The sequence below is a fragment of the Acomys minous genome, assembly GCF_964271855.1.
Source record: "Acomys minous genome assembly, chromosome: 2".
NCBI lineage: Eukaryota > Metazoa > Chordata > Mammalia > Rodentia > Muridae > Acomys > Acomys minous.
The window spans coordinates 46,111,426-46,182,655 of record NC_140484.1 but is presented as its reverse complement, the minus strand read 5'-3'; the positions used below and the strand labels follow the sequence as shown (position 1 = coordinate 46,182,655).

General features: G+C 46.6%; 3 protein-coding genes across 4 annotated transcripts; 2 read left to right on the top strand and 1 right to left on the bottom strand.

The window, feature by feature from the left end:
• Positions 1-4,052: 4,052 nt before the first annotated feature.
• Positions 4,053-6,152, top strand: LOC311609451 (macrophage-expressed gene 1 protein-like; the record flags this gene model as incomplete). Its single annotated transcript, XM_084802563.1, has 1 exon — positions 4,053-6,152. One exon carries the CDS (start codon positions 4,053-4,055, stop codon positions 6,150-6,152), a length of 2,100 nt encoding a protein of 699 aa, XP_084658689.1.
• Positions 6,153-17,472: 11,320 nt separating this feature from the next.
• On the top strand, positions 17,473-34,397 carry LOC311591924 (macrophage-expressed gene 1 protein). Of its 2 annotated transcripts, XM_084771756.1 has the most exons (3): positions 23,951-24,073; positions 29,370-29,990; positions 30,267-34,397. In XM_084771756.1, the coding sequence occupies exon 3, from the start codon at positions 30,279-30,281 to the stop codon at positions 32,457-32,459; it is 2,181 nt and encodes a 726-aa protein (XP_084627882.1). In that variant the 5' UTR covers positions 23,951-24,073; positions 29,370-29,990; positions 30,267-30,278; the 3' UTR covers positions 32,460-34,397. The 2 variants fall into 2 exon arrangements, with proteins under 2 accessions (XP_084627883.1, XP_084627882.1); XM_084771757.1 differs by lacking the exons at positions 23,951-24,073; positions 29,370-29,990 and adding an exon at positions 17,473-17,598.
• Positions 34,398-37,399: 3,002 nt separating this feature from the next.
• On the bottom strand, positions 37,400-69,672 carry DTX4 (deltex E3 ubiquitin ligase 4). The gene is made up of 9 exons (XM_084771758.1): positions 69,310-69,672; positions 60,075-60,798; positions 54,545-54,606; positions 54,020-54,181; positions 51,905-51,966; positions 50,918-51,070; positions 46,887-47,048; positions 42,158-42,247; positions 37,400-38,740 (listed from the first exon to the last, which is right to left on the bottom strand). Exons 1-9 carry the CDS (start codon positions 69,518-69,520, stop codon positions 38,507-38,509), a joined length of 1,860 nt encoding a protein of 619 aa, XP_084627884.1. The 5' UTR covers positions 69,521-69,672; the 3' UTR covers positions 37,400-38,506.
• Between the last annotated feature and the right edge of the window lie 1,558 nt (positions 69,673-71,230).

The following is a 71,230-nucleotide window of genomic DNA, read 5'->3' as shown; positions in this document are numbered from 1 at the left end:
TTGGCAATATCTATGAGAGAATTTAGTCAGTATATTCTTCTGTCAAACCTTCCTGATCCTAGAGTCATACAGACCAGGCAATCACTACAGAAATACTTTTTTTTTTTTTTTTTAGGATGGCTGCTGGGATTTTATTTTCTGCTTGGTGCAAGGCACGGTTATGGGGTTGGTAAAGCTCAGCACTACGAACCAAGAGAGGGCTCTCTTCAGCTCTTGCTGCAGCCTTCCTAGTTTACAGGGTACGGTGGGGTGAGGTGGGTGAGTGGGACTCTGGCCTAATTTCACTTAAGCTTGGGCTGGCTGGTGATTTTGCCAGATCAGGATGAGGCCCTGGTGTTAGCCTGGCCAGGATGGTTGACTGGCTGCTGCATGGTTTCAGGAGGCAGGTCGCGGTGATCGGTGCTTCTGGGGGCCTGGAGGGGTTTTGCCGGGTGCTCAGCAGATTCCAACACTGTGGCCATGATTGGGAGGGTGGTCTTCCCAAAAAAGAAGTTGGCCCACCAGTGGCCGGGGTCGGCCTTGGGGAGACCCGGGGAGTGGGGCACCGCTTCCCCCGGGTACTCCGTACTCCCGCAGGAGCTGTTGCTGGACGAGGAGCCCAGGCGTCGCCAAGCTGCTGGAAGGGATGGCTGCCATGCTTCAGAACCCGGGCGCGGCGGAGATCTCAGCGGAGACCCCTCCTCGCGGGCCGCGGCGCAGTCACCTGTGACAGCGCCGGGAGCCCATTTGTAGGGACCCACAGAGCACATTTTTATAATACTTTAGAAACTACTTATCTCCACATGACACTATCTTTTCCCTGATTGCCTTTTCCTAAGCTGTTGGCATCCACGTGTAAACTTTACTCTTCCTCCAAAGCAATGGGAAGATCCTTCTACAAACTATGTGCTTAATACCTATCTGTTTAGTAAAGAAGTAAGTCTAAGTTTATCTGGCAGGTAATTTGGAGATGTGAAACCAACAGAAGGGAACAAATGCTTATTGGAAGCCCATTATGTACCAGGTGTTGTACACAGCTTTTAAAAAGCTAGAGCTTCAATTCCATAAAATATACACAAATCCTTTCATTAAAAAATTCGGTACTGAATAGATAGCTTAGGGGTTAACAGTGGTTTTTGCTCTTGCAGACAACCAAAGTAAAGGGTACTATGGAAGTTATTAGATGATAAGAAGGAAAGAGGGAGAGAGATATAAAGGAAGTTAATAATAAGTCACATAGAAAGAAGTTTTAGTTCTTTATTGCTGTTGTCAGCAATTTAATCTCTTATGCCCTTTTATTGAGAAACCCCAACACAAAACAATGATGTATTTTGAAAGGATGAAATGTTAATATTTTGTTTTGATCATTACAAATTATATAATGCATCAAATGATCATCAAGTATCTCATAAAAATGCAGCTACTATCGGCCAATTAAAACATGAAGACCACTAAATAACAAGAGTTCATGACAAACCAGTGGTTGCTTAGATGTAGGAATCATTGAGCAATATTCAAGTTATAGAAAACCCAGTGTCCTAGCTTTGACTTTCAGAATTCTTTCCCAGAGTTTCAGATGCCTATCACCTCCCCGAGTAGACCTTTGCAAGTTTACATCACAGTCGTTGGTCCCAACATTGAATAGTCTTTCATGGATCATCTCACAGACGATGGTCATACCTTTGACGGTTTGTTTGCTGATGCTGTTCAGGAGTCTACTTGTGAACGTTGGCCCTAACTCTGGATATTCTCTTTTTGAGGTCACATCACAGAGATGATTCCATCAGTTGGAAGGCCTTCATGGGCCCAAGTCACACCTCAATGTTGGTCACACCTCTAAGCTGTTCATCAGGGGTCAGGTTCCGATTGCTGTTTTTCCTCCTGTCTGGGCCCTTGCAGGCCAGGATAGAGATTCTGGTCTTATCTTCCCCATCAGCTTGAAAATGCTGGTCCTGATCCTAGGCAGCTGCCCGATTTCTGGCATCCTGATGTGTAGAGGCTCAACCTGTTACCCTACAGACTTCCACCTCACTGAGTGCTATACAGTTCTGATGCAAAGTTCCTTCCTGTGGCCTAGAGTAATTCTACTGGCTACACTTTGGCTTGTAACGCCAGTAAAACTTATTCTGGGTTTCCCAAGAGTATAGTTTACAGATAGTCTGAGGCTGCCGAGCTATGGCTCATCTGGTCTTCTTAAGATGGTGTCTTGCTGTTAATTTGGTAGTGGGCAGAAAAGAGAGGGGTTCAGAGTCTTTTCTATTACTTAGTGTAACCGTCCTTTCTGTTTCTTTTCTCTATCTTTAAGATACCTGTGGTTGCAAGCATTGTGTCAATTCTCTGAGGCTCTCTGTCCTAGGCCATAGCTCTGGTTACACTCTTAGTAGGAAAGGAGAGCTAGCTCCCCAGACCACGCAAATCCATCCAGTACAGACTGGATTCTTCACACGGTGCTTTGTAAGTGCCCTACTTTATTTTGATATTAAATTAGAAGTTCCTTGCCATCACCTCTCCTTGACAGCTCCCACCCAGCTCTCACAAGTTCATTCAGTCAAGATGGCATCTACTGTCTCCTGGAAGTTGGCCTAGCTTTTGACATGACCACACAGAAGCACTTCCCATTGGCTTTCTCTTTCTATCGTTCATAATAAAAGATTGTAAACCCACTGGGTTCTTCTTTTAGTTGACAAACGGTTCTAGTGTGAGAACTCCCTCTTGAGGGAAGGAGTGGACCAGGAAGACTCAGAACATCAGGCTCGGAGCCATAGTCTAGATTGGAGTTTACTTCACAGACGACAGAAGGCCTATCTCCCTGCTTTGTGTACTAGGCTTCAAATGGGCCTCTTAGATTCCTACCAAGCACATATGGGGATTGGAAACATCTGCTCCAGGTCCAAACCTGCACAGGATAAACATTACACATAACCATGACTCCTTGTGATACAGTGTCAAAAGCTTGCATGTAGTCAAACAGATGTGACTTCTGGCTTGTATGCAGTCAAACAGATGTGACTTCTGGCCTGTTAGAGGAAGTGAAAGTGCCTTTTGGCATCGCAGATGCACACCTTTTGGGGAAGAACTGTTTCTCTCTGCTTGAGGCAAGAGGTTAGTGTGTAACCCCAGGCATTTACTCCCCCAGGATGAATAGCCTGAACTCAATGCAAAAGACCAAAGGAAATTGTTGGTGGAAAGGGAAAACAGGAGAGTGCCTGTTACGAGCCAATTTACTACCCTGGTGTGCAGATTTAGATTGTGTACTTGGTCAGGGTGTGTTTTTGATAAATTAAAATTGAGATCGTGAAGTGGCTTTTGTTTCTGTTGTGACTACTTTTATGTGAAAAAGAAACAGCCGCTGTGTCAGGTCACTCACTCTCACACGGAATGCCTAGGATAAGACAGTCTGGTGTCCCAGCGCTCTACAGAATTATCTTCACTCTTAATCTCAGCCCCAGATATCATCTCCACACCGGAACACGAGGGCTTGAAGCAGTGAGACATCATAAAACGTGCACACGTGCTACGCCACATCCTTTTCTTTCTGAGAGGACAGCCTCCAACCTCGCTAAGCCAATGAGAAACCTAAGGCTTGTCCATGAAGTAGAAATATCCTGTGTCTTGTGGAGATAAAAGCACACCCAGAAGGGCAGGTGTTGCTACTGACCTCTTCGTTTTCAACAAAAACTACCAAGAAGAGAGCAGAGCAGAGAAGCCAAGATTGGAAGGAGTAAGAGAGCGAACAAAACTCCAAAGCAGACACTCCAGGTAGAGAGTGGGTGAGATATGGGATTTGCTTTTTCTGAGGACTCATTACTGCTGCAGAATAAACATCTGTGGTGAAGAAAACGGGACAGTGAGTTATGGAGAGTGTATGTTCACATATATAGTATACTATAACTTACTGCATGCTCTTAAATACTCCAACCAACATCTATTTTCCTGTTTTGCACTTAGCATAGCTAGAAGAGCAATTTATGGTATTAGGGGAATTGTTGAATTTTCTGTTTAAGCAACTGCTTTCTTTCCCATCTTTCTGTTTGCCTCAGGCTCTCTGGTGTGTGGCCGGGACCCTCAGCACCATGAAAAACCTCATTGTCATAGTCCTCATCTGGACCACAGTGGCATGTGATGAAACAGAGAAGTCTCTTCAAGGGATCCCTGAGGCTGGCTTTCGAAAGTGCCAGGATGCTTTGAATCTACCTGTTTTGGAAGTGCTACCTGGAGGTGGCTGGGATAACCTGAGGAACATAGACATGGGACGGGTGATGGAATTGTCATACACCAACTGTAAGACCACAGAAGACGGACAGTACATCATCCCCGATGAAGTCTTTACTATTCCTCAGAAAGAGAGCAACCTGGATATGAACTCAGAGATCCTGGAATCCTGGGAGAATTACCGCAGCACCACCTCATCTTCTATCAACATGAATCTCGATTTTAATGCCAAAGTCAATGGTAAGTTCTCAACTGAGTTCCAAAGGATAAAGAGCCATCAAGTAAAGGACGATGCTGTGACTACAAGAGTTCAGGTGAGAAACCTAGCCTACACAGTGAAAAGCAACCCAAGTTCAGAACTCAGTATGGGGTTTAAGAAGGAGCTCATGGAAATCTGTGACCGTCTAGAGAAAAACCAGACAAAGATGGCCACCTACCTGGCAGAGCTCTTGGTCCTCAACTATGGCACCCATGTGCTCACTAGTGTGGATGCCGGAGCTGCACTGGTTCAGGAGGACCACATAAAGTCCTCCTTCATTAAGAATAGTAAGGGACTCCATGTTGGTGTGTCTGCATCTGCTGGATTTACCTTTGCCAAGATTGTGAGCTTTAAAACTGAGGCAGAGTTTTCCCACAAGAATACCTTGACCACAGCATACCTTGCTAACAGAACCAACTCCAGGGTGCAGAGCATTGGAGGGACTCCATTCTACCCAGGCATCACCTTTGAAACCTGGCAGAACAGCATCACTAATCACCTGGTGGCAATAGACCGTGCTGGCCTGCCTCTGCATTTCTTTATCAAGTCTAACAAGCTGCCTGGTTTCCCACACCACTTAGTGGAGACGCTGGCAAAGACAGTGGAAGCGGCTGTGAGAAGCTATTACAACTTTAACACATACCCAGGCTGCACAAAAGCCGACTCCCCGCACTTTGATTTCCAAGCCAATATGGATGACGGCTCCTGTGACGGTAAAGTGGCTAACACTCCATTCGGAGGGGTTTATCAGGTGTGCTCTCAGTTCTCAGGGCACAATAACGTTTCCCTCTGCAAAGATTTGCTGCAGCGGAACCCACTCACTGGCAAGTACTCTTGTCCTTCTGGCTACACCCCTGTCCATCTGTTTTCTCATACCTATGAGGAGGGTTACCGTGACAAAGACTGTAGAAGGAAATGCACCCTCAAGATCTTCTGTAGGACAGTGTGTACTGATGTGATCCGAGTGGCCAAGGCTGAATATAAGTCTTATTGGTGTATGGCCACTGCCCAAGCACCTGAAAACTCAGGAATTCTCTTTGGGGGAGTCTTCACTGACAAGAGCATCAACCCCATGACAAATGAACAGTCATGTCCAACCAGTTACTTCCCTCTGAACCTGTTTGAAAGCCTCAAGGTATGTGTTTCTCTGGATCATGAGGTGGGGCACAAATTTGCAATCCCCTTTGGCGGGTTCTTCAGCTGCTCAATGGGCAATCCCTTATATAATTCCGTCACAGCTGGAGCCTTAGAGAACTCATTTCTACGAAAGTGCCCCACAGGCTTCAGCCAACAGCTAGCTGCTATCATTGATGGATGCCAAGTGTCCTACTGTGTCAAGGCTGGGGTCTTTACAAAATCATCCTTGGCCCCCGTTAGGCTTCCACCTTACACTCAACTGCCCATTATGAGTCAGTTTGCCAACAACTCTGTTGTAGAAATAAGAAGTGAGAGTGCCCAATCCTGGGTTAAGGACTCCTACACCGAGCAGTGGAGGCTAGAGGATACAGCGAAACTGCACAGTAATAGCATGTCGGGAGCATCAGCTGCTGGAGTCGCAGTTGGGGTTATCCTGGCATTAGGGGTTTTAACCGCCATGGCCATCTATGGTAAACAGAGATTTAAGAAGAGTGATTGCAAAAGAGGAGGAAAAAGGGTGCTTCTTCCTTTTTCAAGAGCGAGAGCCACTCCTGATGCGGTGTAGAATCCAAATCCAGCTTAAGTCTTCACCAAAGGAACAGCTCCTTTCATCTCCAAGCCTTTCTCTTCCACCTCAGACTTCCTAAGCAGTAAAGCAGCACTAGCAACAACGTTTTTTTTTTTTATATTATAACTCGGTGGTTATATTTATGTCTTTGCATTGGGAATTAAAGGATCTATGTGAACAAGGTAGGGGAAGGAAGACTGTCAGCTCATTCAGCAAAACCCAGGCCTGGGTCCCAGCCACAGTGGGAGTGCTTATTCCCAAACAAGCATCTTCACCTGAATCTGTGTGTGGGAAAACAGCTGGGTTGGAGAGCATCAAGAAGTTTGTGATGAGACTGCATTTAGTCCGAACTTGGCAGAGGTTTTTCCAATTGTGAACTGGAAGACTTTGTCTTCCCTATGTCTTGTTTTGCGGTTTATGCTCCCTAGATGTAGTCAGGACTCTGAAAGTATGCACGTGGTTCTGTTCAGCTAGTGCTGTGGAGACTCCCGAGTTCTGTGCTGATGGCTGTGTCATCTCCCTGTGTGCCTGAAAGGAACTGTGGTGGTGGTGGTGGGGGGTCATAGAAAGTCCACTCTCTACATTTGCCTCGCAGTTAGGATTTTCCCAGACCGTTTTTAGGCTTCTGAGAGCGTCAACAGCTCTTCAGAAAATGCCAGACTGCTCATATAAGGGCAAAGGCAAAAGGATGGCGGGGAACTGGTAATAAGTCAGGAAATGTAAAAACTGAAGAGGACCCCAGGATTCCAGGAACAAGCTGGTTTCTTCTAACTAACTGATATCTAGCTTTGAGCTCACTACAAGCTCACTGAAATGGACTGTTGTTTAGAGAAATCAACTACTATGGTTTAGTTTTCTATGTTACCAAAAATGAAAGTCTTTCTTTTTCCATGAATATCGATCACCTTAATGTCCTCCCATCACAAGATGTCCTCCCATCTTTGTGTTTGAGCACAAACACAAAGACACATGCACAGACACACCCTATATTACAACAAGAAATCTTTATTTTCCTAGAAGTGAAAAAAAATGTAAAAGACAAAATAAGCTCATGTTTAAGTGTTACTTTCTCCCTAAATTTAAAGCCAAATGAAACCATCATGTCCTGTTCCTTTAGTTTTTGCTTGTTTTCAAAGCTAGAAACAGAGCTAATGTGACAAAAAGTTATATCATCAAGGTACCTATAAAAGGCGCTCAGAACCGTCTGTGACATGCATTTCAGCCCCAGGATGGCTCCCATGGGGCATCTGGCAGGATGCGTGGGTGACACCTGGCAGTAGTTGGGGATTTGCTCCATTTTAATATCGGATTTAATTCTCTACACCATGGAAATTCCTCAACAGTTGCTTTAGCAAGTATTCACCCACAGCACACCATCAGTGAGCGATGTTCTAGGAAAGAGGATGTGTCCTCTCCTTAATGCTTCCAATCAAGGACGCGTGCACACAGTAGGCCCTCCTTAAGAGCTCCAAGTGTCTCAGCCTCTGGGAATAGGGGGAAAATTATTTATTTGTTTCCAGCTGAGATACTGAGAGAAGTGAAGATCTGAATTTGAACTCTGCCCTCTTGGCTGTCCAGCCAAGGGGTTGATTGCATAACCTCTTCACAAAGCCTGCCCTTTTTCAGTGTTAAAATGTTCAGTGTTAAAACATTTTCCTCTGTGATCTGTGGATTCTGAATGAGTTTTGTATGTTTCAGCCAAGCTAACAACATTTTTGAGAGTCCTGACTTTCCTGTGTAAGTCCTTTCAGGACCACTGAGTCTTCGAAGCTAGGCAGCACTGCAGAAGACTCCTAGATTGTTAATGTACAAGCCTTCCATTGAGACAAAAGTATTGCACTAATTATAGTCCTAAAATGTGTGTATTTATTCAATAAAATGTGTACCCTGTAACATTGTGTCTGAGTGGCCATCTATGTGAAGTCAGAATTTGGGGGTTTCTGGTTCACACTCAAGCTACTTCACAAAGTCAGACCCAGATCCCCTTGGTGGGGGGCGGGCTGGGGTCTGCAGAGAGTTCTGAGTTCCTAAGGTTGCAGTCTGTGGCGAGATGCAGACCCAGATCCCCTTGGTGGGGGGCGGGCTGGGGTCTGCAGAGAGTTCTGAGTTCCTAAGGTTGCAGTCTGTGGCAAGATGCAGCCTGGCTTCTGAGAAAGCCACATCCTGTAGGATATCAGAGATGGAGACAGAGTTTGTTGATAATGGAAGCTCTTTATTTCTTTTTTTATTCTTGAGTCTTCTTCAGTGTTAGAATGCTTAATACTAAACATTTATTTGAAGGGGGGGGGGGGGAGAAATCTGCCTGAAAATAGTTAAAGCATGTGCTGCATTGTAGTCAAGTGAAGCTATTTTCAAGAAGTTAATATTCAGGCCGGAGAGATGACGCAGCAGTTTAGAGTACTTGTTGCTCTCTGGGGTTGTATTTCTAACACCCACAGAGTACAACTCTCTAGTTCCAGGGGATCCAGTGCAGGAAAAGCACTCATGTACATAAAATATAAATAAATAAATCTTAAGAAAAAGAAGTTAACATTTATGGTTTTCAAGATGACCCTTCTCCCCGAAGTTCACACACTCATCTCCCTTGCCGTGTGGGCTGTCTCTTTGGGAGGAACTAGAGTCAAGCCAGGTCAAATGTGGGGGGGGGGGGGGGTGGAAGAGCTGTGGAAAATTTTTAGAAAAGAAAGAGAAAGGGAGTTTCCCTTTATCTTGCTAGCTTGGTTGAAGTTGCCCACAGATAGCAGAAGTAACCCACATGCTTCTGAGACCCGAAGCGCTTCTTCAAAAGCAGGCCCTTGGGAGTTAACAATTGGTGCTTGTTCACTTGCAGTTTACTGCTCTGCAGATACACCTCATGAGCACCAGGGGGCGATGTCTTCTTATAGACCAACACCAAGAACTTCCAATCACAGCAGTTACAAACACCTGACATCTGGACAGTCACCAGCCCAGAAATGCTCATTCAGATGCTGTTAACAACAGACAAGGGCAGGGGGAAGTGGTTGTTTCTTATCCTGGGTGGGTCTGTTCTCAGTGCTTTCATGATATTGTATGCCAATCTCCTCCAAGATAAAAGCTTTGCGTCTTGGAGGACGCTTCTTCTTAAGACACCGAATGTTCTTTTATTTTTCTTTAATTTTTTAATTTTTAATTTATTCACTTTACATCCCAATTGTAGGCCCCTCCCTTGTCTCCTCCTGGTCCCCGCTCCCTCACTCCCTCTTCTCCCCTCCCCTAGTCCTCAGAAAAGGGGGAGCTCTCCTCTCCTATCATCTGACCCCAGCCCCTCAAGTCTCATCTGGATGGCCTGTATCCTCTTCCTCTGTTTTCTGGCAAGGCTACCCTGCCAGGGGGAAGTGACCAATGAGTGGACACTGGGCCCTGTAGAGACTGATGAACCAACCATGTATCATACATGGTGAGGACCTACACCCCCTGCTCACATGTAGTCGATAGGCAGCACAGTATCCTTATGGGTCCCATAAAATGGGAAGTAGGGACTACCTCTAATAGAATGTTCTAAGAGGAAACCAAGCATTCTACACTGTAGGTCACACTCCATCCCTGGGAAAGTCAAGGCAGGGATCTGGAGGCAGGAACTGAAGCAGAGGCCATGGAAGAGCCCAGTTTATTGGTGCACTGCCTGTGGCTTGCTCAGCCTACTTTCTTTCTTTCTTTCTTTCTTTCTTTCTTTCTTTCTTTCTTTCTTTCTTCCTTTCTTCCTTCCTTTCTTTCTTTCTTGACTTGGGATGCCAAGAGGGTCTGCAGCAACAGAGGCAGGTGAAGTCTGCACAGCAGTTTATGGGTCCACAGGTGTGTGTGGCATTACAGTCGCATTCACCGTTCCTTTCTAACATCTGTGTTTCTCTTCCCTTCTGCTTGATGTAGCGGTGCCTGGGAGACAAGGGATGCTCAGGAAATTTCTGAAACCAAACCTGGAGGCTCATCCACTCCTTTTGGCATAGGGTGATATCAGGGTGCTTTGGTTGTCACAAGATCCAGATGCCTAGGTTCTCAGCTTGCCTGTCAGCCTGCTTTCTTATACAACACAGGACTATAAGACCAGGTAAGCACATCATTGTAGGCCCTTCCATATCAACCATTGATCAAGAAAATATGCCAGGATTGTCCACAGGGCAATCTGTTGGGGGCATTTTCTTAACTCACTTCCTAAATGACTTTTGTTTGTGTCAAGTTGACAAAAAGCTAACCAGGACACTCCCTAAGCTGAGGTAATAAACAACTCAAAAGGCTTCAGGAAGTCTCTAAAATTGACCTGTGTGCTTCTTTGAATGAAAATGACAACCCCTATAGGCTCATAGAGAGTGACATTATTAGGAGGTGTGGCCTTGTTGGAGTAGGTGTGGCCTTGTTGAAGTAGGTGTGATCTTGTTGGAGAAAATGTGTCACCGGAGGGGGGGGGGTAGGCTTTGAGATTTCAACTGCTCAAACCAGTCCCAGTATCTCTCTTCCTGTTACCTTTGATCTGGATGTAGAACCCTCTACTCCAGCACACTGCCTATGTGGGTGCCACCATGTTTCCTGTCATGATGAATGGACTAAACCTCTTAACTGTAAACCAGCCACAATCAGATGATTTCCTTTATAAGAGTTGCCATGGTCATGACATCTCTTCCCAGTAACAAAACCCAAGCTAAGACAACTAGGTACACTAGACCCCCCCACTATCAGCAAGCATATATTAATAGTAAAGACTGCTGAAAGACATTCTCAGACAAGCTGAGCTACCTAGAAAAGGCTCAGATCAGCCAAGCTGCCTGGCAGAGGCAGATATCAGCAGAGTTACCTGCAAAAGACTCACATCACCTGATCTAGCTGAAAGAGACCATCTCCAAACTGTTGAGCTGCCCACAGGTTATACAGTGGGATCCAGGTTCCCAACTTCTGTGAGCTGTCAGCCATGCTAGGGTCGGCTGTTGGTTTTGCAGCAGTCTTCGTGTCATTTCTGGTTCTGTAAATAACCCCTCGCCCATAATCCAGTAAGAAAAAAACCAATGAACAAACACCTCATTAACTCACCCAGATGGACTTTGGTGCTATCCCTAGTTGGATGGCCATCAGTTCTGTATTTGGAATGAGTGGAAACTTATTCTTGCCTTTTCTGAAATAGTGTCACACAACACAAGGACAAAGCAGGGTAAGACCAGGGCAAGCACTTTTGACCAAGTATAAGATCACGGAGGAGTCTGAATCTTACAAAAAGGAGACGGAATGGAAACACAAAGGCCCAGGCAACCACAGATATAGCACATAGCTTTTCAAGGCAACAACATCTCACAAGGCATGTCTCCAATCCCATTTGTCATCCCTGGAGTCTCAGGGAGGGAGAACATGGCTGCTACTGTTGAGACTGAAAGGAGAAGCGCGAAGTCCCCTGCTTGGCCCAGGAGAGCACATCAGGGTTTCTCTTAGGGGGAAAAAAGTAGCTAGTGCCCAGTGTTTGACCTTCTTAAAATCTGTGACTTCACTTTTATGGGTTGGCATAAGAGAAGGGGCAAGAGATTTCCTCCTGACCCCAAGTGGCTTTCTTAGCCAGGTTAGGGTACCTAGAGCCTTAAAAGATGTGGGAGGGACACAGGTCACTGATCTTGTGTTCAGTGTTCCAGGGGTTAAGAATTGTCCCAGCAGTCAAGCTGCCAGCAACCAACACAGATGTGAGCCTAGTTCCTGTTAACTCAAACCAAGAAATTAGCATAAGCACAGTGTGAGTGTCTTAGGTCTCTCAGCAAGAGGCAAAGATATAAGATCAAGGACCAAGGATGGATGCCACTGCCAGGTGCAACCGCCGGATGGGCAAACCACTTCCACCACAAACTGTTCTGGTGGAAATAAACTTCAATGTTTAGTAAACCACACAGCACACAAGGGGACCAGTCACCAAGAGGAAGTGTCAGGAGGTGCACTAAAGGGGATGTGCCTGGCACAAATAAGGATAAGTTAAGAATATCCTTAAACTGACTGAGAGGAACCTCTCAGCTACAAGTTTGGTGTCCAGAAGATTGATGTAACTGGCTTGCAGGTCCTGGCCCCTGTACCATGGAGACACTAGAAAGGACCTCAGAAGACTCAGCCCATAGGCCGTAGGCGAACAGAGACTCAAAGACAGGACTGATTTCCTTAAAACCACCAGCAGCTTAGTGGCAGAATGAGGAGGAACTGAACCCAGGTCTCCACGTTCCCGGCGAGCTCTATGTTACTTTTGTGCGCGCGCATGCGTGTGCATGTGTGTGTGTGTGTTGGTATTCAAATGTATATGAATGAGCATGCCTGTATACACACATGTGGAGGCCAAGCCAGAGATATCCCCCTGCTCTCTCTTCCTCCCTCCCCGCTCCACACCTCCCCCCCAACCTCCTTCCCCTGGCCCAGGCTCTTTCTGAGTCAAAGTCCCTCACTGAATCTGCAGCTACCCATTTTAGATAGGCTGGCTGTCCACTGAGCTCCTGGGATCCACCTGGATCCCTGCTCCTCACCCAGCACTGAGATTAAATGGGTCACAATGGATTTGTCCTGGAATCTGTTGCTTACTGACTCCTTATTAAGAATAACAGTTTTCTAAATTGTCAAGATTTGAGCATGGAACAGAATGCTCAATTTCACTCACTTATCATGAGAGAAATGAAATGAGCAGAGGTCTCATTGTACCCCAGTTATCATTAAAAGACAGGAAATAAGTGTTTGTGTCCCTATGCTAACCAGTCTGGCTTGTATACTAATGAGTGCTGGGAAGCCAAGTTCAGGTCAGCACACTTACACGACAGGCTCTTTACCAACAGTGATCTTCCTCACCTACTGAGACATTTTTCTACATGCATATATTGAGCATTGATCATACCCTCCCACTCTTTCCTACTTTCCCTCACTCTGGACCATCTCCCACTTCTAAATTTCCCTCTTGTGGAGGTAAGAACATAAGAGCTCAAGGGCAGAAAGGAGGGCCTTGAAACATTGGCTTATGGCCATGACATGATCAAGGCAGGCACCCCTGAACTCATGACAGCTGCATTTGCTAGCACATGGGGCAGCACAAGACAGAGACAGTAAACACTTAGTCACAGGTGGGAAAGGAGCTCACAGGGCCCCACTCAGACTCACTCAAGAGCCAGAGGGCAGCTAAGATTGCTGGAAGAAAGGAAGCAGCTGTCTTTAGTGAAGTGACCACTGGTGAGTTACTGTGCTACCATAGAGATTTTCACACCAAGGCTCACATAAAACTCTCTGGTTAATGCACAAAATTCAAGTCCAGGTGGATTAGAGACCTCAACATAAAACCAGAGACACTAAATCAGTTAGAAGAAAAAGTAGGGAAGAGCCCGGAACACATTGGCACAGGAGACAACTTCCTGAACAGAACACCAACAGCCTAGGCCTTAATGTCAACAATTAATAAATGGGACCTCATGAGGCTGAGAAGCTTCTGTAAGGCAGGAGACACTGTCAAGAGAACAAAGCGACAGCCTACAGACTAGGAAAAGATCTTCACCAACCCCACATCTGACAAAGGTCTAATATCCAAAATATATAAAGAACTCAAGAAATTAAACACCACCAAACCAAATAATCCAATTGAGAAATGGGGCCCAGAATTAAACAGATAATTTTCAAAAGAGGAATATCAAATGGCTGAGAAGCACTTAAAGAAATGCTCAATGTCCTTAGTCATCAGAGAAATGCAAATCAAAACAACTCTGAGATTCCATCTTACACCCATCAGAATGGCTAAAATAAAAAATTCACCACATGCTGGTGAAGATATGGAGAGAGAGGAATACTCCTTCATTGCTGGTGGGAATGCAGACTAGTGCAGCCATTTTGGAAATCTATCTGGCACTATCTCAGAAAACTGGGAATAGGGCTTTCTCAAGACCCAGCTATTCCACTGCTTGGAATATACCCAGAAGATGCTCCAGCACACAACAGGGACATATGCTCAACCATGTTCATAGTGGCCTTATTCATAATAGGCAGAACATGGAAACAGCCTAAGTGTCCCTTAGTCGAAGAATGCATAAAGAAACTGTGGTACATTTACACTATGGAATACTACTCAGCTATTAAAAACAAGGAATTCCTGAAATTTGTGGACAAATGGATTGAACTAGAAATGATCATAATGAGTGAGTTTACCCAGAAGCAAAAAGAGTCAAATGGTATATACTCACTTATATCCCATGATAGTTTTCATGTCCCAGGAAAGTGGGTCAGAGGGGAGGACATCCTGTTGGGACTTTAGGTGAGAGAAGCATGGGAGAATGGGGAAATAGAAGGATCCAGAGGGTCCTAGTAACCTACAAGAAGAACACTATGATGGGCGGATCTGGGCCCAGGGATTCTGCTTGAACTATGGCACCAACCAAGGACAATACGTGCAGTGAGCATCAAACCCCTACCCAGATCTAGCCAAGGGACAGGACATTCTCCACAGTTAAGTGGAGAATGGGGACTGACTTTCACACGAACTCTGGTGCCCCATATTTGACCAAGTCCCTTTGAGGGGGAGGCCCGATGACACTCAGAGGAAGGACAGCAGACAACTAAGAAGAGACTTGATACCCTAGCATCATATTCAGGGGGAAGAGGTCCCCCTCAGTCACAGTCATGGGGAAGGGAGATGGGGGGAAAGCGGGAGGGAGGGAGGGAGGAACGGGAGGATTCATGGGATGGGATAACAATTGAGATATAATATGAATGGTCTTATTTAAAATGAAAATGAAAACAAAAACTCCCTAGTTAAGCTTGGCGGCTCACAAAGCAAAATAAGACGTGAAAATGGGATGGAGACTTGACAGGGGTCGGGGAAGGACTGGTGGAAGATGGGAGAAGATGGAGGGATGACTATGGCCAGAATGTGCTATATAAAAGTATGAGATTGTCAAAGAATGTAACTTTTAAATAAAATAAAGGTCCCTCTCCATCTCTTCCTGCTCTGCTTACCTTCTACTCTTGCCATCCCTAGTGTCTACTGTTCCATTGTGCACATCTGCAGGCTTGTTGGTTTTCATGAATGATTGACAACTTATACTGTTCCTTCTGTGTCCTTCTAGATCCATCTACTATAGTGTTCTCTAGTCCGTTCATATTGCTGCAAAGGGCATGATTTCATTCTGTCTTAGTAGTATTTGATTTTCCTCACTCATTGGGTGGAAGGTATCAGGATTGGTTCCATATTTTTGGCTACTGTGGATAGTGCTACAGCCAACATGGGGGTGTAGGCATCTTTTTGGTATAAAGATTTCATTTTGGGGGGTTATATACCTTGCATTCTAGAAGATAACAGAAGATTACCTTGAGGTTCTTGAGAAGTGTCCATACCGTTTTTCATATGGCCATATTAACTTCCATTCTTGTCAATAGTGCTTAAGAATCTCCATTTCTCTGAGCCCTTGTAAGTGTTTATTTCTTGTCTTTTAATGATAACCTTCTTGCTGGGGTGAAATGAGACCTCTGCTTATTTCATTTCTCTCAGGATAAATGAGTGAAATGGGGCATTTTTCCATGCTTAAAACGTGACAATTTATAATCCTGTTATTCTTAATAAGGAGTCAGTGAGCAACAGATTCCAGGACAAGTCCATTCTGACCCATTTTCATAAGAAATAATTTACTATAATGCAGTCAATACTGTGTGTTTACACATCACCTACCTTTGCACAAAAGTGCAAAGTGGAAGAGATCGTTCTAGATAAAGCCTAAAATACAAGTTTCAAACTTGTCTTGTAAAACTTCCATTCTAAAAGGAGTATAGAATGAATTATTTGATAAAGTAAGCAATCAATCCCTTCTTGGCCTGTGTATTAATCCAAATGACACTACAACCTCACCGTTTCCCTTTGTTTAGGATATTAATAAGATATTCAGGTATCCCCTTGAGTTAGTTAATATGGCTCCCCACACTGTCATAAATTACCAGAGGAAAGGCAGGCTCCTCAGGTCTTGTAACATGCCCCTTTCCAAATCCTGGGAGAAATGAGCTATAAAAGCAATCTTCAGACTTCCCAGCAAACTCAGAAAGCTGATATTCATCAAGCTTCTGCCTACCCCATGTGGAACGCTCCAGCAGTGCCTGAAGCCAGCCCTCTAAGCAGCTTCGTCTATTACTTGCAAGTAGGCGCTATCATTTGCTTCACTGCTGTGGAGGTGAAAGTTTAGGGGAAACCCAGAACGCGTCTGATATCAATTATAGCACTAGAATATACTAATGTATGTCAGTTCTTAAAATCTCCTTTTTCACATCCTTATTTGTCACAATAGCAGTTAAGAAACCTGAGTGACTATGAAAAACATAACAAAATCTAGGAACTGAGTAAACCCACAACCCAGCACACACTGTTAGCCTCATTTTCAAGTCTCTCTCTCTCTCTCTCTCTCTCTCTCTCTCTCTCTCTCTCTCTCTCTCCTTTTCAACAGAGGACTTAAAGGTGACAACTACACATATCTTGGGATGGATGAACTACCCAAGCTAATGATCTTGTTTTACTTTTGATGTATTCATGAATAGTTTGAGTAGAAAGAAAAATGGTTGTGACTCTTTGTTTCATCTGAAAGTCCATTGGAAGATGATGATAAAAGAAAGGAACATTGAAGAAAATGGTACCTCCTCCCACAGGAACCATTAATAGGCAATAATAGTCCTTGGAGAGGGTTTGGGTCTCATGATGTCTCTACCCATGATGAAATGTTGAAGGGCCCAATCTTATGCAGGCATGTGCCACTACTGTGTTCATGTTTGCAAAGGTTGTGTCATATCAGGATGGTAGCATTTCACGGCACCTTCCCTACCCTTTGGCTCTTACATCCTTTCTGCTTACTCTTTCACAATGTTCCTTGGCCTGGAGGCGGTAGTGGTGATGCTGATAGAAATGTCTCATTAGGACTCAGTGCTCAAAACAAAAACAACAACAACACCCAACCAACCAACCAAACAGATGAAAAACTTTAATGAAAACGTGTTTAGAATAAAACAGAGAGAAATTAACTCAGTAAAATGCAATGAATTACAATCCTATAGCAATAAGTGAATAAAACATGTTTCCTAAGGTTCAGAATATTTCAATCAATATATTTAACAAAAATGGTTTTATACATTTCAAAACCTACTGATTATAATAAATGATAAATTTTCACCGAAGAGAGGCATTGACTGTTATTTCGAATTCTGCTTTGTATTGCTTGACAATAAAGCAAATATGAAATCTGACAGCAATTAACTCGGAGAAACCCCGAAGTTACTCAATTGCTTCTTTTGCCCAAGCGTTCCACAAACAAGAAGTCACATGGCCTGAAATGTGTGAGTATTATGAAAGGAAGACAGAATGAAAATCTGTGCTGAGCTCTCCACACCAGAGTCCTCTTTCCAGCTGAAGAAAGATACACAAGAGGCTTCTCACAGCAGACTCTCAGGACACTCCGAAGCCTGAAGGGAGGTAAAGGAGCCAGCTGTGTTTCCTCAAGCTGTGTGGAGTTGAGTTCGGAGGGGGAAGACAAGCGGGAGGGCTGGGGAGAAAGAGCAGTGGGTAAAGTGCTTGCAGTTGTGATGACTGGAGCGAATTGTCCAGGCTCAGACCATCTCACTAGAGTCCTCACAAAAACAAAAAGCCAAAAAAAAAAAAAAAAACCCAAAACAAAATAAAAACAAAAAACTTGTGTTAAAGATGCTAATTGGATGTTTCAGAGTATCTGTAATATAGATAGGTAAAATGTGTGTCCCAGATACAAGTTACCTTGAGTTATCTTTAGCCTCCTTATAAGCTATTTACTGCCCACCTCTGGGTTTGGCCTAACATTCCCATGGCTATCGGGTAAGACACTTTTTGGAATGGACACACAGATTACTAGTTTCCACTGACCCAGTATCTGAAGCTCAGAGGAAAAATTTCACTGCTCTGTCGTAACCCCCTCTCTCCCCATCTGATGTTCCTACCAATGCATCTGAAAAATAGCTTTAATTATGTCTTTCTTAGCTCTGTCATTATAAAAAGTCCATGAAATCATTATCATAATGGAACTTTGGTACTTAATGTAACCTGAACATGGTAACTTGTATTTGGCTTCAGAATAAACTCTTGTGTTATCTTTCAAGTAAGAGCTCTGTTTTTGATTGGGTAGTTGTAGCATGTGAACTCAAGGATGGCCCATTTTAATTGGATGAGTCACCCAAACGAGCACCAGGTATAATGATGGGGCCCCTGTGCCCAACTGTCATTGTCTCTTCTGGTAGATTTTGGTAAGTTCTTTGTGCCTGGACCTCCATTTCTTTTGGTCAACAGCCCATTAGATTTACTCTTAGCTTGTTGTTAGGATTCTATTTAGACACTCAGGGATGGGGTTGAAAGGTGTATTTCCTTTGTCTTACTTTGTTCCAGAACATTCTGTTTCGGGGTATCTGTTTTGGTTTTAGAACATTTGGTTGTCAGTTTGACGGCCTTTGCCCTTTTCTTCCACCATGACACCAATAAATAATTAGCAAATTTCTGCCACCTATCCTGCTTAGTATCACCCCTGTCTTTAGCTCGGGCAGCATATAAGCCTAAACCAAAACTCAGATACCCTAGCTGGCTTAGGGAAGCTGGTAGTTTTCAGGAGAAAGTGGGAGTCTGAGATTCAAAGAGGAAGTGCTAGACAAAGCCTGCCTTTGTATTTGGTAACTGATCATTCAGCTCATAAGTATTTGGAAGTGGAAGGTACACAAGAAAGGATAATTTGGCTTTATGGTTGTTTTGATAGGAGTTTTTTTTTTTTTATCTTAAATTGTTGTCGTGGGTTTTGTTTTGTTTTGCACTAAATGGGAAGTCCTAGGTGGACAGTAGAATTAAAGATGGACAGCTTACTTTAATTAGAATTTTAATACATCTAAAGAAATGATAAAATTTGTAGTGTGTGTGTGTGCGCGTGCACGCTTGCTTCTGAAATGGTAAGCTCAAAAGTGATGTTAAAACCAGGTTGGAAATTAAGAAAATCTTAGAGGTTCTGTGAGAGCCAAAGGTAAATTCTGAGATGTCTACTGTTAGCTCCCTACTCTCATGCATCCTTGAATGTTGCCTCTTCGTTATCTCCTATCCTCAAATGTTGCCTCTTCATTATCTCCAAGTAGAACAAATTCTATATCAAGGGAAAAGCTTACTATGGCTTCTAAGATCAAACTGAAAGGGGAAAATTCCATGCTACATTAACAATGTCTGTCTGTGGAGGTGTCTTTTGGCTTGATGGTAACCAGAGAAAGATAGGAATCTGATTTTATACAACACACTTCCCCTTTGACCTTTTTCCTTTTGGAAGGCTTTTCTTCTGTGTGATGTAGAAATGTGAACTATTTTGTTTCGCCAAGAGGTACACACTGGCTGTATTATATATGTTCATGATAATGTAATTGTCTTTAAGTGGGACAACACTCTCTGCTCCTAAAAATCTTTAAACATAGCTTTAAAAAAAAAGCTATGCCCACCTCATCTTACATTTTAAAATTTATTGTGGACTAGAGTTGCTATTGTTTGGCATATCTGATTCAAGAAGCACGCGAATGTTTGTGAAGGTAGACTTCTTAGGATGAGTTTTGACTGCTACTGCCTCACTAAAAAAAAAAAAAAAAAAAAAAAATTAGAAAAACAGGTTTTTCAAGACCCTTATCTTAGTCAAACCTAGTTAAGATATAACTCTAAAATTTGGCAACTAAAGAAAAAACTGGCCATTTAAAACCCTACTTAACCTACATAAAATCTTACAAGTGTATTTTAAGGTTTACAGTTAATTCTAACATGTTTCAATAGATCATAAATGTAATTGTTTTTTATAATATATTTGGGACAATAACTAATCTCTGTGCCGTCAGCTTTAAGAAAGAAAGAAAGAAAAAACAGGTAGAATTCCTGTTAAATGATTTATATGCTTATTACAAAGATAGAGGACAATTGACCTAAACGCGAAAGAGATGAAACAGGCTGGAGACAGAAATGGACCATTCAAATGAAAAGGTCCATGCCATTCTCTCTCTCTCTCTCTCTCTCTCTCTCTCTCTCTCTCTCTCTCTCTCTCTCTCTCTCTCCAACATATTTTAATTTATTCTTTGGGAAATTCATACCACGCACCCCATCACACTCATTTTTCAGTCCTTCCATGTTCGCCCTCCCATCCTTGAGACTTTCCCCCAACTCCCAGCCAAGAAAACAAAACAAAAACAAAATAAAACAAAACAAAAGAACCAAGTTCAATTTGTCACATCTAAATACTACAGCATGGTCAAACTCTCAGTGGTCTGCCCCTTAAGTAGAACTGAATCCTTCCCCGCCTGCTCCCCCACCAGAAGCCAGCCATCATGGAGAGCTACACTTCAGCATCCTGGCCACATATTTTAAAGTGCTATCTTTGATGGCTTTCTGTTTAGGCTGTTACGTTTTTTAGGGGCTGAGGGCTCGGTGGGGGGTAAGGGTTGTCACAGAAGCCTTCTATGTCCCTCTTTCTCAACTATGTGTCTCCAGTCATCGATACCACTGCACAAGTAGCTTCCTACCTACATTTACAGTCAGCAGAAGCACGAATCATGGGTTTCCTCATGGTTTCTGGCGAGAGCACAGATCACAAACATGGCGGCCTCCCAACTGTAGTAGGACCACAGACCAGACACGGCCCTCAGTGACAGCACAGACTCGGACATCACTATGCAAAAGGACGCCGTGTTTTTACATGAATCATGGCCATGTTACAACTGATTGTTTACCTGGGCACCCTACCTTACTGAGCAAAAATCATCAGGTTTGAAAAGACTCAAGTATTTTCACTACATTTATAAAGTAGTGTCTCTCATTATCAGTATAATTTGGATGTAAATTTTTAGTTCTTTTTCATTGATACGTTTATTTTAAATCTTCCAAAAGAAACCTCACCTGGGGATGCACTGTTTTGACTTAAAAACTCGTAAGTGAAGTTCTTCCTTCTTAAAAAAAATATTAACTGGATCCAACTAATTAGATTATCAGTTCATATTAATATTTCAAACATTAAGGCAAATTGAAAGCTCTAAAAGCCCTACGGCATATTCAGATATTTGACTGCCTTAAAACGGCTTCAATTTTAAAACCTGACTCTGTTAGGCATATTTGGATTCCAGCTAACACTTCTGAACCAAATTATACAAAAAGCAATCAGTGCCCAATGGCACAGTATCCATGGTATCTCATATCTCAAAAGCTCATTTTTAAAAAGATGTAATATTTTTATTAATTCTTTGAAAACTTCATATAGTGTTTTTAAATCATACTCAACTCCTAATCGTCCCCCCCCCCCAAGTTCTCCGACGTTCCCATCCTGGTTCTTAGACTCCTCCACTTCCTGTTCTCTTTTTGCTTCCTTTTTGGACGACAGTATCTCACAACAGATGTCCTGACCCTCTGGCTCTTACAACATCCCCCCCACCCCGCCCCACCCCGCCCACCCCATCTTGTGCAATGTCCCCTGAGCCTTACATGTAAGGATTATATTGTAGATGTATCAACTGGGGCCGGGCGCCCCACAATCAGTTGTTCTTTGTGTTTTGGTCAATTCTAGTTTTCCGTGATGGTCTCTATCATCTGACTCTGGTTTTCCTTGATGGTCTCTATCATCTGACTCTGGTTTTCCGTGATGGTCTCTATCTGACTCTGGTTTTCCGTGATGGTCTCTATCATCTGACTCTGGTTTTCCGTGATGGTCTCTATCATCTGACTCTGGTTTTCCGTGATGGTCTCTATCTGCTGTAAAATGAAGCTTCCCTGATGAGGGCGAGTGCTACACTTACCTGTTGGTATAAGGAAAAGTATTCACAACTCAGTTAGAAATTAGAAATTGTGGCTTTCCGTTTCTTTTCCCAAACGAAAATCTGTCACAATACCAAAATAATGAATTCTCCTTTATGTTCCACGGCTTCATCAGGCATGGGTCGTTGGCTACGTTTACGGTGTCCGATGTGGATTCTCTCCTACTGAGTGAGCCTTAAGTTCAGTTTAGGTGGCGTTGATTGCCTCCACAATATAAGTGTTACTATTGGAATTTTCAGAATATCTTGCAATGATGACCATTGTGGTTTGTGGTTGTTAGAAGTAGATAAAAATAATTGGACGCTTTCTTGGCAGTTTTTAATAGCTTCTTCTGATGCTATAAGATCTGTTCCTCAGGGATCTTTCAGGTCAGAGCCATATTGATTCCTCCAAGTTCTGTGTCCAATGTGTGTGGTATCTTTAGCAACAGTGTCTTACCTTCCTTTTTCTGGAATACAACTGAGGGCAATGGCAGTAATATATATAATTTGGGGTGTCTCCTTGGACCTGCCTAACAACACACATCTGAAGAGATAAATATTTAAGGCATACTGTAGTATAACAAAAAAAGGAACTTTTAACACCTAAACAATATTTTTCTATTTTTTAAATATTATGTGTATGGGGCCTTTGCCTGTATGTATGTAAATGTGCCACATGCTTGCAGTAGCCATTGAGGTTAGTATCCATTGAACCTGGAATTGTAGCCAGCTATGAATGGTCATGTGGGTGCTGGGATTCGAACCTGGGTCCTCTAGAAGAGTAATTAGTACTCATAACCACTAAGCCATCTCTTCAGCCCTCCAAAATTAAACACTATTATATTAATAAAACATAAGAGCTATTACAAAGTGACTTCAATATTTTTTTTCTGATTATAAAATAAGAAACAAGTTTTGGTTATGACGACAAACCCTGTGGGATCCTCATTTCTGGCCTCTAGTTTCTATGCCTGTCACTAATAATACTTAGCTTGTGGAATGACAACTTGTTAAAAGAATACTTAAAGCAAAACTGAGTTCTTACTGATTTCTTTTATAATGTAACTTTTTATTTCTTTTCCCAAACTAAAATCTGGCACAATAGCAAGAAATTTGATAGGTCCTATTGTAATACACAAGGTACAAGTATAATAACTCAGATATTAAAGATCAATATTTCCTAAAATTAAAACAGCCACCTCTTATGAGATTATAGCTGTAAAATCAAGTTTGACAACAGAAAACTAAAATTGAAAGAAAAAAAAATCAGGTCCAGTATTGCAAGAATCAAATCAAACACTGTACAGAGTATAAATAGCTGCAGATACAAGATGAGTCGTCAACTTAGTTTAAAAAAAAAAGATTTTGGGGGCTGGAGAGATGGCTTAGTGGTTAAGGCCACTTACTGCTGCTCTTTTGGAGGGCCTGGGTTCAAATCTTAGCACCCACATGACAGCTCACAACTGTCTGTAGCTCAAAATCTGACACTCTCACATAGACATATGTGAAGGCAAAATACCAATGCACATAAAATAGAGGTTTTTAAAAAAGATTTTGAGGGGCTGGAGAGATATCTCCATGGTTAAGAGCACTTGGTAGTCTTGCATAAGGCCATGTTCTGCCCTCAGCGCATATGTCAGTCAGGGAATCCAACACTCTCTGCTTGACTCCATGGGCGCCTACACACACAGTGCACATAAAAACAAGTGAAGAAATCTTTTAAGATGAAAGTTTTGATTGGTTAAAGTAACTGTTTCCTTCTACTGCCTTTATATCCTTAGACTATCTGGTGTTCCTAAGTATTTTAATGTTAGGTATAGTATGTCTATTATTTGTGACATATAACTGCTGTGTCAGATACACAAAGCAAAAAGGAGAAAAAGAAAAAACAAATTTGGATCGTGATGGCTAGATTTGCTATGACCAGGGTGTTTTCCCTTTATGGGTTTAACAGCTCTTTCTCTCTCTTGAAGTCTGCCTTCCTGTCTACTCAATCCCATCTATCTCAGCTCCTAGGAATCAGCCTTCTTAGCACCACGGAGCACGAAACTGTATTCGGCCTTCCCATGCAAAACTGGGATGCTTGACCAAAGCCGGATGCCAAGAGCCATTCCATTAAAGGAGCTCATTAGGTATGTGAGCTGTCTAGGAAGCGATCTGGTATTGTGCAAGGTCTGTACTGAGAAGCTCCCCCAGAATTGCTTCCAGCCTCTGAGGCATTCTGTTAAAGGAGTTCAGTAGGCATGTAAGCTTTCTGGATGGGATCTGGTACTTTGCAAGGTCTGTACCATGATGCACCCCCAGGATTGCTTCAAGCCTCTGACACAACGTCAAGAGCCATTGATTTGGGGAAGTTCAGTAGGCACGAGAGCTCTCTGGGAGGGATTTAGTATTTGGCAAGATCTGTATTGTGATACACCCCAGAATTGCTTCCAACCTCTGACAACCCCGTCAATTGTGCATTGCTACATCTCTCTAAAATCTGGCATTTGTGTGAACTATCACTTTCTGGGTCTTGACCAGCTCTGATTGAACAAACTCTCTGTGGGGTGTACTGCTGTACTGCTGTACTGCTGTTGAGATGAGTTAATCCCTGATTATGGAATTCCTGATTTGATTCAAACAATTTTAAGGGTTAAATTGTTTTATATCTCCTAAAAAGTTTATGGTTGCAATTAATATCTTTGTGGACCTCCAGATGCCTCACTAGGGGGACAGACTTGAAGCAGTTTTGTGGCTTCAGATAAGCCTTCACTCTGGATGGCACCACGAACCCTGGTATGCACCATAAATATAGGCAAGTTAGGTTAAACTTCCCACAAACCCAAGACATGATGGGACTACCTAAAAATGTCTAAATTAAGTACAAACCTTAATGTCCAAATATACAAACTGTTATATTTCCTTATACTTTGTCACCTTATGGCATCATATGCTCTCATTTTAAACTTACTTTGGTTTTTTTTTTAAATGAAAGACAAAATTATTGTCCTGAACTCATTATGAAGTAAGAGACAGCTGGAAAACGTGTAGCCAGGTCAGCTCTAATTAAAAAGACATTTATTCATGTAACTTTTATACTCTATTACCCTTTAGGCCCTGTCAACCTTTGTCACTATGAACTCACTATGAACTTATGTATAAAATACGTAGATAAGAAATGTTTAGTTTTCAAATATGTAACCTTTTGTATTTTAGAATTCATCTGTTTTGTGATTAATTGCCTTTTTTTGACTATGAGGTAATCCTTTTTCTCAGAAATATAAGTACAGTGACCAACAATAAATGGTGTTGAAGTTAAGATGCTTAACTTCATCTACCTTTTCTCTTGAATGTGTGTGTGTATGTGTGTGTGTGTGTGTGTGTGTGTGTGTGTGTGTGTGTGTGTGTGTGTGTGAGAGAGAGAGAGAGAGAGAGAGAGAGAGAGAGAGAGAGAGAGAGGTTTATTTTCTATCTCTCTCTTATTTCTTATTTCCCTATAGATTCACAAATGAGCTAACACACTCAGGGCTCCCCATCAGCCCTCTCAGACAAGCAGGCATGCTTTAGCTTACTGGAGCTCTCCCCAAAGAGACCTATCTACAGATCAAAGAGCCTCCTTTTAACACCACCCATCCACTGCGGTTTTTGGCTAGAAGCCGATTTTACATCCCTAGCTGTACGAAAATTGTAATCAGTTTAAGTTTTCCTCCTTAGCCACAGTACAGCCAGTTTCTAGAGGAGAAACTCTGGGCTCCCTCCTCTCTTTCTTCTTTCAATCTTGATCAGTTGCCTGAGCCATCAGCTCAAGCAACCCAAGAGATAAAGCAAACTGGAAAGGATTCTGTATCTAGTACCAGAGATCCTACCTTGGACTTTGTCAGAGCAAAGACAGACATTAACAGCCAGAATCAGTGAACTGACGTTCCCAGTACAAAGGTGACACCAGTGGCGTTGAGCATGCTCTGTAGCTGAGGACTGATACAACCTTGTTCATTGTGAGCTGCAATGAGCCAGATGATCTTGAGACAACTCGGGTCTCAGCAACGGCCATTCGTTGCCTACCCTCCATGTCTGACTTCATCGCTGTGACTATCAGAGAAAATCCTTTGTGGAATGTAGAAACCAGGCCCTGGCTTTCACCAAGCCAAAGACTGAGAATGTTACCAGATGGCTCCTGAGACTTGACAGCCAAGGCTTTGCAGCTTTGCTCGGTCCTACCACCTTGTGTTCCCACCAATCCATTTCGAAAACACCTTCATTTATGAATGTCTTTGTTCTTTCTCTATAAAATAATTTCATGAAACTTCTCCCATGTTGAGGTGGCCTGAATGTGTTCCCAGGTCCCTCATATGTGAACCCAGAATAAACTCTGCCCTTTTCTCTTTGAGGTGAGAGCTGTGTTTTTGCTTCAGCAGACCACCACAGTGAGATCCTGTCTCCAGAAAAGAACAGAATAAAGTGTCTGGTGCTGCCAAATTCTGGCCTCGCATTTAGTATGACTACGCAGAATTTCCCATGTGCTTTTTGTTTTTTATTCTCCAGAATAAAGGGGGTGTGTGAACCCACTTAGCTTTTATTTTTTGTGCTTAGTAGACAAACAATCTGGGTGCAAAGAATTTCTTCTGAGCTGACAAAGCAACTCTCAGAGTATCAGGTTAGAAGTCAACTGCTCAGAAGCTTAAAAAATAATGTCACCGTGCTCTGTGTCACACAGGTCCTCCATTTTCATTTTAAAAAAAAGTCTACATTAAACATCACAGCTCTCGGTTCCACTTAGCAATGGTCTCCTAGATCCCTGACAAACAAAGGGGGCTGACGTTGCCTAGTTCACCAGCTCAGATCACTGGTGATATGTACATGTGGGAAACACCTCAATGGGCTCCAAGCCCACAGGGAAGTGAACCTCAGAAATGAATCATGGTGCTAATTCCCCATGACACAGTGTCAGAAGTGCAGCACATGTTCAGACTGAGAAGGAAAGCAGACTTGTGATGTGTGCGGCTTCCTTCTTGCTGCTTGTCGGAGGAAGTGAAATTGCTTTTCAGCACCAGAGCACCTTTTGTGGAAGAATCGCCTCTCTCTCTCTCTCTCTGTGTCTGCTAAAGGTCAGAGCTCAGTGGTTAGCCCCCATCCTTCATTCTTCCAGGGAGCCATTGTTTGCAGGCTTATTTCAGTACAAGAAAAAAAGCAGAGAAAACTGTTGGAAGAAGTAAAACAGGGAAAATGGAAATCAAACATGCTAGTCAAATCCCGCGCCCATGTCCTGGCATCTGTGCATTCTGAGCTCTACTTTCCTGTCCTGGCTTGCAAATGGAGACTGTGCCCTAAATTCTCCCCACTTTCACTTCTCTTTTCATTGTTTCCCATCAGCTGAAAAGAGAACTTCCTTCAGCAAAGGAATCATAAAATCCCAGTGTTCATCTGCCTAGGTACATGGAAATGCCAAAAGTAATTTGATGTTTTTAAAAAATTAAGAGCACATGAATTGGTTGTCCAGTGCCAGATGGTCATTCCTGAAAACATAGATACAAGTAACATTATATGGACTGAAAAGGTCATATTCAGGACTGTATATGTTCATAAACATACATCAATGCATATAGTAACAATTGGTTGAAAAAAAAAGAGACCACAAATTTGAAGGAGAATGGAGAATTGTATTTGAGATAGTTTATAGGAAGGAAAGAAAATGGAGATGTGTTGTGATTACATTAATCTCAAAAGTAAAATTTAAAAACATATCTGTATTTTTAAAAATTGTTTCACAGGGTACAAAGTGATACCCATTGTTATTTGATATTTAATAAATGTTCACTAAAAAGTAAACAACTCAAATAGGTAAGACATTCTCATTGTTGACAAAGGAAGAAAACCAACGAATCTCTGAAAAATTAAGAGTAAAAAAAAATGATTCAATAAACTCCATGGATCAGATATAATCACTGTCAACAGGTTAGTATGCAAGCCTCTAAGTTTATATCTCTGACCATATCTAGAATCATGTTGGAGGCTTTTTGTTGTTTTTACACATGACAGCACAAAGATTTCCCATTCCTAAAGCTGTTTGAAAACTCATGTTGGTTGTAGAGTATCTTGTCATATAATTTCTTCAGTTTCATGCACTATTAGAGTGGAAAACTGTACTAAAAGTAAAAAGAATGAACAGGGGGGAAAAAAGGTGAGAGAATGTTAGCAATTTCCAAATGTGAATCTAGAACTGTGTGCTTACTTTTCCTGTTCTCTCACTTCAGGATATCAAAGTCTCAACGGGATCTATTGTTTGTTTTCACTATTCTTGTGTGTGAGCGTGGTGTGTGTGTGTATGTATGCGCGCGCGCGCGCGCGTGTGTGATATGCAGGTATATGTGCCGACAAGCTCACCCATGCAGGCACATGTGGAGGCCAGAGGTTGAAACAGGGTCTCTCGATGGACCTGAAGCTTACCATCTTGGCTAGGCTCACCAGCTAGCAGGCTTGTGGGATCCTCCAGCACTGGGGGATTCAGGCATGCACTGCTGTGTACACATTTCAGGTGGGCTCTGAGGTCCCCATACCTGCGCAATAAACACTGCACCCACAGAACCACACCCCCAGCCCTCAATGGGCTCTAGAAAAGAGAGAACAAGGAGAAATTGCTAGCCTATCTTCAGATGAGTGTGCTCAAACCAGCTCAAAAAGAGGAGTGCAAATATTGAGTCTGCGAGTATTTGGGGTGTTCAGCTCAGCCTTTTAACTCTGGGCTCTCTCTGCTGATATATATACACACACACACACACCTGGCTACCTATGAATTAGAGCACCCTCCACAGTGGCTGGGCTGGGTTCTCCAACTTAATACAGCTTGGAGATTGTTCATAAATTCATTCCTCTTTGGAGGCTGGCGTGAGTTGGTTTCCCCAAACATCTTGGTGTGAACAGACCCACAGCGAGGCCCTCTGGACTTAACAGAACGCCACTGTGGCCTGAACAGTGACTAGGGAAACTCAGTCTGTGAACGGCCGACTTGTCCCTTCTACAAACGCTTCTCTGCTGCCTCAGTGAGAATTCAGTTCCTTGGGGTCTTCACAGCCCGAATGCAGGTGATAGTCCTAACCTGTGGCTGAGATTCTGCTTTTTAAACTCCTGTGTCTGCATCTTGCTCCTAGAATGATCTGGGGCATTATGAGGGTGCCATGGGAGGCTTTGGTATCTGCCGTAGAGCCCCCGGCTGCTAGCAAATGTACCACTCCAGTTGTTCCCAACGCAATTCGCCTAAGCCTCCCTTAATCATAACACCTGATTACTAGCACAAAATACACCTCTCCAAATTACAGGTCTCAAGGAGCTACAATCGCTGCCTGCATCTGTGGAGAAAAGAACACTCATAAGACTGTGTTCTCCTGACACTATAAGAAATGAATTTTAATACCTTTAACCTGAGTAATAAGAAGCAGCTTTCTTTTTTAGGTGTCTATGATGATTATATATGCTCAACAATGGAATGGAAAAGTTAAAGATATGGTCAGTTACCACTTTATTTAAAACTGCACATGGAGAAGGCCAGAGGCGTGGACACACGTGCACGTACGCTCCTGGGTCACTGCATGCTTTGAGTAAATCAAAAGTTATAGCGTGGCTTTTGTCTTCTCTAGAATATTTCTATCTGATAGGAGAAAAACAGCACAGTGTGGGAGCCCTCAACCTCACTCAGGATGCTCAAGAGAACTCCGCCTAAGGTTCCCGAGCATATGGCAAATGGAAAGCTTGTCTAGGCTGTTGTGCTCAGGCCCAGACAACTCCAGGACTGTTAAGAGTTTGCAACACCGAAACCTCACAAAGCAGGCCTCAAGAGGACAGCCCCCAACGTTCAGTGTGCCAATGAGATAGCTAAGATTTGTCCTTGACTCCGAGTAACCTGTCTAATGGAGGCGGGCTATGCAAATAAGTGCAAAGTTGCTACTCATGCGGGGCGTTTCCAGTAAAAAGAAACTAGTAATGTGACTCCCCAAGGCAACAGGCAGGCAGATTCTGAAGTCAGTCAAACAGAGGGAACGGAAAGCCAGACCGGAGCCTTCGGATAGAGAAGAGGTAAGGTGCTGAATTCATGCTTTTCCTGGGGTCCCCACCACTGCGGTAGAAGACAGGGTGTAGGACACCGGGGAGTGATGGGTAAAGAATGTGTCTTTGCATATCCAGTGCAGAACAAGTTTTGCAAGGTCCCTAATGGTCTCCGATATTCCAAGGAGCTTTCATTTCTCTATATTGTAACTAGAGCAGCAGAAAGAGGAACTGATGGTTTTGGGAGAAGTGTAGAAATTTCTGTTTCAGCAACTGCTTTCTTTTCCACCTTTCTGTCTGCTCCAGTCTTGTCGGTGAATGCTTGGGGCTGGTAGACGGGCTGGAACCGTCGGCACCATGAAGAGCTTCATGGCCGTGGTCCTCCTCTGGACCGTGACAGCACGTGCTGCAGCAGACAAGCCTCTCGGAGAGACCGAGAAGACTGGATTTCAAATATGCAAAGATGCCTTGAAACTACCGGTCTTGGAGGTCCTACCAGGAGGAGGCTGGGATAACCTGAGGAACGTAGACATGGGACGGGTGATGGAATTGACATACACCGACTGTAAGACCACGGAAGATGGACAGTACATCATCCCCGATGAAGTCTTTACTATTCCTCAGAAAGAGAGCAACCTGGAGATGAACTCGGAAATCCTGGAATCCTGGATGAACTACCAGAGTACCACCTCATTTTCCATCAACACTGAACTCTCCCTTTTCTCCAAAGTCAATGGCAAGTTCTCCACTGAGTTCCAAAGGATGAAGACCCTTCAAGTAAAGGACCAAGCTGTAACTACTAGAGTTCAGGTGAGAAACCGGGTCTACACAGTCAAAAACACCCCAACTTCAGAACTCAGCTTGGGCTTTATGAAGGCACTTATGGACATCTGTGACCAACTAGAGAAAAACCAGACAAAGATGGCCACCTACCTGGCAGAACTCTTGGTCCTTAACTATGGCACACACGTGATCACTAGTGTGGACGCCGGAGCTGCTCTGGTTCAGGAGGACCACATAAGGTCCTCCTTCCTCCTGGACAACCAGAACAGCCAGAACACTGTGACTGCCTCTGCTGGGATTTCCTTCTTAAACATTGTGAACTTCAAAGTTGAGGCCGACTATACATCCCAGAATGCTTTGACCAAGAGCTACCTTGCTAACAGAACCAACTCCAGGGTGCAGAGCATTGGAGGGATTCCATTCTACCCAGGCATCACCTTAGAAACCTGGCAGAAGGGCATCACTAATCACCTGGTGGCAATAGACCGTGCTGGCCTGCCTCTGCATTTCTTTATCAAGCCGGACATGCTCCCTGGCTTGCCGGGTCCCTTGGTGAAGAAACTGTCCAAGACAGTGGAAACAGCTGTGAGACACTATTACACATTTAACACCCACCCTGGCTGCACAGATGTCGACTCTCCCAATTTCAATTTTCAAGCCAATATGGACGACAGCTCCTGTGATGAGAAAGTAACCAATTTCACCTTTGGCGGAGTTTATCAGGAATGCACTGAACTGTCTGGGGACGCTCTTTGCCAAAACCTACAGCAGAAGAATCTGCTCACTGGTGACTTCTCTTGTCCTTCTGGCTACACCCCTGTCCACCTGCTGTCTCAGACCCACGAGGAGGGTTACAGTCGCCTGGAATGTAAAAAGAAATGCACCCTCAAGATCTTCTGTAAAACAGTATGTGAAGATGTATTCCGAGTGGCCAGGGCTGGATTTAGGGCTTATTGGTGCGCAGCCACTGGCCAAGTACCTGAAAACTCAGGACTTCTCTTTGGGGGAGTCTTCACTGACAAGAGCATCAACCCCATGACAAATGCCCAGTCATGCCCAGCCGGATACATCCCACTGAGCCTGTTTGAGAGCCTCAAGGTATGTGTTTCTCTGGATTATGAGTTGGGGTACAGGTTTTCAGTCCCCTTTGGTGGGTTCTTCAGCTGTATAATGGGGAACCCCTTGGTTGCTTCTGATACATCCAAAGACACAGGGGCACCATCTCTGAAAAAGTGTCCTGGGGGTTTCAGCCAACACCTAGCCATTATCAGCGACGGATGCCAAGTATCCTACTGTGTCAAGGCTGGAGTCTTTACAGGAGGGTCCCTGCTTCCTGTGAGGCTCCCACCTTATACCAAACCACCCCTCATGAGCCAAGCTGCCACCAACACCGTCATAGTGACCAGCAGTGAGACTGCCAGATCCTGGATTAAGGATCCCCAGACCAACCAGTGGAGGCTGGGAGAGCCTCTGGAACTTCGCAGAGCCATGACGGTCATCCACGGGGACAGCAGTGGCATGCCAGGAGGGGAAGCTGCCGGAATCACTTTGGGAGTCATGATGGCACTAGGGCTTCTCACTGTCTTGGCCATCTATGGTACTCGGAAGTACAAGAAGAAGGAATACCGGGCAATCGAGGAGCGGGAAAGTTTGGTTGGAAGTTTAACAACAGATGCCTCAGCCCCTAACGGAGAACAGGATCCAAGTCCAGCTTAATCGTCTCCAAAGGAAGTAGTTTCTGTCGTTTCCAGCCACAGCTTCAGGCACAGCTTTCACTCGGCTTTTCTCTCCTCCTGCCTTCCCAAACACTGAAGTGACAGTTGCAATAGAAAGCAGATGTTACAACCGTGACAGTCGCAGGTGTCGCAACCGCAGGACTTCTTGTTTAGGCCTCTGCGCCAGGAAATTAACGGAGCTGTTTTAACAAGGTGTGGGGAGGGTAATGATTCATTCAGAAAAGGCTGCACTGGGATTAAGCCATGGTGAGGGGTCGGTGGGGCGGGGTCCACTCTCATACTTGTTTTTACATGAATGCCTTTGTGTGGAAAGAGGAGGCGTGGAGAGGTTGGATTTGGAAATTGTGCATTTAATCTGAATTCGAAGGGCTTCCCAATTTGTGTGCTGAAGGGGCTTGTGCTGTAAGTATGTTATTTCTTCTATTTGGTTTTTAAAGATGCTCTCTGGGTTTCATAAATCTAGAGGCAAATGTGACCCTGAAATGCCACGGGAGGTCTTCATGGCCACTACTCTTTAGCTTTAGGGACTCGGTGTTGATTTACAGCATGCTCTCCCAGAGTCATCTACCAGGCATGTGAAAAGAAAGGCAGAACTTACACAAATTCATTTTCCCCACTTCCCCAAGGCTTAACTTTAGTCTAGATCAGTCTGAACAGTCTTAAAAAAGACCTCAGAAAAATATTTTAATTTATCATTTCCTGTTGCGGGATGAAGGACAAAGAAACAGTAGGGAAATAAATGATAAATTAAAGGATAAAAACCAGGGTTCTGAAAATGATGCCAGTATTCCAGGAAACTGAATTGTGAGATGCCAACTAACGCTCTAGTGAGGAACTGAATGGTGCTCTACTTTGGATAAAAGCATTATGTTTTCATGTTCACGTATTTAAAAACTTTACATATAAGCCCTACCTCTCTATGGACGGCATTTTGTCTTTCCTGTCTTCTCAGTATAGGTATGGGAGGGGGGGGGTGCAGACAGATTCACATGAATGCCCCCCTATATTCCAACAAGAAGCATTTAGTTTTCTAGGAGTGAAAAAGGTAAATAAGCCTCCACATATGTAATTTTTCCTCCCTAAAACTAACCCTATAGAGGAAGCAACCTCTTCTGTCCCTTTAGGTTTTGCTTTTTCGTAGTGCTAGGAAGAGGGCTGATGGGATTAAAAACAAAACAAAACTTATGTCATCAAGGTACCGGTAAAAGGCGCTCAGAACCGTCTGTGACATGCATTTCAGCCCCAGGGTGGCTCCCATGGGACATCTGGCAGGGTGCGTGGGTGACACCTGGCAGTAGTTGGGGATTTGCTCCATTTTAATATCGGATTTAATTCTCTACACCATGGAAATTCCTCCACAGCTGCTTTAGCAAGTATTCACCCACAGCACACCATCAGTGAGCGATGTTCTAGGAAAGAGGATGTGTCCTCTCCTTAATGCTTCCAATCAAGGGCGCGTGCACACAGTAGGCCCTCCTTAAGAGCTCCAAGTGTCTCAGCCTCCGGGAATAGGGGGAAAATCACTCACTCTTTTCCAGCTGAGATACAGAGAGGAATGAAGAGCTGAATCTGAACTCTGCCCTCCCAACTGCCCAACCACTGGGCTGATTAAGTAACCTCTCCACCATACCTGCCTCTTAAGCATTAAAATGTCCTCTTTAACTTCTGTGTGCTTTGTGGGTTTGGGGTATTTTTTTTTTTTTAATGTTTCATCCAAGCCAATCAGCTTTCTGAAGATGCTGGCTTCCCTCTGTAAACTCTTTAAGGATTGCTGAGGCTGCAAAGCAAGGCACAGCAGAAGATTCCCAGACCTTTAATGCACATACTTCCTGTTGAAGTTTTTAATAGTTCTTCCATAAACATGTAAGTCTACTAACAAAAATGTGTGTGACTATGCATTAAAATGTGTACTCAGCAAGATTCTGTCTGGGTGTTCATCCGTACGAAGTTAGAATATAGGGGATTCCAGTTACACTTAAGCCACATTACTACGTCCTGGGTGGGGCTCCTGGGCTCTGTGGAGTTATGGCTTTCTAGGGCTCGGGTCTGCAGAGCGACCAGGGGTGGTTTCTGAGGAAGCCACACTCCGTGGGATATCAGAGATAGAGACAGTTTGTTAACAAAGAAGGCTGGAGACTCGCTTCTTGTTCTCGTGGTCCTTTGATTACTGGGATGGTTAATAATATATATTTACTTGAAAAAATAAGAAGTGCCTGAAAATAAAGGGACCATTAAGTGGACAGTGTTCAGGGCTGGGATCACGGTTCAGTAAAGTGCTTGCAATTTAAGCGTGAGAATCTGAGAGTGAATCCCCAACACTTATGTAAAAGCATGCATGGTGGCATGAACCTGTCACCCCGGCAGCAGCAGGAAGGGACAGGGTGGCTCTTGGGGCTCACTGGCTCATCAGCCTACCCCAGCCAAAATGATCATTTTCAGGGTCATTGAGAGAACCTGGTGTGGAAGATACCTGATGCCAGCCTTTGGCCTCAGGATGTATGTACAAAGACCAGCAGACCTACACATACACACATACACCCCACCTCACTCCCACACGCATCCCCTCACATACAATGCAACACACACACACACACACACACACACACACACACACACCCCTTCACCCACATGCAAGAAGCCAATGTTTATGTTTTTTCAAGATAACCTCCTCCTGGCCTCAAGTTCACACACTCATTTCCCTGGCCATGTGGTCCGTCTCCTTGGGAGGAATCTGTGGGTTGAAGGGCTGTGGAAGTTTTTAGAAAATAAAGAAGAGGGGAGTTTCCCTTTATTTTGCTAGTTGGGTTGAGGTTGCCCGCAGATAGTGGAAGTAGTGCACAAGCTTCTGAGACAGGTGCCAAAAAAACGCTTCTTCAAAAGCAGGCCCTTGGGAGTAACAACAATTTGTGCTTGCTCATTTTTGCAGTTTATTGTTCTGCACATACACCTTATGAGCACCAGGGGGCGATGTCCTCCCACAGAACAACACCAAGAACTTCAAATCACAGCAGTTACAAACAGAACACCTGACATCTGGACATTCACCAGCCCTCTCCCAGAAACCCCCACTGAGATACAAAGTGAACGCCAGAAGCAAAGGGGGCAGTGGTTGTTTCTTGAGCCACACCAGCCTTCTCCCAATCCTCTCATGCACACAACAGTGTGATACCAGACAAGAATTTTTGACCAAGTATAAAACCACACAGAAGTCTGAATCTTACAAAAAGGAGAGGGGATGGAAACACAAAGGCACAGGCAACCACAGATATAGCACATAGCTTTTCAAGGGATCAACATCTCACAAGGTGTGGCTCCAATCCCACTTGTCATCCCTGGAGTCTCAGGGAGGGAGAACATGGCTGCTGCTGTTGAGACGGTGATAGGAGAAGCGCAGAGTCCCCTGCTTGGCCCAGGAGAGCACATCAGGGCTTCTCTTGGGGAAACACTCTAGGCCAAACTAGTTGGCATCCAGGCTCTCAAATCACTGAAATCAATTCTGTAAGATTTTGGGGTTGGCCAAAAGAAAGAGCAAGTCCCATAGCTATTGCTTTGGCTGACACACTGTTGAGATTCCCAAGGGGGCGAGGTAGCCCCCCCTCAAGAGCATCCTCAGAGAAGGAGATGAGGCATAGGCATTTCAAAGTCCTCTGGGGGAAATTCCTGAAGGCGTGAAGTCTAACCCTCAAGATGGAATTTCTTCTAGAACAACCGCCCCCTTAGATGTCCTCTTGGGTCCCCTTCCTTCTGCCTTGGGCTACCCATTTCCTGCTTACACCTCCTCTGCTTCGTGAAAATGTCCCCCACTGCCCAGTTCCACGTCTCAGAACCTCTTTTCCTTTCTTCACTTCCCACTGCTTCATTTTCCTATCCACGGACTCCTGATCTACTGTCTCATCCCCGTTGCCAGGAAGCAGGGCAGGTAGTGACAAGGGACCGGAAGGTAGAATGATTGTAAGCCCTCACTGGGGCTCTGACAATCTTCTGAAATGAGGTAACGTGATCAAAGGCATGGGTGTGACTTTAAATTCCACGGGCGTGTGCCTTCCATTTAGTTCTGAGGGTTCTTTCTCTACTGTGGCAGAAGCTTCCCCCCTCAAGGGGCAGTGAACTCAGCAGTCTCATTTTCTGCTAGTGAGACAAAATGGCCTCCCATTGATAGAAGGGGTTGGACCTAAGATGGCAGACCATTATCTACCACAGCAGCTCCCCCTAATGGAAGGTGATTAAAGCTCCACTACTCGTTTGTAGAGTGAAAGAGAACTCAGCACCAGGGAACTGGGTTGGAGACACTTGGGTGAGTCTCCCGGCCACAGCGAGGATATCAACAATGCTGGAGGCCCAGTGGAGGCATCTCTGGGCAGGTGTCATGAAGGTGCCATGAAAGTGTGGACTCCAGCTCTAACTTAAGTACCATTGTAGAAGGCAGTTTTATTTCTCCTTTCTCTCTTTTTTTATCAAGCATCAAAACCTTTCAAGCCTTATGAACTGTGTGTGTGTGTGCGTGTGCGTGTGTGCGTGTAAAACTCTCAAAACATGAGGTATATAAATTCAAATTACTATCCAGAGGAATTTTCCCCACACAGTTCAAATAACCTCACTTCCAAAGGGGAAATTGGTTTCCCTTCTTGATTCGTCACTCTCCCTTACCTCACACCTCTCCAATCCACTCTTTAATGGAGCCAAAACGTGGGGAGATATTGGGGATAGATTGGATCTTGGGATACCGAGATGCAGGGTAGAGAAGATCAGAATGTGTTCCTAACTGTGTTAGGAATGAACTAAAGAGGCTCCTGTCACCATGCTTTTGGTCAATCTGTAGTAGATGGGGGCTGGAGCAAGGGGTGCAGTACCATCTCTGGCCTTGAATTGGCAAATCTGCGTGGAGGTTAACTGAGCTGTCACATAAACAAGAAGGGATGGAGGCTGGCTCTGATCTAATTTAATGAGAGAAGGGTCAATCCAGCTCTTGCATCAACACATCTTCCCAGTTTTGTTCTGTGCCCATCAGGGTCCAAGTTCATCATGAGATGGGCTGGCAAAGGGTGAGAAAAGTCCAAGGGCCACACCTTCACTATTGGATCCTCAACAGAACTGGGATTTGGCACGTGAGACAGAATTCAGAGACATGACGGGCCTCGTACAACAACCTGGCCCAGTAACGCACACACACACCCACACAAACATATGCACATACACAGGTGACAAAGAGCCCACTGCGGGCTCCCAACTCACAGTGACTTGATGAAACTGAGCTGGCTTGAGATGCATTGGGAAGAAGACTACGGGCTCCTCTCCCTGAGGACAGTGCAGATACTCAGTGGGATACAGGCTCTGATTTGACCAGGGAGGGGGCTAGAGACAGCTTCATGGGATTCCCCATGGGATTCCCCAGAGAGGAATCCCCGAGTCCCTCTGTCCATTTGTGAGAACCAGATGTCAATGGTGTGTGCAGGACGGGAGGGCCCAGAGAAGCCAGGGACTCGAGGAGACCTGGTCATGCTCCCTCTCAGCATCAGCTGCTTCCTTCCACCAAGGCATCTAGTTTCTGGCGTCGCAGCAGTCCACACCTCTCTCCCCAGTCTTGCACAGTGAGAGCTCCCTGACTCCAGTGGAGGGGAAGAAAGCAGAAACTCTGCTCTCGAAGCAGAGCAGAAGCAGCAATAAGCTAGCCGAGGTGAGAGATATCAGCTCCACAAGGCCAGGGTACGGGGTGCCTCAACACTGACCTTACGTTAAGTGTGCTGACCATACCCCCAACTCAGGGGTGGGGAGAGGTGCAGGTTCTTGCCTACCTAGCACTGGAAACTCCATGGAGACAGAAAGAGGGTGGCCCCTCATCCCTTGTCCTGTTTGCACTGGATGAGGCTTAGGGATGACATCACCTTAATTTAGCTTCCTCTGTGACTGAGATGGATGAGAAAGTGGGGATAGCACAAGAAGGAGACTGGGGGAGTCAGGGGCCATGGCATCAGCTTCCACCTTGACTCTTCCCACTTCCTGCCTTATGGTCCCCAGTACCCTCCCACCTCAGTCTTTTTCCTGGGCAGTGCTATCTTCAGAGATACCCTGGGCAGCCAGTTCAGCCAGCACATTGTCCAGGTAATTGGCATCTGGGTAGCCATGGCCAGTGAGATTAGAGCCAAATTCTGTCTTGTGGTGCACCTCGTTCCAGATGACAGTATCAGACTCGCCCGTGGTGCTGGAGGTTCCAATGGCAAAGATGAGACGGCGATCCCAGGCCACTAGAAGCAGCTTCAGAACCTAGGGCAAGCATGGTGAGAGACCACAGACAGGTGTTCAGTATTGCTCACACACCGGTCTTCAGGGGCTGGTTGTGTCCCGCTGTCCCCCGGCCCTTCCTTTCGTCATGATGCTCTGAGCAACCCAGAAATAAAGGTGTGAGATGGGAATCTGAGCACTATAGACTGAATCTCAGCTCTGTCACCGAGTAACTGTGACTCCTGACTACTGCAGACCTCTTTCTGGGCTCTGTTTATGTATAATAGGGCAGTGGCATTATCCACCACAATGGCTGTGTGCATCTGTAACAAATGCATGTGGATGTACATGAGTACACAAAACTGTATGTGTAGGCAGTCGGAGGCCACTGGATAAAGCTGTGTAGTTTATTGGAGTGGTCTCCACCTTTTTTTTTTTTCTTTTTCTTTTCTTTTTTTTTTTTTGAGACAAGGTCTCTCAGTGAACATTAGGAAGGAAGAACTAAGAATATGACCCAGCCTCAGAGCTCTTGCTGTTATAATACCAAACCTGCAACAAAGCCAAAGGTTATGGTCATGGACCGGTGGGTAGGACGAACACTTACAGTAATGCTACTGCTAAGGGTATTGGTGAGAGGAGATGGCTTAATCCCATACTGCAAGGAGGGTTTTCTTAATGCCAAGCTAAGACAAGTTCACTTGGCAAAGAAGAAAGAGAACTGCCACGGAAACATCTATGTGTTACTTTAATTTTTAATTCCCTTTAAACAGAGGAGTTCGATGCCAGAAACTGTGTCTGGGATGACTGACTGACGTGGGGGCAGGAGAAGAAGCGGCGGCTTTCAGTAGCATCATCCAAGGGTCACGTGGCTTGAAAGGCAACGCAGGAAGGGATGAGCTGAGTGTATGTGGTCATTGAAGCAAGAGTCCAAGATGGTGACTGTGCACAGCCTGGGCCCCCAGGACCTGGGGTCTGCCATTAGATAAACAGGAAGGTTTGGAAGGAGGGCAGCTTTCAGCAACGTGAGTGCAGTCTTGTGCTTGTTTGAGACAGTCTCATGTACCCTAGTCTGGCCTCAAACTTAACAGGTAGCAAAGGGTGACCCTGAACATCGGTGCTGGGATTACAGGCGCGTGCAAGGTGCTCAGCTGTAAGCGGTGGGGATGGAAGCCAGGGTTGCCCGCATTCTAGGCCAGTGTTTACCAACTGCGCCACGACCTTGGTCTAAACAGCAGACTTTACAGTGGGGACATTCAGCTGTAAGCCTTGGGCTGAGACACAGAAATTTGTCTTTTTTTGGTGGCAAACAGTTGCCTGCCTCAATTCTGACTCTTGAGAACAGGGCAGTACTTTATCTTTTTCTTTTTTTTTTTTTTTTTTGATATTACTGATTCTCTGTTACAAAGTATCTTCTTCCTCCTTGGAAGGACAGAACAGAGCCATGCCCCTTGATACTGAAGCAGGATAGCAAGACAGGGCATGCTATGAGATCCAGGAAGGGAATGGAAACCCCCACTCATGTGGCTGAATGCTGAGAATCGAAAATTCCAGAACAATTTAAGATTTTGTGTACAGGCCGCTGACACAAAGCTATTTCCTTTAGACTGATATATTTTCAATGAGAAAGTTAAAATGGCGACAAGGCGGGCATAAGGGCTAGAAGTATAGGACCTTATGTAGGAATGTTTACCTATTTCCTGGGAATCCCAAACTGTTGGTTTTCTTTACCATGAAGATCCCTTACATTCCTTGCATTCCTGCGGTCTAGAGTTTTCCTTATCAACTGCAATCCTCTCAGATGTCCCTTAAGACCTCCCTACAGTCTCATGTAAGTTTCTTGGACCCTTCAGCCTGGCTTCCAAAGCCAGAGAACACATGGGGAGTTTGAGGATGAATGCTCTGTGCACCCCCTAAGTTCATGGGAACTTCTCACCACCACTTCCAAGGCGAGTGCTAGAATATGGACTTGCTGGGGCCCATCAGGTCATGAGAACAAACGTCTGTGAGTGAGATTTTCATGCTCATAAACAGAGGCTGGGAAGACAGCTCTTGCCCTTTCTCCCTGAGGAGGACACAGAGAGAAGAGGCTTTGTCTACGAGCAGGAAGTGAATCCTTGCCAGATTCTGACTTTGCCAGCACCTTGATCTTGGACCTCCTGAACCTCAGGACTGTAAGAAATAAAAACTTGATGCTTATGAACCACTCTGTCTATGGTTTGTAGTAGTTTTCTACAACAACTCAAATATGCTCACATATGCTTGACCCTTGACACACAGCAGCTATAAAGCCACTAACAGCCAGTGCGGAGAGACAGGCGTTTGCTGAGTAAGCCTCTAAGCTCTGGGAAGGAAGCTGACTGAAGGCATTCTTGCATTTCCCCAGCACTTCCCTGAGACTAGTGGTTCTTAGCCCTCTTGATGTCAGGCAAAATTCTGAACTCCTGTCACTTCAGTTAGATCAAAAATTAATAGGAATCCAGAAAGATCTCAGAACATTTCTCTCATGGTTTGGCACGTGTCCAGATCAGATCAACCCGGGATCCTAAGAAGATGACACGAGCTCCAGTTCTGAGTTTCTATCAAACTCTCAGAAGTTAACACTGGTGTTTCCCCAGGACCAGCTTTAAACATCAGGGCTCTAGATAAGGATCCTAAAATAGGTAAATTACTGCCAGTATTTTTCTGAGGAGGGAAAAAAAAAAAAGCCTTTCCACTCCCAACCACCTGAAAAGCATTCTAATCAGGCTGGTGAGATGGCTCGGTGGCTGGAAGCACCAGCTAAGCAAGCCTGACGGCCTTCGTTCAGATCCCCAGAACCCATGTTAAAAGCTGGGTGCAGCTGAGCGTGGTGGCGCACGCCTTTAATGCCAACACTCGGGAGGCAGAAGCAGGCAGATCGCTGTGAGTTCGAGGCCAGCCTGGTCTACAAAGCGAGTCCAGGACAGCCAAGACTACACAGAGAGACCCTGTCTCGGAAAAAAAAAAAACCCAGCTATGTGCAGTGGTGCACATCTATAATCCCAGCACTCCTGTCTGGAGGCGGCAGCAAGAATCAAGGGGAAGCTCTCAGGCCAGCTAGCCTGGAGTAGGCAGTACAGCAGCAAGAAGCAAGAGAGGCCCTGCCTCAGAACTAAAGGTGAGAACCAACTCCTGAAAGTTGTCCTTGGACTTCCATATGCGTACTGAGGCATGTAAGTGCCTGTAACTCCATAGATGTCATACACATGTAACATACACACACACACACACACACACACACACACACACACACACACACACACATGGGGAAAAAATCAGGCAAACCAACATTGTAATGATATCCATTCTTACCTATGGTTGACTCAAATATGACCTCATTACTGCACGTACACAGAGTTAAAAGAAACCAGTTCCCTCTGGTCTGAGTTGCAAAACACAAAATCAAATGCCCTATCCCTACTATAGATCATGTGCTCTTACTTTTCTCCCTTTCTCGCTGTCTGGAAGGTAGCAATGTCGAGGGAAGCCACGGGCGCTGAAGCTCTTCCCGGGATTCGGGTGTTCTGGTCCCTGAAAGCAGAAAGAAAACAAAGGCGTCTTGCAAAACATTTCTGATGAGAAGTTAGTACATGCTCAGTGGGACAATAACATGAGCTGTAGAGTTCAGACAGAGGACAAACCAAAAAAAAAAAAAAAAAACCAGTAAAAAAAAAACACAGCCTAAGTTGTCATACAGCATGTGAGCTCAGCATGTGAGCTGAGTTTGGACCGCAGCTGCTAGCTCCCTGCTTAGACCATATGGAATTCCCCTCTTTGGTAAGAGTGACTTGGTACACTCACCTTATGGGATGTACCGACACCCAGGGAGCATTTTATTATCACAGTACCAACATTGTACTGTTTTCTGAATGATGACATGTACAACCCATAGAAGCTAACTGGCTGCAAAATGTTACTTAAGCCCAAGCTTCCCGAAGCGTCTGCACTGGGCTTTTACGCCGACTACTCAGAATAGTAAAGTTCTCAGCATGATTCTTGTGGGTCTTCTGCTGTTTTCACGGGTTCTGCTTCCTTATTCAACAGCACAGACTGCAATGGTCTGGACAGGAAATCTCATGACACCCGATACTTTATGACACACGCTGTCTCAGGACACCGAGTGGGAAAGACATCAGAGCAGAACTGAGTCAGAACCCAGATGCTGTGGTTCTGGGCATTGCTTGTTCCCTCCAAAGCTCTTGCCGGAATTTGGCATCCATTGCAGCCTTGAGGGCAGCTGGGGCATGTAAGCGGCGACACGGCTGTCAGATGCCTTCTTCTGAGAGTCCTCGTCTTGGTCTCAAGGGGATGGATTCGTGTTGTAAAAGCGTGCGGCTTACAAAGCAAGGCTGCTCTGTGGTCCCCCTCTCCTGAACACATCTGCATGTCTATCTGTGGCCCTGAGCGCAGGTGCAACCACACACAACTGCTGGATTTCCCATCACCCAGAACCACAAGTCACATCAACCTCTTTTCTTTGTAAATTACTCAGCTTGGAGATTCAGTTATAGCAGCAGCAGCAGCAACAACAACAACAACAACACAGAAGAAGAACGAGATTCGAGGTTTCCCAATTGATGTCTGTCTTAGTCTCATTTCTTGTTATTACGGCAAAACACCCCCAACAAAAGAACTTAAGGGAAAAGGGGTTTACTTGGCTAATGGGAGTCCATCCTTGCAAAGCAAGTCCCATTACATCCACAGTCAAGAGCATAGAGCAGTGATTTTTCTACATGTATGACAGACTTGCTTTCTCCCCTCTTATACGTTACAGACGCCCTGTTCTTAGGAAATGATGTCACTCGCAGTGGACAGATCTTCCCACCTCAATTAATGTAATCAAGAAAATTCCCCAGTCAACGCCATAACCCAACCTAATCTATGCAACCCCTCACTGGCATTACCTTTCTGGCTGTTTCTAAATGGTGTCACGTTGGCAGAGCTATCACAGGCCCCATCAGGCTCACTGGTCCCTTTGAACTTTCCATCCATACAGATGCTTGCCTGTAATTTCTGACTATTCCTGCCCCCCCTTGGGAGTGGAACCTTGTTTAAAACCCTTTGTAAGGGCAAGCCATGTAATACTGACAATTCTATGTAGCTGTTGATACAAGCTCTCCCACAGATCAATAAATACATCCTGGCTGTGTAGTGAGTAAGCAAATAAGTGAATTAATGAAATTAAACTCATTGGCTTAAAAGAAGAAAAAACAAAAAGGGATTGTTGGGAACAAAGAGAGTTTTGGAACGAAAGAGAGAAGGGAGCGAAGACAAAAACAGTTAAAAATGTTCAAACTCAGTGTACACATGTATAAAATTGCCAGAATAAAAATATTTAAAAATGTTTAAAGTGTATTTTTTTACTTATTCTTTGAGAATTCTGTACATGTATACAGTATGTTTTGATCATAGAAAAACGTTAAAAGACATTCAAATGTCACTGTGAGCTAAAAGAAGCAATGATGTTCTCTGGGAGGAAAATAATCTGACAGTTATAACTTCACACTGAGACTGAATCTCTACAAGTGTACAAGATTCCCACGGCCACACTCCTCTGAGCCAGACGTCCTCACTGAGGGACCAAGGCCGGCCACAGCTTCAAATGCTTCTCTGATGCCCTGGGCTGCTGGGTGTGTGTCCAACTCAGCCCTTCTGGCACCAGCCCAGTAAGGCTGTGGGTTCTGGGCCTGTTGCCAGGTAGAGCAGTCACGACTCGGCCTCGGTCTGGCTCAGAGCCTCTCCCCGCAGGGACTCACTTTCTGCAGTGAAAGTGCAGCCTGAAGGTCTCAGCACCTCACTGAAGCCCAGGCCTGTGTTCCTTGGAGCTTCGTGGGACACAGCATTGACAATCTCGCTACTGACTCACAGTAGGGAGTCTGCAGAGTGTGGGACTATTTACAGATGCATTTCTTTCTCACAAGCCAGGGGTGCCACTGGAGGTGCAAGAGCCCTGCATAGGCAACACTGGCCCCCTTGGCATGCTTACAAAGGCTCTCTCTGTTCCTTAACTCAGGAGCTTAAAAAAAATGTGGCCTTCTTCTCAGTGGATGCCCTGCCTTGACGTTTGGTTCTACTTTGACCTCTGCTGGACTTTTTTTGTGTTTTTAAATTTTTTATTTTTTAAATTGAGTGAGAGAAAGGGGGGGGGGGAACACACACACACACACACACACACACACACACACACACACACACACACACACACGGTACATGTGTGGAGGTCAGAGGACAACCTGCAGGGGTCTGTTGTTCCCTTCCACTATGTAGGTATCGGGGATTGAACTCAGTTTATCAGGATCGGCTCTCAGTTGTCAGGGTTGGCGGCAAGCACCCTGGCCAGTGAGCCACATCGCCAGCCTGCTCCCACAGTTCCATTCTTCCCCACCATCCCAGCCAGCTGCCCCAGAACCATTTTACAAGCCTCTCCTGTGCAACAGGCAACCACGCCTTACTTTCTTACCCTGGGCCTCCCCTTATTCGGGAGCCTGAAATACTGCAGTGGCCTTACTTCCTCCCACTCATCTCCCGTTCTTAAGTCACAGTGGCCTCTTACAGCATATTGACAAGTACATGGTGTTTTATAATCCTAGTCAGACAAGCAGTCTTCAGGGCCCCCCCCCATAGCTTAAGAGAAGTCCCCATCCCCGGCCCTGGCATTGATGGCCTTCTGTGATCTGTCTCCCACATCCTCATCACGTTCCCCTCTTCAATGCCTTTTGCAAGTCTCAGCCCCTAACCTCCCAACTGGTTTATTTTACTGTCTTTAAACATGCATTTTTTTCCCCTCCATAGCTGTTACCTCTCCCAGCTAAATATGTTCTCATTTCTTCCAGGGCTTCACTAGAGAGCCCTGCACCAGACAGTCTCCTCCCACATTCCAACAGGCTACACATAAGTACCTCCTCCTGACCTCAAAGGCTCAGCCAATCAGATAGCAGGAAGCAAGGTCCTAAACACCTTAGTAGTGGGCCCTGAGACATGCACTGATGAATGCTCCTACCCCTTGGCCCTCAGTCTAGCAGATTCCCAGCAGTTCAGATGAATTTAAAAAAAAAAAACTGAAGCTAGCAGGAAGCAGGCTGAAGGCAGCCAGGAAGTGGAACTTAAGGTCATAAGACTTTGAAGCCCTGCACGTCCCTTTGTCTGTGTAACTTTCATCAGTGCTGCATATCCGTCTCTACCCTCCAGATTAGGAGTGAGAGGTACTTACCTTGCTTGTCCTGGTTACCAAGTGGCCCAGGGAAGAAGACTCCTGCTTTATGAACTATCATACCTTTCTGCTTTATTTCCTCACAACTTGCCACTATATGGAAGTACAACGTCTATTCATTTGTTTATTTTATCATCTTCCCGGCCCCACAAGAATGGGGACTTCAGGGATCAAAGACGGAACCATTTTGAACACTGCTTCACCAGTACCTAGCACATACCTAGGCACAACCCACATGCAAACATTTGTCAGACACAAGACAAGCAGGAAGATATAGGTGGGAGGGAAAGAGAGTGGACTAACCAATGTTTGCCAGGGGATGAATCCAGTCTGCGTGGTATGAGGGAAGGGCTACACTGTTTACTCATGGAACTATTATTCTTATTTGTTCGAGGGCTGACTGTCTTCCAAAAGCCAGAGAGGGGAGAAATGCCACCAAAGAAAAAGCCAAGTGTGACAATCAATTTTAAAAAAAAAAATGCAAATAACTGTTTAATCAAGAAATTCTACTTCCAGGAAGTTGTTCTATAGACGTAATCACATGTGTACCAGGCTATCAGTGCTAACATGATGTGCTGTGGCCAAAGCTTACAAGTGATCTGAACAGACAGCTAATGGAGATGTTGAATGAAACTGTGTATACAATGGATTACTACACAGACGTAAGGAAAAATGGGGACATTCCCTAGTTAAAAGAAAAAAAAAATGCTAAGGTCCATATTGTTAGTTGAAAAATGCAGTGTGTGAAACAATGTGCCTATATGTGGCTCTCTGTGCAAAAATGGGAGGGGAGGATGGGGCGGCCTCCAGCGAGTGTGTACAAAGGATGCTGGAAGCGCACAGAGAAATAAGAACAATGCCAGTGAAGTGGGAGGCCAGGGCAGTGAGACACAGGGCGGGGACATGTTACCCACAGTCAAAGTTGGAATGATAAATGGCCCCATCCGAGGGTGGGCTCACCTGAATGCCAGGGGGGATACTGTAGATAATCCGGATGGTCTTGCAGTCCGGATGGCCAGGCAAGGAGTGGGGGATGAGGTGGTACTCCATCTTCCCCGGAGGCTGGGTGCCTGTCTTGACCCCATAAATGGTCTTACATGTTGGACACTGCAAACTCCCATCCTGAGGAGACAAGCCCAGTACAGCCAGATTAGGAAAAGTGCTTTGGTCATAACCTTCCCCTCAATCCCCTAAAGTACCAGAGACAAAGGTCTCAAGGGACAAAGCTCACCCACCCAATGGACAACAGACCCCCAAACCCTCTCCAGCTAGCTAAGCATTTCGGCTTTCTCTAAAACAATAGGAAGAAAATGACGTGAGCGCCCATGTTCCACGCTGAGGTACATAGACGGGATACCTCTGTCCTTGAGGGGAAGAACTAGGGGAGGAAGCCTGCAGGGGGAGTTGAGATTTGCCCAGGACCCACACGGAGGGAAGGCACAGTAACTGCTCACAAGCAACAACTTACCAATTGCTAAGACCCAGACTCACCCAGGGCGTTTTCTAAAATTAAAGACATCTGGACCCCACATCAGGCTGAGTCTGAACTGGGAACCCAAGAGCGAGAGGCTCAGAGTGTGAACTCTAAAGTATAGCTGTCTAGATTTGAGTCTCACCTTTGCCTTGTAGCCTTGGACAAATTAATGTGTCTTAGTGTCCTTGTAAAACAAGAAATATAATCCTCCTCTCTCACTGGGCTAATGAAACTTAAGTGAGACATACAGAGGATGTGTTTAGTAGCATGTGTCTTACCTAACTGATGTGAGTGTGCTTATGACCATCTGTGGAGGGATGAATGGTTGGTTCCCGTGTTGGAGAAGAACAAAAGTGGCTTTAAGAAAATGGTTCATAAAATGTTATGGCCTGAGCTGGGAAGGAACTGAGAGGCCCTTTTCAGGAAAAGGGCGCGGAGGGACATAAGGACTGAAGAACTTGCCACCAGCGAGGGCTGGAAATCCAGGGAAGTCCCAAATATCCCCAGTCTGCTCTGCTCCACATTAGCAGGTCATTACAGGTTTGAATCGGAATTGTCCCCCAAGGCTCATGAGTTAAAGGCTTGGCTGTGCTTTTGTCGAGTGTCTGGATAATGAGGACTCGAACCTCATTGGTAGATCAAGGTACTGGCATAGTGACCTGAAGGCAGCCAGGAGGTGTGAAGGGCAGACGAAAAGGAGGAGACAGAGGAGGGAGGGGGAAAGGAGGCCACTGGACAGGGGCTGTGTGACACACCCACGCAGGGCTTGCCCTCAGCACTTCCTCCTTTTACTTCATGTGCTTGTTGCCATGGTCTGCCTCATCATAAGCCCACAGCACAGAAGTCTGTCAACCACAGACTAAACCCCTGAAATGATGTGCCCAATCCAAAAACAACAACAACAACAACAAAATCAGTCCTTCCTTTTCCTTTTCCCATGTGCTCTGTCATAGCTACAAACACTGGTGTGGGTGTGGGTTGCGGAGACAATAATGTTAAAGCTTGTAGTTTTACAGCAGGATCTGGTACAGTGTCACCTGGTAGGGCAGACAAGCACCTGCAAAGGGTCCCAGACAGCAAAGGTAAATCTTAAGTTCACAGAAAAGAGAAGGGCAGAGTAGGGCGGGAAGCAGGCCCCGGCAGCAGGCCTGTGTGTAGGACGGGACACTGCTCAGCTAGGACCAAGGTCCTGGCAGACCCTGGGAGTCTCTGGGAAGGAGCTGCGATGCTCCCAGGGCTCTTCCAGGCCTGATCCCACCCCACGCTCTGTTCATTTTCAATAACAGCTTGTATTCACAGTCACTGCTTTCTGAAACCACGGTCCTGCTTTCGGCTCCGGCCTTCATTTGCTTCAAGACCTGGAGTAAGCGAGTCCATCCTCCCCCATGCTTTCCTTCACCGTGCTCAGGAGGATAGACACGCTTCCGAGCACTGCTGGAAGGGAGGACAAAGGAGAGCACCCGAGAAGCATGTCTGGAGCCCTGCAGACACAAACCCGGAGCTTCTGGGCAGTCTCGAAGAGAGGCATCCAAAGGGGAGTAAATTTGGTAAGACATCTGAAAAATGCCCCAAGTAACCTCTGAGAAGGTGAGGTTCTAATGAAGTATCCCAGTCCTGGGATGTGAACGAACATGGTATCTTTCACCAATGATGAAGGGCATCTCCACAGATTCTGGGACACCAAGGAAGATGGCAGGGTTAGCATTCAAGCCTACTGGCTATGTCAGGATGAGAGAGGGAAGTGAGAGCCATAGTTAGAAGGATTCTGGATAACAACAGTCGTAACAGTGTGTGAAGTAGCCATCGGTATGGAAGGGTGAGGCAGACACGAAGCAGCTGGCTTACAAACATGAAGACGAGTCTGATCCCTAGAATGACAGAAGTGGTGTCACCGCTTGCAGCCCCAGCGCTGAGGGGGATGGAGCAGGATGAACCCTGGCGCTTGGCAGCCACCCTGGTCTAATGGGTGTGCAATGAGTCACCCTCATCTCAAAAGAGGTAGGTAGTGTTCTAGAGATGACACCAGGGGTTGTCCTTCAGACCCCTCATGCACTTGCACACACAGACACACACACACAGACACACACAGACACACCACACACATACACACACATAGACACACACATATACACACACAGACACACAGATACAGACATACAGACACACACACAGACACACACAGACACACCACACACACACACACACACACACACACACACACACACACACACACACAGATGGCAACAGGGCAGCAGCTACCATTTCATCCGTACATTTGACATGGAAAGTAAAATCTTGAAGAGGTTGAAGGCAATTCAGCTCATGAGCCTAGATTTCCTTTCAGGCGCACTTCCTGTCCTTCCTCCTCCACTCTTCCCCTCTACACAAGACATAAGGAGCAACCCTATAATCCAGGCATGTTCTTGGGTGAGTAAGAAGTTGAGAGACATGGACACCTCAGACTTGGAGGCAAAGTGAGCCGGGTCCAGAAAAGGAGGGTACAGGTGGCTTCAGCCACAGGCAACAATGCAAGTCAACGATTTTGAAATGCTCAGACACTCAAGAGGGAAAACTGTCACTTAGGGAGACACTCAGATTCCTGAAACCAACTGCAGTAGGGGGAGGGGATCACCCTATGTCAGGTAATAGAGAGAAGCCTAGTCTCACCCTCCAACAGTGGATGCTAGGGCAGGGATCATCGGGTATTTTAACAATCGAAGGTGTTTTGACATTATCCAGAGCAGATGGATTTCAACTTAAGCCACAGGCATGAAGAATAAAAGCTCCTGGGAACCCATTTAGTGTGTCATGAACAAACACATTCTCATCACTATGAGGGAGGCCTTCTTCACTGGTGGGAAGGAACTCATTTCACTCTGGAGTGGTGGGTGGGCCGCTTCTTTCGGAACCTTCATGGGCAAAGCTCAGCTCTGGTAGACCACCATACATACCCAAACTAGAGATCAGGGGAAGCTTGGCCCAAAGGGAAAATGAAGACAGTGGACGCTAGTAAATCCTAAAACCAGCAAAGAGGCCCATTCCTGCTGCCTCAGTGCAAGGGTCAATCCTGATTGTCAAACTGATAGGATTTAGATTTACAAACACACCTCTGAGCATGCCTGTAAGGGGCTTACTAGACTGGGCTGTAGCAGCCAAAATGTGAGCAACTCCATTCTATGGGCTGACGTCCTAGACTAAAGGAAGGGCAGAGTGTGATCTGAGCACCAGTGTTTATCACTCAATGCCTCCTAACCATGCATAAATATGGCCAGCTACTTTAAGCTCCCGCCTAGACCACCATGCCTTCCTCACCACGACAAGCTGTCTTAAACTGTGACCCAAAATCAACCGTGCCTTTTTCAAGTTCCTTTCGACAGTATTTTGCCACAGCAATAAGTAAAGTATCAAGGATACCTGGAGTGTCTGTCACATGTTCCAACCCACTTGTGGGAGAGCAAGGACACCCAGGAAACAGGTCGTGACTGAACCCCTCCTCACCCCCATGGCTGACACTAACCTTGTTTCCGTTGTTGTACATGGCCACCAGGCAGTAGATGTGGTAGATGTGGCCACACCTAGACAGCTTCCCCACCAGGTCGGGCTTGACTGTAGGCTGTGGGCCCTTGTAGCCAGAGGGGGCTGTGAGGCGCTCCATACAGATGGTGCAATCCTGGCGGATGAAGAAGAATAGAGAGGTGTCAACTCTCACTCGGCCCAGGCAGGTATCAGATAAGTGGTTCACCCCTCTTATTAGGGCTGCCATGTTTTGAGGGGAGTCTAAATATAGTGTTGTGTTGCTTTACAGGGCAGAGAAGTTCCTCAAATAATCCCCATACAGGTCAATTTAGACTCCTTGACCACATTAAAATCTTAAAATCCCTTCCTTGGTGTCTTCCAGTGGCTTGTCAACAGATACCATGACAAGCTTTACTTATGCTGCACTTCTGTAGAGGTATTGTATTTGAAATGTATTAGGGAGGGGCTTATAATCTAAATAAATGTATGGCCTGTTCCCAACATAGACACTGTTAGCATGTGGCAGGGCAATTCTCTGCTGGGGAGGGGGGTACTGTTCCGGGCTTCATAGTATCCTCTGGTGTTTTTCTGGGTCCTACCCACTAGACGTTAGTAGCACACTCCCTCGTCAGTCACCACAACCCAGAGAGTCTCCACACAAGGCCACATGCTCCCTCAGGGGCAAATCATTTCAGTTGAGAATCACTGGTCCATATCAAATCCATTCTAAAGGGAGTTCGCATGGCTGCGCACACTGTTCTGCTTAAGTCCAGACAGGCACAGAAGGTAGCTTAGAATCATTTAGAATTCTGCTAAATGAAGCAAGTTAAGCCATGACCGCAGCTCAAAACCTTAAACCTTGAAGCAAACATCAGCTAAATCTGCTCTGTGCCAGCCGGGACTTAGAAAGCATCCTGCAGAACATGGGGACAGAGGACATGCACTCAAGGATGAAAGTGAACCCAGCCCACACCTCCCGAACTCTCACCTCTTCTGGGGGGTGCCGGACCTTTTGCAGATACTTCTTGAGCACCTCCTCTGGGGTTTTACCTATGGGGACAGGAAGGTCACTAGGTCACCAATGCAGAGGAGATAGGTCAAGTAACCTTGCCATTCTAAGTGCTTCGCAAAAGAGAGTGAGAATCAAGTTCAAAGAGAAAAGGGGCCGGGAGATCTCTGAGTCGGGAAAGCGCTTGCCTTGCAAGAATAAAGACCTAAATTTGATCCCCAGAAACCAGTGTAGCGGAGTAACTCCAGAGACATGGAGTTGAAGACAGGCAGATTTCTGGGGTTTGCTGACAGACAGTCTAGCCTAATTGGTAAGCCCCAAGCAAATAAGAGGCCCTATCTCAAAACCACAAAGTAGTTGACACCTAAGAAATGATACTTAAGGGTCTTCATATGCACGCAAACACACACACACACACACACACACACACACACACACACACACGAGAGAAAAAGAGGCATGACTGAGAATAGAGGTTGTCCCAGATCACAGTCAAAGAGGCTTGAGGAAGGATGAGCTGTTCCTGTCTGCCTTGACCTCTTCCTGCCCACTCTCTGACATACCTGACTATTTCAGCAAAATCCGCATTTTTAGCTGAGTTTCTCTTCCTGATAATCAAAGAGCCTAGACTTGCCCATATGATCCCTTGAGAAAATAGAAATGAAAAACACTTTGCAGGGCTCCACAACCACCAGTCAGTGGGGCTGCATTCCATTTACAACCCAGAAAGCCCTATCTTGGTTTTGTAACATGGTGTCCTGGTCAAATTATTTCTATGGGAAAGCAGGAAGTTGTGACCCCCAGTTTCAGGACAATCCTCTCTGGCTTCAGACAGTACTGTTGCTGCCAGCAGACGCAGCCCAGCAGTGGGGAAAGGGAAAGGCCCTGGGAAGCATACGAAGCGCCACAGCGATGAAGTATCTTCAGGAGCTGAATTTTTGTGGAAATAAGCTAAGCTGAAGGCAGAGGACAGGATCACACAGGTTTACATGAAAGCCACAGAGCAGAGACCTGTGGAACCTTGGGCCACACCCCTAATTTCTCCAACCTGTTTTCTCACCCCTAAAATAGGGAAGATTGGTAGTAACTACACAGCGAGTGCTTTGACCATTAGTGAGCTGGTGGATGCACAGCCCGATATAGCACTTTGCCAGGTAAGAAGACAGTATGTGCTATTAATAGTACCAGAAAGAGGGCAGAAATGTGAACCCCTGTCCTGACCTATTGGACTAAGAACAAGGCATGTGAGTTCGCTGAAGCAGAGAAATTTAAACAGACTGGAAAAGGAGGACAGGGGTTTGAGGAAGTTTAGCAGACAACAGCCAAAAGCTGAGATGCAGGCCCTTCCCTCCCACTGCCCTGCTTCTAGTTAAAGAATTGGGCTTCTATTAATGGAGAGCCTATCACCTATTGCCAGGTCTTGGGCCAAGTGCCACACACAGACCTTCTGACTCAAATTTCACAAGAAGCTTGTAAGATGAAGGCTTAGGACGAGAAACAGATCATTCCATAACCAATAGCAGCAAGCAGGATGACCAGCCACAGAGCCAAGCCAGAGTCTCCGGGGTCAAGGAAGATGCTCTTGACTTTAATGGCTGGATTACGGATAGGTACACCATGATTTGTGAAGGAGGGTTCTTGGCGCCATAGGTCAGAGGCTCCAGAGGGACATGATAAGACAGTGGCTACTTCCTAATTGTCATGGGGTACACTTCAGGATACACCTGCTGGTTGTGGGCATTACAGAAAGAGGAAGGCAGATGTTCCACCCAACCAGCTGGTGACAAAGGTAGCTGGTTGACTGAATCAATCAAAAAACACTTGATTCAGTGTTTCTGTCCTGACTCCAAGTTATGTTTCTTTTGTAACATACTATCTTTGTATGGCACTTAGTATTTTTATGCTTGTGCTATTGTTTCTTTGCATGTTTATGTTTCTTCAGGGAGTTCTTTCTGACCTATACCCAACTCACTTTGGGAGACTCATCAAAATCAGATGGGGAACTGACAGCACAGGGGGCTAAGCCGTGGCAGTGACCTTGGTGCAGGAAGAGCCAGAGCTGAAAGGCCAGTTTTTCACTCCAGGTATCTGTACCTTTCTTGGCCTGCTTTTTGGTGGTCTTGCGGCTTGTGTTAGAGACCCCTGGGATGGACTTTATCTCGCTCTTGCTGACAGGAGGCGGGTGGAGGACCAACTTTGGTGGCCGAGTGAGGCACACAGGCAATCCGGCTGCACTCATGAGGATCCCCGTGATTCCTGGAAGGGGCAGGGCACGGGTGAGGAAGGGCTGAAGAATGTGCTCCCAAGATGCCCCACACCCTTCCTCCCATTCACCCACTCTGCTCCTCTCTGGTGGACAGTTCTCGTAGCTCGTACATTCTCAGTGCGCACATATGCAGCTGCGCGCTTGGGCATGTGGGTGGGTGAAGGGCCAGAAGAAGACAACTTCGACAGCTGTTCCTCAGAGGCCAACCACCTCACTTAAAAATAAATGCACTAAATGTGCTTTTGTTCTAACCCCTGCTCTCTTATCTCCCTCTCTCCTTTTAGGAACAAGTCTTTGTCCCACAGTCTGATTTTTAGCCTAGGCCAGTCCGGCCCAGGTTAGTTAGCTCTTACCTGCCAAGGCAGGATTGACAGGGCTGGACCCATTCAAGTTTTTCACAGGCACAGTGGGGACCCTGCGGAAGGAAAGGGCAGATAGATGTATTATGGCTTTGACGAACAGAACCAAATGAACCACTGTTTAAACCTAGCAAAGGCTCACACTGAACTCAGATCCTGAGAATGCGGAGTGGGTGCAGAATACCCAGGGTCAAAGCAAGGTGCTCCCAGCTCTGCATTATCTGCCAATACCTGCCCCTCAATATCCTTAGTCTCCTACCAGCCTCTTCCCATCACTTTTTAACTCTCTGCAATTGCTGGTCCTCCCTCCTGTCGGTCATGCGCCTGCCTAAGCACCTTCATGTTGTTTTCTCTACCTAAGATCTTCTTCCAAGTTGCCACCCATTTCCACCACCTACATTAACTTACTGTTGGCTAAAACACAGATCTTCAGCTAAGACCAGAGTCTCACCCTTCCCCACAAATCTATGCACCACAGGAATCTGCGTTTCCCCCTTCAACCCCACCCCCACCCCCCAAAGCTCCCCAGAGAGTAGATATGTTGCAATCTTTGGTCCAGCATTTAGAAACCACTGCCTGAACAGCTGTCACTTCTCCTTGTCCCAGAAACTTATAAACACAAGCCCCATCTCCTCCCCTCCCTGTCCTCCTAAGCTCTGGAGAGGAGCCCACACAGCTGCCTGGGAAAGGCCAGGCCGCCCACGGCGAAAGCATCGACAGAGCAAATATAGGACATGTAGAGATGGAGTTTGTGCCATTCCCCTCTGCCACCCAGGCTTCCACAGCTGGCTTGGAGAAGCCAGTGGACCTGGTGATAGATGCCTCTGGGAGCCGGGAAGCCTGAGAATCCAGATGGGGAAAGGGCTGTGCTGGGAAGTCAGAAGGAAGAAAGCAATATTTACTTATTTGTCTACTTGGAAAAGAACTCAGTTGAACCGTACTTTGGGACAATTATGCTTAATGCTGGGGGCGCAGCTGTGGGCATGAGACCCCCATGGCTCTTCCTCTATGGTCTGTGACTCACAGAGCTCCTATCTGCCCAGGGGCAATCCGAATGGCTCACAACAGACAAAACCCACTCAGTCTTGCCAACAACCTGTGTAAGAGGTGTTCCTGCCCATCTCACTGCATAAACAACAAAGCTGGGGCGCACAGAGGTTAGGCCAACTAGACCAGGATTGCAACTGAGAGTCCAACACACAATAACCAGCTCCAGAGTCCTTTCGCTGGGCTTCCCATGATGCCAAGCTGTGCGTTGCCCAATGCTGTAATGAACACAGCCATCGTTAGGACAGGAGAGAGGCCTAATGGCCAGCTCTCTCTATCCCACATGGGTCCAGCATGATGAGGTTCTTCTGTTGCCTTTCCATGAAGACAGAAACAGTGAAAACACACTCATAAAAGGATATGATGTTTATGTATGTGGCCAAACGCAAAACTAAGTTTCTTTCAGAACTGGCCCATGAATAAAGCAAGACCGGACGTGGGGAGGGAAGAACTGTTTTTAAAACAAAAGTCACTAGACCAAGGAAAGAGGAACAGACTTGATTCTGGGTTCTGGAAGCGGCCAAACACTGCAAATAACATGAAGTCAGCCAGCTGCTTGAGTCTCAGTGGTCTGGGGTTAGAATATGCTCCCTTGGCAACTTCCCAATACACTATTTGAGAGGTAGGTGACTCAGAAGTCCTGGACCCCTTCCTGGGCAGATTCACCTCCCCACTGGACCTGAAGAGTCTAGAAGAGCCTGCCTCTGGTGGTATGTCCCCTGGCTGCCCACCAGGGGACAGCATGTGCAGCAAAGCCCTGCACCTGCCCCCTTTCACCACCTCCATGGCCCCCACCTCAACTAATTAAAAAAAAAAAAAACTGTGATCTGAGTGACAAAGGCTACCTTTGTTTCCACAAACTGGACTGGCAGGTTTCCACATGCTATCTAGTCAACCAGGAAGTACTCCAATCTTCAGAGCAGCCCAAGAATTGTGGAGGAGTGTGTGTGTGTGTGTGTGTGTGTGTGTGTGTGTGTGTGTATAAAAGATAAAGGGGAAGCCTGTTTGTGGGACCCCTGAACACTCAGGTAGACTTTGTGATCAACTTATGGGGCCCACCTGCCTCTGTGTGCCAGGAAGGGGGCAATCCGGTCCCTAGTCTGTAGGCAGTGGTAGGGCTCAGTGGAGTACAAGGCTGTGTGCTTTACCAAACACCTACACCAAACAAACATGGAGGGAGAAGTGGAAAGTGACTGCCCCACGCCACCCCAGCCTGCTTTGCCTTTAGCAGCGCTGGCCAGCTCCTCTGTATTCTGTAATGGCATCTGCCTGCCTTTACCCAGCTGTAAACAGGACCCAACAAATGTCTGCTCCCTTGGGGTCCCTGTGAAACGGTAGGATCCCAGTCAAGTAACTGGTAAAGAGCTGAACCTTGTGCAAATTTGGGCAACTGTTTTACACTTCTATTTTCCAATCGTCGATGGGCTTAATTTCTGCCACTTCCTGCTTTAAGGATCCAGTTTTCTCACATTCTTTAGCACAGGGTATCAGGTGTAAGGGGCAGAGTTGAAAGCACAGCCATCCTGGGGACTGACTGCAAGCAGGCAACACCTGCATACCTTCCCCCATGGCTTCTGGTTAAAACGAAAACCCCAGAAAAACCTGTCCTCTGCCCTAGGGGCCTCAGATATCTGAGCCCAAGCCCCTCCTTCTAGAAAGCAGCAGGCCAACAACAACCTTGCTGCTTCTCACATTCCCCCAGGGCAACTCAGCCAAAGCCCTAGGACCTAGCCACATATTGGCCAATCAGAAGACAGCCCTTCCCCCATCCTCTATGGCAGTTACCAGTTATGGAGGGTCCAATTTTTTTTCCCCATTGATAAAATAAAACTGAGGAGAGAGAAGAGCTGACACAGTGAAGGGAAGGGGGCTTGAATGAGGCGAATATATCCCTGCAGACCCCAGGGCAAAAAGGCTAATGTTTTCTGAGTTATTCACCAGCCCAGGAAGTTTCTTGAAGGACAATGGCCTTGTCTCTAAGGCAACCAGCAACCATGCCTAGCAGGAGGTACAGAAGCCTGGAATCTGGGGGGGAGAGGGGTGACTGCTGCCCTGCCTAGACCTCCCCCACCCCTTTTAAGAACCTCCTGCTTGTGTCTCTGAATAATTCCCTGCCTCTTTTGTTCCCTGCCAAGACTTTTCTCTTCATCCCACATTGATCCCTCCCTGATCTTCCTCTTCTTTTTTGTCTTTCCTGTGGGAAAGTTGCTTAAAGAGGTCATGGGCAGAGAGGGTGGGGACGGGGCTGTGTGATGACAGAAGGCTGATGGCAGTGCCAGACAAAGAGGGTAACACACGCTCATTAGTGGCCAAGAAAAGCTAGAAGAGAAGATGGCAGTGGGGTGTGGGTGGTGGAAAAAGGTGAGAAGAAAGGGCGGGAAGACAGAGAGAGGTAGGAGGGGGCTCCCTTTTGGAAAAACAGAGCAAGAGCAGTTCCTTTCTACAGCCCTTTTGAAACTGCACTGGCCTGGACTACACTCCTTCTTCCAACTTGGTGCTTGGTGAACAAAGAAAAGAAATGAAGCCTGTTGAATTCCTTAGACTCATTGTAGTTCAAGGTGATCTTGGGATATCTGTCTCCATGATGGCATGGGGGTCACTGGGGCATTTGTCAAAGGGGATAGAAATGAGTTGTAAGTTGGATCGGCTCAGCTTTGACTTCAGTTCAGGAACACAAGTGGATAGCAGCTGCATCATCATCATCATCATCACCACCACCACCATTATCATCACCACCACCATCACCATCACTATCATCATCACCACCACCATCACCATCATCATCATCATCACCACCACCATCATCACCATCACCAGCAGCAGCAGCAACAGCTAACAGCCCCTGGACTCTGTGCAGTCTCTAAACTGGAGGCCTCCTTTAACCCATGTGACAACCCTAGAACTTAAGTAATATTATAATGTCACTCAGCAGCTAAGAGCCCCTAAGATGGAGGATTCAAAACTTACCCCAAGGGCACAGGAAGGAAGTTGGGTTCAAAGCCTTCACTCAAGGCTCCCATATGCACACAGAGCCTCCTCCGTGTGCCCGCAGTTACCCTGGAGCTCTACTAGAGTAGCCAGGAATCTGCTGCAGTCCTCTCTAGAGAAGCAGAGCAGCATCGGGATCCAGGGGCCTCCTGCTCTCAGTCCCACACTTCACCATGGAGGAAGCCATGAGCGTCCCAGGCTCCGACTAGCACTGTCAGCCACCTCCACTTTCACTGAGTCCTTAGCCAAAACAATGATAGAACAGGGTACCAAATCTTGTGTCCCAACTTCTCTGCACCATATCAATTTGGTGAGCCTCTAAGGAAAGATAAATCTGAGCCAAGTGCCCGTGCCTAAAAGTACATCAGTGAAAGTAATGGGATAATATGAGGAAGCACATCTGGGACTGGTCAAGGAGTCAGGCCCATCCATGGAGGGCTTCATAATGATTCCATGAGGTTACAAAAACTTGGACTTATCACTTGACACCAAGGATGCTGACCCTAGGGTTTACACAAGTGAGAGGCAGAAACAGAGGCTGTCCCAGCCCAGTGCTCCTCCACTCAGCTGCGCATCTTTCACTTCCCTTCCCTAGGCAAAGGCTCTGTGGTTCGGAGACCCAGCTGCACCGCTATGCCACTGCCTCAGGGCAGCCTGGATTTTCAGTGTAGGGTCTCGTTCCAGCTCTAAAGCCATCTCAACCATCGGGGCCACATGAGCATCAGCAGGGCCAGGCCTCTGGAGAGAAAGGGGAGGCATCTGGCTGTGATGAGATGACAAGAAGCCGGCATGTCAGGCAAAGGCCGCTGTGGGCACTGCAGGGGTCTGGGCATTGGCATTTGGTGGATGAGGGAGATGAAGACATTAGAAACACTACCAGCACCAGCACATCATGAGAATGCAAAGATGGGGCACGGAAGAAGCAGCGGTCCTGGCTTGATACCTACTGTATGCCTGTACTGAGGTAAAGGCCTGGAATGGAAGGGGAAGGGGCTTACAAGGCCAGACTCCTACAGCATACCCGATTTTCTTCATCTGAGAAATGGGATAATGTCTCCGGACTCATATAAAGATCACAAGTGAGATGATAAAACCGTCAAGCCAGAACACAGTGAGCTGAACTAACCGCTCCCTAAGACTTTCTGCCATAATCAACTATGCACCTCCCCCTCACTGAGACTGTAACAGAGTTTGCCTGCACTGTTCACTAATGATGATATTACAGTTCCACGTGTGGATCTTGCTTCAGACCTCAAGGCAAATAAGAGGCAAAAACATCAGTCAGACCCAGACCTCTTGGTGCCCTAATGTGAAAGCCCTCCCTTTCCACCCCATGCTGGCTTCCACCTGTCAGGGGCACCTCTGCCTGAAAAGAGCAGGTGTGCCTGTCTTGGCCAGTCCCTCTCACTGTCTGACCTGAGAGGTGAGTCATGTGCTCTATCTCTGTGTAAGTGGGTAAGTGCTCTGTGGCAGCCATAGAAACACCTACCCCGAGGCGATCAGTACCCGGGACTGGGCGATGGCCAGTCGCTGTAGGCTGGACCGATTCAAAGTGGCCTGTGCCACCCTTCCAGTCTTCCTGTTGCTTCCTTGTGGGCTGGTGGGGGAGGCTACAGTCGCCCCAGCTGGTGTATTAGACACTTGTCTCCGGATCACCTGCGATGGGGTGGTCTTCCCTGGGCCCCGGATGGTGCCTGCAGTGTCTACTGGCTTTGTCCCAGGACCGGGTGGTGGGGGCAGCTTGCCCGCTCCAGGGGGAGCCATGTTCTTGCGTGCTGCAGGAGGCTGAAGGGGCCCAGTGCTCCCATGGGCCACAGCAGCCTTGACACTCATCACCAAAACACACTGTGGACAGGAGCAAGGTGGTGCAGGCGGGGAGGCGGCTGTTCCAGGACTGGCTGGCCATGACTGAGCCTTTGGCATGGTGCCGGTGACCATGGGGTAGATGAGGTCTAGTCGGCGGCGGACACGGCGCTGGCGCTGGGTCTGCCTGTTGATCTGGCCCATGGTGCTGAAGTCTATGATGTAGCTGAAGCCGATGGAAGTGAGATCGATCCACGGGTGCTGCTTCTCATAGGCATGCTGAATGGTGATGCCGACTTCCATGTCGTAGGGCGTCCAGGAACCATTGTCGTTCTCCCACTCCCATACCACGCCCTTCCCGGGGGCTGAGGATGGGTCGTAGTAGTTGCGGCGAACTGGACGGAGGGTCCCTGTCAAAGCAGGAGACAGGAAGGGTCAGAGTTGGCATAGAATCCCACCGATTTGTGTTAGATTCACCAGTAAACAGAACAGGAGTCCTACTGTGTGGCAGGCCCTGTGCTGCCTAGTAGGGTGTCAGTTTTGAATAAGACTCATTCAGAGCAGAAGTAGAAGGGACCACATGGAAGGCAGCGGCAGCTCTGCCAAGCAACAGAATGCACCTCCCAGCTTGGGGTTCAGGTAGATTGGTTTTCAGACAAATCAGTTCAGTTTCCAGCTATTACCCAATACCTCAGACAACTCCTGTTAAGAGAAAACATGTAAACTCCTCCCTGGAAGTTTTTGTAAAACAAACAAACAAACAAACAAACAAACACTAAAGGTGATTCACTGACACAGTCAATGAATATAAATTCACACATGCCAGGATTTCTTGTGAATGTCTGATAACGCTCACTTAGGAGGGAAATGTCCTCGCTCATAGAAACGCTCACGGGGGTCATCTCTGACCCTCAGAATATCCCAGCACCCAGGGCTATGGAGGAAAAGAACACAAAGCCATGGGAGTGCAGAGAAAGGGGGACAACATGGCTTCCATCTAGAAGGCCAGCAGCTGCTGCCAGTGAAGCTGACCATGGCTCGCTGAAAGCACATTAATAAAAAGGAAGAGAAATAAAATAAAATAAAATAAAATAATAAGGAAGCACTGAATCGGATGACCTGAATTTGGTCCCTGAGACCCACATGGTGGAAGGAGAAAACCGACTCCCACAAATTGTCCTCAGATCTCCATACACATGTTATGGCTCAACACTACCCTGCCCCGCATCCTACCAAAACAAATAAATGTTAAGAAAAAAAAAATTGAGACCAAAATGTGTTATTGAGAGAAGGAAGGGGCATCATCTGGAGAGAACTTTCACCCGTTTCCCAGAATTAAGTCTTTTGTCAGCAACAATAACATTCTCAATGGTCACAAGGGTTATTTAATAATTAAGATTTTTCATCCAAGAAACTCAAACCTTCTAAATATAGCATCCTCTTCATTTGATGGTCCTCCCTGTGGGTTTGGAGAGGCCAGGGTGATTACAAGATAATGTGAGAGCACAGATGATCCAGCAGGACCTCAAGAGGACTGGCCTACAGAGGCGCTGCCTCTTTTCCCTCTCTCTACACTAATCCTGGATCCTGTCTCCAACCAAGACTCATTTCATGGCATCAACATCAAGTCTCAGGCTGAAAAGGCCTCTGAGATGCTGAGGGTCCCTGCATTAAGCTCTATCAGAGGAAGTGGTGGGAAAAGGCTCCCCTTCCCTGGCCCCTGACCCACCTCCTCCTCTTTCAACCCAGAGGGAGACACCATGACTGGGACAGAATGCCATTCAAGGGGGAAAGAAAGGAACAATGGTTATTCAGGCCTTTGCCAGGGTCATAACCCACTCCCCACCCCATCTCCAAGCCCCTTAATGACCCAAAACATCAACATCCAGAGAAACAGAACAATCCTCTATTCAGTGCCCAGAGACCTCTGCTGGGGGCCCTGGGGTATCAGGATGGGGGGCTGGTTCCTGGGTTAGCCTTCATTTCCTTCCTCAGCAGCAGGTCAGCTTTCTGGGGAACAAAGCAGAGGGTCCACAGAGGAGGTTCCATCGCTTCCTGCTGTGGGTGGGAAGTCTTTCCTCATTTCTTAGGTTTCGCCGTAGCTACCTCAACAGGTGGATTTGAAGAGTAAATGAAGACCCTAGTATAAAACTATAAATAGGGACCTGTCACCCAAGTGCTTGTTCAAGGGGATGGTGATTATTATCGTTCATCCTTGAGATGTTACAGGGAAAGGGCCATTTAGAGGGTGTGTGTGTGTGTGTGTGTGTGTGTGTGTGTGTGTGTGTGTGTGTGTGTGTAAGATGGGGGCAGAGAATACAAAATCACCCTGCCCTTATTTGCACAATCTTTACACTTAGACAATCCCTCACAGGTACCCACTCTGAACAAATTCCATGGCAACCCTATAAAAACATCCCTTTTTTTTTGTTTTTTTTAAATTAATTTATTCAGATTACAACTCAATTGTTATCCTATCACTTGTATCCTCCTGTTCCTCCCTCCCTCCCGCTTTCACCCTATTCCCCTCCCCTAGGTCTAAGACCGAGGGAAAAACATCTTTTACAGATAGAAAATTTAGTTCTGAGAGTTTAACGACACTTTGTAAAACTTCCTCTAGAGAACAGGAGGGGCAACGCACCTGACTAGTTATCACAAATGCACTTCAAAGGCGTTCTTTTGTTTGTTTGTTTTTGTTTTTCATCGTTTGATTGGCTTGAAGGCATAAAGCTATCAGTCCTGAAAAAGTCTGAACATTGAACTATCTAGACCATGTCCTGGCTCCATGCCCAGCTTCCTAGTTCATCTCCTTCTATGCTCCGAATTTTCTACTACTTCCGTCCAACGGAGACCCCCTTAATTCTCCTGCATCCCACGGCAGCTCCCCAACTATTCACAGCCTCCCCACCCACTTGCCATTTTCAGCTCCTGAGATTCTCCTCTCTTTCCATTCTTAGCTGGTATGCTCACTCAGTCTAGCAATCCCCCTAGTCTAGGCCCCACCCTTCGGGAAGTTTCAGGTGCAGGACTTGGCTACTTGTTTTCAGATGGCAAAGTTTACTCTTCTTGTAGGTGCTGCGTGGGGGCAGGGACACAGGGCCCTGCAGTCCTTTGTATTCCACTCCCTAGCACAATGTCTGGCAGTTATAAAAAGCACCATAAACCGTGGCGATTGATTGAACACTCTGGCTACTATCATATTTACTCATTGATCGCATATTGCTCGGCATCCCATTAGTTGCTATGGAGAGTGCAAAGCCCAAGCATTCCTCAAGTAGAATGCAGTCTCAAAAGGCGTTAGGAGACAAATGTGTGAGTGGATGTTTATGATACAGAATGAGCCAAAGGACATCAAGGAAATGCAAGTTGGGGGAAAAAAAAAAAAAAGACTAGAGCCACTACTTGGCTTAAATCATCCCATAATATTTTCTTAGGCCAGGACCAAAGTCCCCTTCCTCACAGACCTCTACAGCTCCTTCTCCCCACGTACTCTGTGCACATTTCTTTACACTCGCCTCCAGGCTCTCCCGTGGCTATTCTTTTCCGACTCTGGGACTCTTCATGATGCTAGGTCCTCCCTCTGAATCACTCAGCAAGTTCTTTGTTTGCTCTTTCAGGTTAAATAAAGCTCATTTCACCATGAGGAAATTTCTATGACCAAGTCAAAAACCCTGTTCCTACTTTTTAACAGCACTGACCTCAACTGAAGTTTACACATTTATCTGTGTGGCTAACTAGAGGGGGACCTGCCTCCCTCCCTAGATCCTCAATCTGAAGACAGCAGGCATAAAACTGCTTTACCTATCTCTGTCACAACGGCTTGACATGACCGCCCCCCCAGGGGGGACTCAATAAATAGTGATTGATAGATGAAGTAATAATGGTTTGCAGAACTTTTGAAGACTTGAAAGGTAAAGAGAATTTCAATAATCAAAAGGCATTTCTTCATGGAGGAACCATGTGACTAGGTGGAGAAGGGAACATCTCAGTGCTACTGGGAAAACCCAAGACCCAGAGGACCGAGCTAGAGTCAGGACATGGAAGGTCTAGAGCATCAAGCTGTGACAGACTTTGTTTTCAGGTTCTGAAGAGCTACTGAGGTGGTTTAAGAGTATGTGACAAGACCAGAGCTGCTTTCCTAGTCAGTTCAGAGTGAGTGACAGGTGCTGGAGAAAGCAAAAAAAAAAAAAAAAAAAAAAAAAAAAAAAAAAAAAAATGGAGGTAGGAGACCCCACAGAGAGGACTGGGAAGGACCTGAGGACAGTCCAGGCAGCTGGATGCTCTGTAAATGAGGTTTTAAGGCCACTTGTTCATAATCTACAGGGGTCCAGCAATGACCTCAAGACCCAAGAGCTTTGGTCTGGGAATCCAGTTCTGTTCTCGCACATTAAAATTCCAGCCGACAACTACACATTTTGCATTCCAGGATGTATGAGCCACTTGGACTCTGGATAAGAGAATGAGTCAAAGAATCCTGAGGCTGCGAAATGGTAGCAAACAGAGGAATGCGAAGACGAGCTAATTTCTGGAGAGGAAGTCACGAATTCAGTTCAGCCCTACAGGGTAGTCATCGAAAATGCACAACCTCAAAACCAAAAACTTTGGGAGATGAGAGAAGGTGAGATCTCATCTTCTGGAGCAGCGGTTCTCAACCGTCCTGATGCTGCGACCCTTTAATACAGTTCTTCATGCTGTGGTGACACCCAACCATAAAATTATTTTCATTGCTACTTCATAACTGTAACTTTGCTACATTATCAATCATAATGTAAATATCTACTACGCAGGATGTCTGATATGTGACCCCTGTGGGGATCATGACCCACAGGTTGAGAACCACTGCTCTAGACTGCTCTATTTGGAATGTCCCAGCCCTGAGCTGTTCTAAATCAGGACCACGGATCAGGTAGTCTGAAGAAGTCCCATCCTGTCCTATGGTGTGATGATCCAGGCAGAAGGTCTCCAGGGTGGTAGGAACACAGGATGCTCACAAGCTAGAGAGGAAGGAAGTGAAGGAAAAGTTTCTTTCTCCCAGGCACCCAGACACAAGCATCCAAGAGTTTTTTTTTTTTTTTTTTTTTTTTTTTTTTTTTTTTTTTTGTCTCGTGGGAAACAGAAAACAGTGCTCCAGGCACAGGCTGGGGTCTCTAAGATATGCAAACCACACCTGTGTTTTTACAGGATGCACTGTCCAAGCCCTAAGCTTCTTTTACTAGCACTAGTACCTCACCTCCTCCTCAGTGGAGAACGCTCCCTAAGGGCAAAGCCTTGGATCTTCTGTTACTGCTGTTACATTCCACACGTCTACAACTGCACATGCAGCAAGTCCACAATGTTCCCAAACCCAGGAAAGGGACATGGGGACATGACATTACACTCTTAGCTCTGTCACTGACAAAGGAACTTGAACTCCTGAGCAATTTAAGCCCTTTCAACTTGTTCCTTTTTCTATATAACGGGAGTGAAGGTCTTCATTCAGTCCTTGAAAAGATTAGACAAGACACGCATGCGACTTGCTTGGCACATCACAGTCACATCTCCCTTTACACTGCAGCATCCCCGTGACTCCATTCCTGTACCCACATTAGGTAGGAAGCAATAGGAGAGGTTCTGTCGAATCTTGTTACCCCACTCACTCCACTGAACCCTTCTCATTGCGTTAATGACAACAAGGAGATAGGCTAGTACTAAAAACTTTGAGCTGGGAAGAATTTAGTCTTCCATCAACTGACTTTCATTAGCATCATCGGTTGGTGCAGGGGGTCTGGGCCACGCACCCGCAGCTGTCTATACTAGCAGGGTCTCAGAAGGCTTCTCTCCAATCAACAAAGGAAAAGAGCTGAGCAGTTAGGGAAAGGCCTCACCACAAAAGAAAGGGGAAAAGGAGGACTCTGGATGGAGAGGACCCATCCCACCCACCCTTACAGAAATAGCCAAGGCTAGTCCCTGCCCACTTCTCTCCTTTCCTTCTTCAGTATTCTCCAGCCCAAAAGCCTAGAGAAAACTAGGCTAGAATGTAAATCAGCCCCCATCTGCAGGAGTCCGGGGAAGGAGAACCCAGGGCAAACAGAAGCAGCCACATGGGTGTCTGCAACCTCCCAGCAATCTCCCTGGAGACAGTCTGGATGCAGTCAAGAGCTCCGAGGAATGGAGAGACCCAAGGCTCACGAGGTATCCAAGCACACAAGTTCTGAAAAGAGAAAGCTCTCATGTCAAACGCCTATCAAGCAAGACAACCAAAGAGAGGAATTGCCGCTGGGCAGGGAACTCCAAGCTTGTCTGTCTTTGCAGGGGTTTTTCTGGTTCCCAGTTTTCAAGTGTGGCTTGGGGACAGTGGGTAATTTAATTAAACATTGCCAGGGCTTGCCTGAGGTTGCCAGGGAGCTAGTGGCTTACAGTTCCTACCATGTCACAGTCCCGTCAATGGTCTATACCGAGATGAACTGAGTTCTTGTGTTGACGAAGAAGGGAGCAGAAGCGGGTTAGAGCTGACATGAAGGAATTCCGATGTGCACTGACAAGCTCGCTTGGCAGGCCCAGCTTTCTAGGAAGTCACCCTATGCCTTCAGCACCCCAGCCTAGGACTTGGCATGGAGGAGAGGGGTGCGTAGGAAAGTGATCTTGATGCATGGAAAGAGAAGATGAAACCAAAGCAGTGTGGATGTGAAAGACACACGCGCGCGCGCGCGCGCGCGCGCGCGCGCGCGCACGCATCTTTAAAAGGACTCAGGCTGGAGCAGATGGTGCACACCTGGAATCCAGCACCTGGGAGGCTGAGACAGGCAGCTGGCTGGTTTGAGGCCAGGCTGGATAAATACCTAGACCATGTTTTTTAAATGAGAGTGCAGAGGCAGAAGAAACAGCTCAGTGGTGGGGTACCTGCCTAGGGTCATGGCTACTTCTCAGCCTCAGACATAAAACAGAAGCAGCACTAGCGCTTGAGCAACCTGCTGTAAGAGCCGGCAGCAGCCAGAGCCCGGGCGGGGGCTTCTGTCCCTCATGCCAGGTTCTCCAGAAGTTAGTTCACTTCTGTCTAGAGCAACTTCTACACCATGAACGCTCCTAGCTCTAAGTCCATCTTAGAGAGAGCCCCAGTAAATCGAAGATTAACCTCCCCTCCCCCGCCGCCCAATTCCAACAGGCATGGGTGGCGTGGGGTGGGGGCCTGCCCATCACTAGTGTGGCTGTCCATATGTTGCGCAGATTTTGTCTGAAATAGAAAAGCTAAACTTGCTCTTTTATTTTGAGCAGGCCCGGAACTCCCTGTCAGGTGGCTTGCTGATCCCACCTCTGGGGCTCAGCTGCTCCCTACACACACACACACACACACACACACACACACACACACACACACACACACGTGCCCTCCAACTGAGGCCTCCCTCCTTACTTCCACACCCTCCACCTGAAAGCAAATGACATCTTCTTCCTATTCTCAGGCCACACTTAAAATCCTCTCTCCCCATGTCCCAACATTCCTCTTTATTTTCTCTTCCTCTCCCAGTTCTTCTTGCCCGCTTTCTTCATCAAGGTGCAAGCCAGCCAGATGCTAAAACTTCTGGAATTCTCTCCCCCAGAAAGTTTTCCTCCACCGGCCAGGGTCACACAGCTCTTGGCAAAGAGGCTGTTTGGAGTTATGATTGTGGATTACAAGAGGGAGGAACTACACCTCTTTCCCATGACATCGCCATTAGCACAGGATGTGAGGGCTTTCCTAGGAAGCTTGGCCGACCCATCCAACAGCTGTTCCCTGAGCCACAGGGCCCTCCTCCTCCTCCTCCTCCTCCTCCTCCTCGCCTCTTCTCCCTCCACATCACACCTGCTTCTCCACGCTCTGCAGTTACACCCTTGGGAAAGACCAGCCAGAGTTCCAGAAACGACCGCCAGTTGAAGAGATGACTCTCTGGAGTCCGAAACTTGTTCCAAGTCATCAGTTAAGCCTGGACACCCCTAGACCCAAAGAAGAGAGCTTTTCTTCTCCCGGTACTGACGCCCAACCGGTACTCGAACCTCGGCAGCTCCCTTCCTGGCTAGGCACTAGATTTGTGGCAGTCTTGGTGGCAACTTGGCTTTACGGAAAGACTAGAGTTTGAAGCTTGGGGAGGCCAGAGTGGTGGCTCTTGTGCACTACTTTAGGAAAAAACCTGGGGACAGTTCCTTCTTAACCTTCCATCCCCCTCCCTCCTTCTCTTTCTCTGTGGACAAAGAGAGCAGCTTCCCTGCCAGGCATTCCACAGCCCAGTTCTTGCCCCTCCTCTCTCCATCCACTCTGGCCTGTTGCTTCAGAGCTTGGAGTGTACAGGCAGAGGCACTGTGGAGGCCACCACATCCAGGATGCTCCAGGCCCGGAACCTCTGGTCCACTCTCTCGGGCCAGCACTTTCACACACTAGACTGCAATCAGAGAGGTGGGGGTGTGGGGGGTGTGGGGGGTCCCTATGCCTCCGCAAGTCTCATACCCACGAGCTGGCAGGGAAAAGGCTGTGTCCAGGCCCATAGAACAGGGCCAGAGGTTGAAGGGTGGTGGTGGGGTATGGTAGGCCCCAAAGTGCTTGAGGCAAAGTAGGGTCAGCTGGGGCGCGAGCAGCCAAGGTGCTCAAGTAGTGTCTTGCTGACAGTCAGCATTGATTAGGGGATGCAAAGTCTCAGAGTTTCCGCACAAAGGGCCCACCAGGGCTTAAGGGGCAAGAGGTATCCTGCAGCTAGGCTGAAGCTGGGTTTGCATAATCAAGACACTTGAAACTACTTGCAAGGACGTTTACTTGTATGTGGTCTTGGGATCCTGAGAGGATCTAAGGAAGGGAAGCACCTGCCCTCAACCCCTACCGCTGATATCAGTAAGCAAAGCTGCCCGCTGGGTGGGTCACAGCAGACCCACGAGGCAGGAGCTCTGGGGACAGAAAAGGGATGTAGGCGGCTCACCCGTGTCTTGGCGGAACTGGTTCATGGACTGCAGGTCGATGATGTAGGGCGCGAGCCGGCTGTCCACCTGGCCCAGCACCACGCTGCCCCCGGCGCGGGGACCCGCGCGCACCACCGCCTCGATGTGGTGGCTTACGGCCGGGCTGTAGGGACGCCAGCGGCCGTGCTCGTTCAGCCATTCCCACACCACCACTGCCGAGGCCAGGAGCATGGCGAGCCCGAGGTTGCGGCGCGGGGCTGCCCGCTTCCCGGGCCCAGCCTCCTGCGCTTCCTCCGGCGCCGCCGCCTCCGGGTCTCAACCGCGCCCCTCGCCCAGCGCCCCACCGCTGCGGGAAGCCTCAGCTGCGGCCCATGGGGGAGCCCGCAGCCGCGTAGGCAGCAGGACGCGGACTCCGGGGCCGCCCGCCTCCGACTGCGCGCCGCTGGGCTCCGCCGCTGCTGCCGCTGCTCCGAGGGGTCCAGCGGCTTCATGCAAAGGCCCGGCCCCGCGCACTCGCCGCCCCGCCTTGCAAAGCCACCGGGGGGCGCGCGGCCGAAGCGCGACGCCGCACCCTCCTCGCACCAGTTGCGCCTCGGGCTCCGCGGGCGCTGGCGTGGATCGCGCCGCTCGGTCACGCCCTCCGCCCTCACTCCGCACCGAGCGCGGCGACCGCGGCAGCACAGCGGCCCCTCCCTGCGGCTCTGCTCAGTGGTTTGCAGAAGGAGTCGCCCCTCCCCGGCAGCGCGCCAGGGCGAGCTCGCGCCCGCGGACGCTTCTCTAGTCCCCGGGTGTCGAGAGCACGCGCGCCATCCCGGTCCCAGCGGCCACGGCCGGGCCCCAACTTTGCCGTCTCTTAAAAAAAAAATATATGGAACTTTCTGTCTGTCTGTTTTCAGCGCAGCACGGGCCGTGTCCGCGGCGTGAACTCGAAGGTTCGCATCTCCCTCTGGCTCGTGCACGCACGGGCACACTCACACTCTCTCACACATACACACATGCACGAACGGCCCCCACGCCCTCCCGTTCTGCCTGCTATTACCTCATTCTCACCAGCATCCTACCCTAGCTGTCCATCAAGGATGCTGAAGCCACGCCCCCTGGACACTCGCACCAGCGCCCTAGAGCTTCCATGCCCTCTGCTGGTCCAAAACCTCAAGTGCAGAGCAAAGGCCACACATTTGTGACCAGTGAGAGCCAGTGGCAAGGGTTGCCAGCATTTATGCCATCTATGTAGAGGGCAGAAGAGTCCTTGTAGGTCCATGTCTCTATTGTTAAGAGTTAGAAGGCACAGGCAAAACTGATTCGTCCTGCAGTGTCTACGTGAATAAAGCCATGACATAGCAGAACAAGCACAAGTTAGAGTCGCTCGTTTTGATCATCAATGGCTAAAGAGGAACATTATATAAAGTGCATCCCGACTAAAAGGGATTGAAGCCTGGATTGCACATTATTGCTTTTCACGGTACCTACAGCTTCAGCTTCCGCGCTTGAGAAGCTGAGGCAAGAAGATGGAGACATTTGGGCTACATATCCAGACCAGGCCTCCGAAAGCCTTAAGTTAAACATTTTAAAGAGAATTATGTACTAACCTGGTCAGTGAACACACTTTAAACCGACACAATGGACCCAATCTGACAAAGTGACAATGGAATGTTGAGTGATTTTATATTGGTAATGAGATTATGAACATTTTTCTGGAATAGCTTTTTCAGAGTTTCATATGCTTTTTTTTTTTTTTTTAATGTTTGAGGAGACAATCAGAAAACTGCTCCTAAGCAGTTCCCAAACTAGGAACCAGGTAAAGGAAGCTTAAGCTAAGTAAGGGGGGCTGTTAAGAAATATTTAACTGACTGCTTGAAAGACAAACAGGAAACAGGAAAAAATAAACCTTTACTTTTTGTCCATCCTGATCTTGCGTGTCATCTTGTTGTTTTTTTTTTT

Coding starts and splice junctions, on each gene's coding strand:
- LOC311591924 (XM_084771757.1), top strand. CDS start 30,279: ATGCTTGGGGCTGGTAGACGGGCTGGAACCGTCGGCACCATGAAGAGC.
- DTX4 (XM_084771758.1), bottom strand. CDS start 69,520: ATGCTCCTGGCCTCGGCAGTGGTGGTGTGGGAATGGCTGAACGAGCAC. Junction 51,071..51,904: donor TCCGGCACCCCCCAGAAGAG/GTGAGAGTTCGG, acceptor TTCATCCGCCAG/GATTGCACCATCTGTATGGA. Junction 38,741..42,157: donor ACAGCGAGAAAGGGAGAAAA/GTAAGAGCACAT, acceptor TGCTTGCCCTAG/GTTCTGAAGCTGCTTCTAGT.